Source organism: Quercus suber, unplaced genomic scaffold (assembly GCF_002906115.3).
Source record: "Quercus suber isolate HL8 unplaced genomic scaffold, Cork oak 2.0 scaffold_266, whole genome shotgun sequence".
NCBI lineage: Eukaryota > Viridiplantae > Streptophyta > Magnoliopsida > Fagales > Fagaceae > Quercus > Quercus suber.
The window spans coordinates 23,925-96,013 of record NW_027069722.1 but is presented as its reverse complement, the minus strand read 5'-3'; the positions used below and the strand labels follow the sequence as shown (position 1 = coordinate 96,013).

Genomic DNA, 72,089 nt, shown 5'->3' with positions numbered 1-72,089 from the left:
AAGGGGGATATAAAAGGAGAGGAGTCACAGGAAAATGGAGGACATATTTGTTGATGAAATAGGAAAAAGAGAAAGTGAACAGCGATCTATCTAGTGTAGAACTCCAACATTATACATAAGAACTTATTCCTCTGACACATCTAAGGAAAGCTACATATCTCATTGTCTACTTATTTTATTCCTTTCTATTATCCTAGGCTCTTCAGTCTTTGACTTGAACTTAGATTAGAATTGCACTTGAATTGTTTGCCCACTCTCTAAAAAAATTCTATTGTTGGGTTTGATTTGAAAGACAAGGCATCACCATTCTAAGTGGGCTTGAGCTTTTTTTTTTTTTGAGCACTTACAATTGGTGCTGTCTGTGGGAATCATTTTTAATTTTCCTAAGTTATGGCTAGTTCTAAGCATGATAGGTAGGAGTCTGTAGGCTTCCAGCATGAGGATCAGTTTGTTAATTTGGAAAGGAGGAGAGATAGGGAAGAGGCACAGTATATTGAGCATATTGGCTGGAGTCATTTGAGAACTGGAAGCCATGTTTCCCACGAGCAAGAGACTCGGAATGTTAGGCTGGAGATTGACCATTTATGTAAAAAGTTGCATCGGAAGGAGTGTGACAGGAGAGATCCAACACCCCCATCAAATGAAGGGTCTGATGAAGAAAGGGATTGAACCTATAGACGAAGGTCAAGGACACCTCCTGGTGAATCTTTCTTTGCACTATCATGCTTAGATAAGCTAAAGAAGCAGAGGAGAAGGCGAGGAGAAAGCTCATCTCCCAAGAATATGTGAAATGATGCAATGAGCAAGGCTTTTCACCAAATTTCAAAGTCACCTTTTACGCGGAGAATTGATAGGGCCAAGCTTCCTCATCGTTTTACACAACCTACATTTACTATTTATAACGGAAGAAGCGATCTTGTGGAACATGTAAGCCACTTCAATCAGAGGATGGCTATACACTCAAGGAATGAGGCTCTTATATGCAAGGATTTCCCTTCTAGCATTGGGCTTATTGTCATTAGGTGGTTTTATGGGTTAGAGGAAGGCTTCATAAGATCTTTTAAGGACCTATTTTGATAAGTATTAGGAAATGTTCAATGAGATAGATGGTGATTTCGAGGATGTCGCTATAAGGACCTTTAAGGTTGGGTTTCCAACGGAGCATAACTTGAGGAAATCATTGACGATGAAACTTGCTTGTAGTATGTGTCAGCTTATAGACCGCATTGATGAGCATAAGCAGGTTAAGGAAGATCATACCCAAGGAAAGGGCAAGGCCAAAGTTTTCCCAAAGAAGAGAGATCCTCAGGCAGGAGGGTATAATCACAATTGACTTAGGAGAGATTTCTCTAATTAATCATCTGGGGCTAACACACAGCTGGTAAACTCGATGTTTAAGGAGCCATTGTATCAAATCCTCGAGAAGATAAAAAATGAGCCATATTTCAAATGACCCAATAAGATGGAGGGAGATCTGACCAAGCCAAATTAGAGTCTATATTGCCATTACCACCAGGATAGGCGACATATGATTGAGGATTGTAGAACCTTGCGCGATCACTTGGGTCCACTTATGAAGGCAGAGAAGTTGAAACAGTTCCTACACCAGCTTGCAGGACAATTAGATTAGGCCAGGTTTGGGTATTAGAGAGATTTTGTTGCTCAGCCATCCTTGGGAACAATTAATGTAATTTTTTGCCACGCCTAGATGCGACGTCGACTCATGTTCAGGCATTATGTGCAAGAGCTATGGGAATAGGACTAAGAATCCAAAAGGGTTAGATTGGAGTTGTCGCCAATCTTGGGCTTCTCAGAAGTGGATAAAGCGGGAACTTTTCAACCCCATGATGATGCTTTGGTGGTAACCCTTTAGATTGGAGGATATGATATGAAGAGGGTCCCTGTGGACCAAGGAAGTAGGGCTAAGATTATGTATCCAGATCCATTTAAAGGGTTAAATCTTAAGGTCGAGGATCTAGAGAAATATGATTCACCGTTGGTTGGCTTCGATGGGAGAACTGTCATCCCCCAAGGAATGATCAGGCTACTCGTACAGGCGGGGTATGAGGTGGTGCAAGTGAACTTTATTGTCGTTGAGGCTTATTCACCATATATAGCTATCTTGGCTAGACCCTAGGGTAGACACTTGATTTTGCACCCATAATTTAATTAAGGAAATGACTGGAAAGACCATCCATGTACCAAAAAAATCACGATTACATTACATGCATTAATTTGTACATTCATGTCATAAAAATGATTTGAGATTCTAACGGTCACAATGGTGTATCCGGTTTCTAAATTGAATCATTGGATCAAAAGATATCACATGATCAAGTTTGCACGGTTAGCATGCATTGTTTCTAGGTAGAGTCGACCACACATTATTGATTTAAATTAATTTTAATTGGTTAAACAATTAAAATTAATTAAATAATTTTGTGATTGGTTGACAATTAGTGTCTAAATTATGGTTGCTTGCATAGGAATAAAAGGGATAATTGAATATCTGAATTTTATCAAAGTTTATTTTAGGATATTTATCTACAAGATAATTGTTCATGAAAAGACCTAAATTATCCAAAAAAGAGATAAAAATCTTAGAATACGAATTGAAAACACGACTAAGTGCAAGGACCGGCTCAAGGAAACCTAAAAAAGGAGTCCAAAATGCACCCGAACATGAAAGCACGATCGACACCCAAGAGTACCATTCGGCACTTTAAAAGTGCCGAATTGCACTCTTTTGGGCTTTGGCCAAATTCTCTTCGGGTGCCGATAAGGCACACCCTTTTCAACTTTTTTGCAGAAAGATGCATCCTGATTCGCATCCTACCTGTGGTTGCTTATTTTTTAAGCATTCCGATCTCTATAAATAGGGACTGGATCCCAAAATTCAACACATTCTTTTACGCTTTAGGAGAGACACTTGTTTCACACTCTCAAATTTCTCACCCCTCCTTTCTAGTATTCTCTCTTAAACTAGGGTTTTTAGGTTTCAAAGATAATTGCATAAATTTCTTTGAACCCTTAAACATCCTCTCAAGAAGAAGTGCTCCATGCAAGAGGTTGTTTCCAATTACCCTTTTCTTTTCTTTATGCTTTTCTTGGAGTAAAGATGCATGTTTGTAGCTTTTTTAGTTTGGTTGTTTCAAGTATCCATAACATGAATTGTTAATTTATATTGTTGAAGCATGTTATTGATTCTTTTATTATGGTTATGATCTCTTTCTTGATTTCAATATAATCAATTCTTTTTTTAAAATAAAAAACGGATCTACATCTTCCTTAGATGTAGATCTGAATTTTTCTTAAAATCAAAACGGATTTGCATCTTCTTTAGATGTAGATTTGACTTTTTCTTAAAATAAAAACGAATCTGCATCTTCCTTAGATGTAGATCTGACTTTTTCTCAAACATAAAAATGGATCTGCATCTTCCTTAGATGTAGATCTGAATTTTTCTCACACATAAAAAGGGATTTGCATCTTCCTTAGATGTAGATTCGAATTTTTTTCAAAATAAAAACAGATTTGCATCTTCCTTAGATGTAGATCTGAATTTTTCTTAAAATAATACTGATCTACATCTTCCTTACATACAGATCTGAATTTTTCTTCAAACAAAAATTGATTTGCATCTTCATTAGATGCAAATCTGAATTTTTCTCAAAACAAAAAATACAAACTAATTTGTATCTTCATCAATTACATATTTGATTTTTTTTTTTTTAACATAGCAAATTTTGAAATAAAGAAAAAGATCGTGAATGGTTGTGTTTGTTTTGCTTAATTTATGTAGCATAAATTTATTTCATGAATAAAATCCTCTTCTCAAAAAAATATTTTTCTTATTTTGCACATATAAAAACAGATCTGATCTTTAATAAACTAAAACCATTTTTTTTTAAAGTTATCACAAAACATATCTGATATTTTATAAACCAAAACCATTTTTTTTTTAAGTTAACAAAAAACAAATCTATTTTTTTTATATATATATAAACCAAAATCAAAATTTTTTTTAATCACTAAAACATATCTGAAATTTTTAAACAAAGAAAAGGATGCATTCATAAATATATTTGTGTGATTTAGTTTTGTCCATATGTGCAACATGTCATTCATAGCATGCATAAAAGGGGTACATTAGTCACGAGAGTTTAGAAGACTAGACTCTGTTTGGGCTCTTCTCATTTCATAACTTAGCCTCCGAATTTAGTTTTTTTGGATAGGTAGATCTAGGCTTTGTCTTTATTATTATTATTATTTTTTGAGTAGAATGTAACTAGGACCCAAAGCCATGTATTTTTTCAAATATGTATTTTTTTATTCAATCAATGAAAGGAAACAATTCAATCATGTACTTTTTTTTAATATAGTTTTTCTTATTTTTTGTATAAAAAATAAGTGACGACTACACATCACTTACCCAAAAAGAGAGGCGCCCTAAAAAGCACTCAGAAAATCTCTCTTTTTTTGAGATACACCTTTTGGCAGCCTTTCACACCTAGCTGCATGCACTGGGAGTAGTATCGTCTACCTTGCATCTGAAGGTTAAGTATCCTACTGGGGGGCAAGTAGGGGAATTGGTTGGAAGCCAAGCAGTGGCAAGGCAATGTTTTGTGGCTGCTATCAGGTAGCAATCATTACAGGAGGCTTTTACCACATTGAAAGAAGTTCCATAGCAATTAACTAACCCAATGATGAACTTAGGGCTGACTCGAAAGGGTTGATGTCAGAGGAATTGGAAAAAGTGGTGGTAAAGTCAAAGGGGGATAAGTATTTTCAAGTGGGAGCTCAATTTCCCCTTGTTGAAAAGGAGAAATTTATAAGCTTTTTGAAGAGTAACGTGGATGTTTTTGCATAGAGTACTTACGAGGCACCAAGGATTGTTCCGAAATTCATGTGCCATCACCTGAATGTAAATTCGAGTGCTGTACCAAGGAGGCAACCACCCCTCCCCCCCCTCCCGATGCTCTTCAAAGGAGCATATTGAGGCAATAAAATAAGGGGTGGTCAAGCTCAAGCAAGTGGAGGCAATTAAGGAAATTTTTACCCTAAGTGGTTGGCAAACACTGTGGTAGTGAAGAAGAAGAACAAGAAGTAGCATGTCTGAGTTGATTTCATGGATCTGAACAAGGCATGTCCGAAGGATCCTTTTCTCGTCCTTGTTGGTCGGGAAAATATCTACTGTATGTTCATCCAAAAGCTGTAAAACCCTTGTTAGAGGAATTGCATGAAAAGATTTATGGGAGTCATACTGGGGGAAGGTCTTTATTGCATAGAGCTCTCACATAGCAATATTGGTAGCCAAGTATGCAAAAAGCTACCTAAGATTACATTAACAAGTGTGATCAGTGTCAAAGGTACACCTCGAATATTCATCAGCCTGGAGGGGTCTTGAATTCACTCTCTAGTCCTAGGCCGTTTGCCCAGTGGGGCTTAGACATAGTGGAACCATTTCCCAGAGCTGCTGGAAACCGAAGATGGCTTTTTGTCGAGACTAACTACTTCACAAAGTGGGTTGAAGTTGAGCCACTTTCTAATATTAGAGACGTGGATGCAAAGAGGTTCATTTGGATGAACATCGTTATCAGATTTAGGGTTCCTCATATGCTGATCTCGAATAATTGACTCCAATTTGACAGTAAGACCTTCAAAAGGTATTGTGGGGAGTTAGGTATCAGAAATAGGTAGTCTACTCCAGCCTATCCACAGGGAAATGGGTAGGCAGACGCGGTTAATAAGGCCATAGTATCTGGGTTGAAGAAAAGGCTGGACAATATGAAAGAAAGATGGGTGGATGAGTTACCCCATATGCTGTGGACATATCGTACCACACTCTGAAGATCAACTGGAAAGACTTCATTCTCAATGACCTATGGATCCGAAGCAATCATACCCCTTGAGGTAGGGTTCCCAACCTTGAAAACTAGTCAGTTCAATGTAGAAGAGAATGACCGTTTGCTTTCAGCAAGCTTAGAGTTAATTGATGAAAGAAGAGAAGTAGCCATGGTTAAAATGACACATTATCAGCTGAAACTCAAGCAAGGGTACAATAAGGGAGTAAAGCTAAGGCCTTTGGCTCCTGGAGATTTGGTCTTAAGGAAAGTGGTGGGAACAGCAAAGAACCCTTCGTGGGGAAAGTTAGGTCCTAATGGGGAAGGGCCATACATGATAACTTCAGTAGCAGGAATTAGGGCTTATTATCTAGGGGATTTAAATGAAAATACTGTTCCGCATCCATGGAATGTAAATAACCTACGTAGGTATTATTATTAATAATATAGTGGATTCTATTCAATTCTCATCTATTCGTTGATTGATGTTTGGTTTACAGGTTGTTTTGCACTGAAATTAACCCTGATATTAAGTGTTAAACAGAACCTTGGTCTTGTTCGACTCCTCGGGTCACAAGTCTTGGGTAAATTAACTCTTATGTAAAATTGGTTAAGTGCTAAATAGAACCTCAGTTTTGTTCGACTCCTCGGGTCACAAGCCTTGGGTAAATTAAATCTTATGTAAATTTGGCTAATTGTTATATAGCATCTTGACTTTGTTCAACTCCTCAGTTATAAACCTTGGGTAACCTTGGTCTTAATTGCATCTCCAATTTTTGAGCCTTGGGTAAATTAAGAGAATGAACAAATGTAAAAAAGACTTAACCTTAAGGTAAGTAAAGTTCAATCCTACAGGTTCAGTTAAAAATCCATCCACGCTTGGTGACACAACAACAAAATGTATTTTCAGTGACGAAAATTTTTGTCACTAAATGTCCAATTTTTTGTCGCCAAGGATCTTTAGTGAGGAAATCTGCTTTTTAGCAATGAAATTTAGGGATCTCACTACAACAAAATGCATTTTCAGTGACGAAAATTCTCCTCACTAAATGTCCAATTTTTCGTCGCCAAGGATCTTTAGTGAAGAAATTTGCTTTTTAGCGATGAAATTTGGGGACACTACAACAAAATGTATTTTCAGTGACGAAAATTTTTATCACTAAATTTCTAGTTTTTCATCGCCAAGGATTTTTAGTGACAAAATCTATTTTTTAGCGACGAAATTCATTTCGTCGCTAATACACCGTTGCTAAGAGTCTTAGTGACAAAAAATTTCGTCACCAAAAGGTTCGATTGTTTTTTTTTTTTTTTAATAACTTTTAGCGACTCCCCCCCCCCCCTTCTCGATGCTCTTCAAAGGAGCATATTGAGGCAATAAAATAAGGGGTGGTCAAGCTCAAGCAAGTGGAGGCAATCAAGGAAATTTTTACCCTAAGTGGTTGGCAAACACTGTGGTAGTGAAGAAGAAGAACAAGAAGTAGCATGTCTGAGTTGATTTCATGGATCTGAATAAGGCATGTCTGAAGGATCATTTTCTCGTCCTTGTTGGTCGGGACAATATCTACTGTATGTTCATCCAAAAGCTGTAAAACCCTTGTTAGAGGAACTGCATGAAAAGATTTATGGGAGTCATACTGGGGGAAGGTCTTTATTGCATAGAGCTCTCACATAGCAATATTGGTAGCCAAGTATGCAAAAAGCTACCTAAGATTACATTAACAAGTGTGATCAGTGTCAAAGGTACACCTCGAATATTCATCAACCTGGAGGGGTCTTGAATCCACTCTCTAGTCCTAGGCCGTTTGCCCAGTGGGGCTTGGACATAGTGGAACCATTTCCCAGAGCTGCTGGAAACCGAAGATGTCTTTTCGTCGGGACTAACTACTTCACAAAGTGAGTTGAAGCCGAGCCACTTTCTAATATTAGAGACGTGGATGCAAAGAGGTTCATTTGGATGAACATCGTTATCAGATTCAGGGTTCCCCATATGCTGATCTCGAATAATGGACTCTAATTTGACCGTAAGACCTTTAAAAGGTATTGTGGGGAGTTAGGTATCAGAAATAGGTATTCTACTCCAGCCTATCCACAGGGAAATGGGTAGGCAAACGCGGTTAATAAGGCCATAGTATCTGGGTTGAAGAAAAGGCTAGACAATATGAAAGAAAGATGGGTGGATGAGTTACCCCATATGTTGTGGACATATCGTACCACACTTTGAAGATCAACTGGAAAGACTTCATTCTCAATGACCTATGGATCCGAAGCAATCATACCCCTTGAGGTAGGGATCCCAACCTTGAAAACTAGTCAGTTCAATGTAGAAGAGAATGACCATTTGCTTTCAGCAAGCTTAAAGTTAATTGATGAAAGAAGAGAAGTAGCCATGGTTAAAATGACACATTATCAGCTGAAACTCAAGCAAGGGTACAATAAGGGAGTAAAGCTAAGGCCTTTGGCTCCTGGAGATTTGGTCTTAAGGAAAGTGGTGGGAATAGCAAAGAACCCTTCGTGGGGAAAGTTAGGTCCTAATGGTAAAGGGCCATACAGGATAACTTCAGTAGCAGGAATTAGGGCTTATTATCTAGAGGATTTAAATGAAAATACTGTTCCGCATTCATGGAATGTAAATAACCTACGTAGGTATTATTATTAATAATATAGTGGATTCTATTCAATTCTCATCTATTCATGGATTGATGTTTGGTTTACAGGTTGTTTTGCACTGAAATTAACCCTGATATTAAGTGTTAAACAGAACCTTGGTCTTGTTCGACTCCTCGGGTCACAAGTCTTGGGTAAATTAACTCTTATGTAAAATTGGTTAAGTGCTAAATAGAACCTCAGTTTTGTTCGACTCCTCGGGTCACAAGCCTTGGGTAAATTAAATCTTATGTAAATTTGGCTAATTGTTATATAGCATCTTGACTTTGTTCAACTCCTCAGTTATAAACCTTGGGTGAATTAAACCTTGGTCTTAAGTGCATCTCCAATTTTTGAGCCTTGGGTAAATTAAGAGAATGGACAAATGTAAAAAAGACTTAACCTTAAGGTAAGTAAAGTTCAATCCCACAGGTTCGGTTAAAAATCCATCCAAGCTTGGTGACACAACAACAAAATGTATTTTCAGTGACGAAAATTTTTGTCACTAAATGTCCAGTTTTTCGTCGCCAAGGATCTTTAGTGAGGAAATCTACTTTTTAGCAATGAAATTTGGGGATCTCACTATAACAAAATGCATTTTCAATGACGAAAATTTTCCTCACTAAATGCCCAATTTTTCATCACCAAGGATCTTTAGTGAAGAAATTTGCTTTTTAGCGATGAAATTTGGGGACACTACAACAAAATGTATTTTCAATGACGAAAATTTTTATCACTAAATTTCTAGTTTTTCATCGCCAAGGATTTTTAGTGACAAAATCTATTTTTCACTAAATCTATTTTTTAGCGACGAAATTCATTTCGTCGCTAATACACCGTTGCTAAGAGTCTTAGTGACGAAAAATTTCGTCACTAAAGGTTCGATTGGTTTTTTTTTTTTTTTTTAACTTTTAGCGATGAAACTATTTCATCACTAAATGTTTTCCTCACTAAAAACACTATTCAATGAAGAAAATATTTCGACGCCAAAAACATTTTATTTTATTAAATCATATTTAGTGATGAAACACTTCGTCATTAAAACTATTTTTTAAGAAAATTCAGGTACATATAGTGATGAAAAAGTTCATCACTAAAACTATTTTTAAGAAAATTCAGGCACATATAGTGACAAAAATTTTTGTCACGAAAACTATTTTTTTTTTTAAATTCTGCTACATTTAGCGACAAAATATTTCATCACTAAAACAATTTTTTTGTTGTTGCTATATTTGGTGATGGAAAAATTCATCGCTAAAACTAATTTTCTGTTTTTTTTTTTTTTTCTTGTCTTTGATATTAACCTGTCATTACATTATTAAAACCTCACATTTGAATAACACATTTATTTCAACAACACATTTATAAGAAAATGATCCATACATTCCACAAGTGAAAATAGAATAAGTATCCAATTAAATTCATCCATACAGATTGTTTGCAACACATATAATAACACAAGCTGTTTTACAACAATACAAAAAGTTTGGCATAATATAATTAGGGCCAAAGGAAGATGTCCTCAAATATCTTCAAGTAGTGCCAAAAGAAAATAACTTAAAAACCACCAATAAGAAATTTACATAAATATAAAGACAATACTACATTAAAATCGTAAAGTAGAAACATTAACTATGTAATAAGAAACATTTCTAACAATGCATTAAGAGTAGCCACACCAATGCATTAAGAGTAGCCACACCAATGAATTAAAATCACAACTCCTAATATATAAGTTGTAGAAAGCAAATATAGATTTTCAAGTGTAATGTAATACAATTAATTTCAAATAATGCATTAAAAGTAGTCACACCATGTAGTGCAGCTCAATTGCTAAGATAAAATACTAACCAATAAGTTTTTTAGCTTGAAGACGAACCACCCCCATAGGTAAGAGTGTCATCATAACCCTTACTCCTCAAAAAGTTAAGAATATTCTTTTGCACCTCTTCTTGCTTAGCTTGTGCCTCTTGGTCCCTAGCTCTTACCTCTTTGAGCTCAATTATTTCACTTTCTAGTCAATAGATGTATCCATCATAGATAATCCAACCATATCCATTTACAATTCCAAAAAATAAGAAATGTTCCCAATATAAATTTAAACTACCTTATAACACAATGCAAGCCACCCGCTCGCTCCAACACAATAACCCACCAGAATACCAATTCTCCACAAAACAATATATAATGCTTACAAGTATTGAAAACAATTAAATAATATCCATCAAATTCAATTCAACAATTTCCATTCACAATTCCCAAAAAATAAGAAACACTCCCAGTATGAATATAAACCTCCTTATAACACCATGCAAGTCACCCGCTTACTCCAACATAACAGCCCACCACAATACCAATTCTCAACAAAACATTATATAATGCTTACAAGTATTGAATACAATTAAATAATACCCATCACGTATAATTCAACAATATCCATTCATAATTCCCAAAAAAATAAAAAACACTCTCGATATGAATTTAAATCAACTTATAACACCATGCAAGCCACCCGCTCCGCTTGCTCCAACACAACAACCCACTACAAAACCAATTATCAACATCCCAAAATATAATGTTTACTAGAATTTAATAAGAAATTACTTACTAAGCTTAAGCCAGCACACACATTTACCAAAGAAATCTAAAATGACCACAAACAAATAATGAGTTGCCTACCAAAAATAAAAAATAAAAAAGTTACCATGCTTGTAAGTTACTAGTACTAATGATGATTTGCAGACAATTTTTTTTTTCCTAAACTAGACTTGTATCCATTCTCAAACTTATATGTTGCACTATATTTAATAATAATTCCCAGTATTTAGTTATAATTTCTAAGAACTTGATAAAATAATATAGTCTCAATATGAAAATCAACACATTGTAGATCCATTTGTTGACTCTAAAGGCTCTCTTTTTCCTTCCTTTTCAAACTTTTAGCATCTCCACAAATAAATGATCATCATTCAACACATCATAGTTTCTAATCCATTACTAAATGAGATTTGTAGGATCAATCTCACGGGAGTGGTTAAGAGGTAGAATCTTTTTTTTTTTTTTTTTTCAAAATTCTAATAAATGTTGTTGGTTGTAGATTATTAATTAAAAACTATGACTATTCAGGTCTCAAATCTTGGTTTACATAACATATACATAGCAAAAACTGATGTCTTTTATATCTTAATCAACATGGGTCCAAGCAAGGACAATATATATATATATATATATATATATATTAAAAAGGAAATATTGGACCCCAGTTTGTTTTCCTTTGGAAGAGTTGAACTTTCATTTTTCACTGTGTCTATTTTCATTTTCCCTTCAATTAAAGTTTTAAATTACAAAAGCACAATACAAAATTAACTCAATGCCTCCCTGTTTTCATGGTTATTATTTTCATATCATCATTAATATTTTGTACAAAAAGCACCAAAGGAGGACACCTACTGCCATTGGTGAATTAATCACTAGTCACCAATACTACTATAGTCACACAGACACAATACATAGTACTCTAGCTTATAAAATATATTAACATAAACCACAAAAACATTTATGCATGACATTGAGCATAGCACAAAATCAATTGGAGAACAGAGTGGTAGTAGCATTTTCAGTTTCACACTTAACAACTACAAAAAAAAAAAAAAAAAAAAAAAAAAAAAAAAAAAACAAAAAAACAAAAAAACAAAAAAAAAAAAAACATTACTTCCAGCATTTTCATCACACTTCCAGGTTCACTACAAAGCAGGCCAACCATCTTATAAAAATTGTTTGGTCCATGAAACATTATCCGATTAATTTGAAAATTTAAGAGAACATACCCCTATATGTATACAAGGTACCATTGAAAATTCAACCCAAAAATATTTTTCTATAATCTATTAAAAAGCATGTATTGCAGCTGAGTCAAATATGTCCCTGACAGCTTTAGAATTCCAAAGAAAATTGCTATAGTTTTAAGACTTGCCCAATTTCTTTGAGACTTTATTCACATTAAAACCACTAAGCATATTAAAAACAAGGAATCAAACCCAAAATTTCATATAAACAACTTATCAAACACTTGTTATGCAAAAAGCACATGCTCACACATCACTTGCATAAATTCATAGTTATCACTACACACAACCACATATGCCAAAGTCATTTAAAATGTAAGGAAATACACTTCCAAAAATCAACCCAAAACTTCCACAAAAATCATCCCTTCCGATTGCTCAAGGAACCCAACTTTTTAACCATGGAGAAACCCAAATGATCACCATTTGTAAAAGCCCTTAACTATTTAACAAATAAATCCACCAAATCAAAAACCCATATACTTAGTCACATGTATATCACTCAAGTAGCTTAGATTAGAAAGAAATATCACAACAACACGAAAGGCTACCGAAATAGTTAAGAGTTTTACGTTTAAAATCTGAGACAATGGAGCATATGGGGTTTCTAATGGGGTTTTCTGATGAAACCCATCAGAAGTGGTGGTGGATGGATGGTTTTTCTGATGAGGGAGTGAGAGAAATAGAGAGGGAGCTAAGAGTGTATGTATATGGACCTCGACGGCGGCAAAGGGACCTTGACAGCGGCTTAGGGACTTGACGGTGAACGGCGGAGGGAGAGTGAGAGTGAATGGCGGAGAGAGAAGGAGAAAGTGAGAGTGAACGGCGGAATAAAAATGTTAGGGTGTGACTAAAAAAATTGAAATGGTGTATTTATAGTCACATCTTTAGCGACAAAAAAGTTTCGTCGCTGTTGCATAATTTTTCGTCACAAAAGGTTTGATGTTTGTGTTACACTTTTAGTGACGAATTTAATTTCGTCACTATAACATACTTTTAGCAACGAAGTTCAATTTCATCGCCAAAGAAGCCAGATTTTGTTACGATTTTTAGCGACGAAATTCAAATTTCGTCGCTGTAGCATACTTTTAGCGACGAATTCTAATTTCATCGCCAAAACTATGAAATGAGAAACATATTTTGTGTGATTATTTTTAGTGATGATTTTTTTTTTCTGTCGATAATACTTCTTTTAGCAAAGAAATTATTTTTGTCGCTAATACTATTCATAGCACCACCTACAACGATGAAATGTTTCATCATGATAGATTAATTAAGTTTGTGCCAAATTTTTCCCCACTAGCTATTTTAGATCACCAATAGTGACAAAAATGACTTTTCATCGCTAAATGTTATAATTTTTTTTTCTTTATTAGTGACAAAATCCATATTTTGTCGCTAAATCTGTATTTTTAGTGACGAAAAATATTTCTACACTAATATTCGTTGCTAAAAATACATTTTGTTGTAGTGGAAATGTGTTGTTAAGGTTAAGTTGAATTTATGGTGGTGTAACTTATCAGTCCCTCCTAGTTCAGCATCGGCATCAACCTCGGTAGCATTGAGGGCTTTGCCCCAGACTTCTAGGCAAAAGGCTCGAGCTATGTCTCTGAGTTGGGCAGTGAGACTTTGAGCGGTATTAGTCATACTAGCATTATAGGCCACTTGCTCTGCCTTTGCCCTTTCAACATCTTTGACCTTGAGCTGTTTCTGCTGGCGTTTAATCTACTCATTGGCCAAGGCTAGCTATGTTTCGCTCTTCTTTGGAGACGCTTACAGCTCTTCAGCTTGCGTTTCAAACCCAGTTAAGGCAGCCTCAGCGTTTTTATGCCCTTTCTCGACCTCAGCTAAGTGAAAAAGCGAATCCATATGCTTTTTCTGAAAGTCAGCTAAGATTGTATTAGTTTGTTCTCTACCTCCCGAGACTTGGACAGAGTGTGGTCAACCCACTCCTCAGCTACAAAGGCTGCTTGCACCGCCTATTTTCAAAGAAATTACTTACATAAGTTATAATCTTGTTAAGTAATATGAAAGGATTTTAAGAAAATAAAAGATGCCTGACTAAGCTTTACGAGGTCCCTCTTCAGCGAGAGGAACACTTCACGTTTCCTCTGCCCCTTCAACTCCTGCATGTCATCAGGAAGGAGCAGCGCCTTCTTTAGGCACTCGGACACTAGCCCAAATCTACCTTTCTAAGCATCCTTAAGAGATGCCTCAGAGGTAATAGGGTGTTCTGAGCTGAGCACGAAGGTAGGATTCCCTATAGTGGCCTTGGACCGTTACTCGCTTTTAGTGCCCTTAACAGCCCTGGCAGAAGTGCCTTTCTTTTGTTGAGCCCTTGTGACCCTAAGCTCCTTAGAAGAAGGTTGTTGTGTGGGCTGAGGTGTCTCCCTTTCTTCAGAATCCTCAATCTATTTCCCCTTTTCCTCTTCTTCTCCACGGTACAATGGGTACTACAAGGGTATCTCCCCTTACAAGGGTGGAGAGTAGTGCGAGTAGGTTGGGCGCTCTCTTTTCCAACACCATGGCTTTAGGAATGTTTGTTGTTTCTTGGCTAGTACTGACTTGTGCAGCCACGAGATGGTGATAAGCGGGTGTTGGATAGTCCTCGGGATCTTCTTGGAAAAAGACTTCAAAATCTTTATCTTGTACCTCTCGAGTTGATTCGCTACTTGACTCTTCCCTTTCATGTTAGGAGGGAAGAGGTTGCTCGTGGGAGTAAAGGAGCTTGGCTGCAAGTGCGGCAAGTAGCTAAGCGTCCTGTGTACCAGAGGGTGGAGGTTTGTTCAAAAATCCAGGGATATCTATGTCGATCAAGGCTAGCCTCGAGTCCTTTGCTTTAATCACGTATTTAGGAGATTGAAAGCTAGTAGAGATAAGTTTAAACCCTAGGACCATGTGCACTGCCCGAAGTTGTCCATCTTGGTGGAGGAAGATCTCTGATTGAGGTTTGTGAAGTTCACCAAATTTTTGTTTGGAGCAGTGTGAAATTTGTCTGCAGAGGAAATGGAGAAGAAAGAAGTTAGATATAAAAAATAGATAGTATTGAAAAATAGATAAAATCCTCTTTATGAGTAAATATAATGAGATAGGGAAAAAGGGCAATCTAAGATATTCTAGGTTCTCGAGTATCCCACCTGGGTTCCCTATCTTGGATAAGGCAATGCAAACCATCATGCCATTCACTCGAGACGATGAGGAAGTCTTCATCCATACCCTTATTTGACTTAAGAATACAAGAGATTAACCTAACAGAGGGTACTCTACATCTAAAATAATAACCCATATCTTTCCCCTTTTGGCAATCATATACCTAGTTCATTTTATGACACGTAAGGTTAGTCCCCATTTTTTGGTTTATCATATCTACACTGCCGAAGACCCTAAAAAGGTTGGGAGAACATTTGGTCGGAGATAATCTAAAGTTAATAAGAAAATCCCTAGTTACCCTACCTATAGGAATCTCCATTCCTCCTTTAATAAAGGTGATCATAGGAATGATTACTACCCCAGGTGGTTTGTTTGTAACCAATCACTCCCCTAGTTCATAATGTTGAAGTTCAACATTCTCTGGAATTCTATACTTAGCCCTAAAAGCAGCCATGCCCTCAGGGGTAACAACTAATTTGGCAAATCTACCCATATTGTCTTATCGGGGGATTTTTTTTTTTTTTAAAAAAAGAAAGGAACGTTTTCTTTTAATGTTGGATGAAGGACTAATGGCACTTACGAGCACTAGAAGGAGTTTCCCTCGGACTGTTGCGCCAAAGAAAGTTTGTAGAAGGTGTGTAAATGGGAAAAATTACCCCCAGTCTCTCTTTATATAGGGGTTGAAAAAGAGCGATAATTTTCCCGCTTATAAATTCCACAAAAATGGGACTGTAGGATCAGCATCGCACCGTAGAACGTAAGGGGACAAGTAGCTGCCTAATGCAATAACTGCAGGAACGTGGATACTAAAGCGTCAGGAATGTTCAGGTGGCATATGAAGTGACGTCTCCATATGGGAACGCGCTGAGCACGTACCAGTCTCCCCCTTACTACTAAACCTTACTCTCAGAGTAGCTCGTGACAGCAAGGTTTTAGGGGGGCTATTGTGAAGGTTCTGAGGACCAAAGAGAAATGGATTAGGGATTAGATTTCTCAACCCACACCTGAGGAGACAAACACATTCCGAAGATTCCACCCACCTGAGGATGGAAGCATATTCAAGACAATGGGCATCTTGTGATGTTCTAGGGCAAGGAAAAGGGATAGTGACGAAGGCAGGGAAGAGGGGAGGAAGTTTCTTGGAAGGAACAATTCCTCCTTTGCATTGAATGCCCTGCACTAACCTTATCAGTTGCATTAATGAGGAAATGACTCCTTGAACAATCACTTCATTGCTAGTAGCCCTTTATACCACCTTCAGCAGAGTGTTGATGGTACAAGTATCTGTAGGAACACTTGAAGGCATACAAATGGAGGGCTTGGATACAAAGAAGGGGAATATAAAAGGAGGGAATTCTCCCAGAAAAATGGAGGACATATTTGTTGATGAAATAAGAAAAAGAGAAAGTGAACAATGATCTATCAGGTCTAGAACTCCAACATTATACATAAGAACTTATTCCTCGGACACACTCGAGAAAAGCTACATTTCTCATTGTCTACTTATTTTATTCATTTCTATTATCCTAGGCTCTTCAGTCTTTGACTTGAAATTAGTTTAGAATTGCACTTGAATTGTTTGCCCACTCTCTAAAGAAATTCTATTGTTGTGCTTGATTCGAAGGACAAGGCATCAATATTCTAAATGGGCTTGAGCTTTTATTTTTTGAGCACTTAAAACATCCATACATTTCACAAAATTAGAGAATTCTTATTTTAATTCCAATAAAATGGATGAAGGCCTAGGGTTTTGTAAAAAAAAAAATTTGATCATGTGACCATATTCTATAAACCCTAAGTTAAACGAGCATGTCCGTCATGTTCATCCCAATATCATTGAATACAAGCATGTTGACATATATCAATCAATAAAGATTTAGATTTAGCCTAGTTTGGTTCAAGGCTTGTACCTACATGCAAGGTTGGTTTGGCAAAATAGGGTCAAAGATCTAGCTCCTAGTTATACGGGCAACCCATCCCCTCTTTGAATTGATTAAGAATCTTTTGCACCACTTTTTTCCTTCAAAATCGTGAAAATTTCGCTATATATTATCAAACAATTCTGCCTCTACATTCTTAAGGTTAAAATCTATAAGGAAAAGTTGTGTTATTTAATCCTTGATTGATCTAGTTATTGGTGCAAAGTTTTTCATAGCAACATGCTTCAAAAGGAGTTCAATACAAAATCCTAGGCACACAAAGTTGCAGCAACTTCACTCCTTATTCATGTTTCTTCTCTCTTATGATACTATAAAATATAATTTTTATACATATGATAACCCTAGTGTATGGATCCCAAGATAGGCCAAGTCATCATGGGCTGAAACTAACTCTTCTCTCTTATGATAACCACCGTAAAATATAACTTTTACACATATGAGAACCCTAGTATATGAATCCCAAGACAAGGCAAGTCATAATGGGCTAAAATTGAAAATTTTAGAGTGTGTTTGTTTGGAAGTAAAATAAGGTGGATGGAAAACTTTGGAGAGAAAATGGGAAGGAAAATTTTTTTGGAGTGTGTTTGGTTGGGTGGAGAGGATGAAAAATAAATAGTAGAGTTCAGGTGTTTTCTCTCTGAGCCCACCAAAAAGTTTTATCTCCAAAATTGAGAGAAAATTGAAGGAAGAAAATGCACTGCTTAATGGAATTTTTTTTTCTCTCCCTTTTGTGCTTTCCTATGCATGTTGCCTCTTCCCTTTTTTTTCCTAGACGTTGCCTTTTTTTTTTTTTTTTTTTGTTTAACCAGACATGATTTTTTTTGGGACATATTTTGGGACATTTTTTTTTTTTAATAAACTGGGTGATTGCTTTTTTTTTGGTTGTTTGTCACATTTTTTTAATTGGTCATCATTTTTAAATAAGGGTATATAAGTAAATTTATACAAACTCACTTTTTTCATCCTTCCAATTTTTTACTTCCAACTAAACAAAAATGAGAGAAATTAAAAAAATTTCTATTCTTCCACTTTTCCATCCCTCCAACCAAACGAACCATCAGGCTAGAATCATACAGCTTGATTGGTCAAGAGAAGTCAAACTTGATATTGTGAATTACTAAATGTCAATAGGTCAAATGGGCATTGAGGTGCAATTGAGATACCTGATTCAATAGTTTCTTAAATATTCTTATGTTTTCAACACTACATTTCGACACACTTTTGGACACTAAAAACTAAGTCATAAGTACATTAAAACATGCGTTTTGGCTCAAATTTGCCAACATACAAACATTTTCATAGCACTTTCACAACAAATTTTAAGTGTAAGGTTGTTACTCGCTATTACTAGTAGATAAAAAAATAATTTTGATGTTGAGTTCAAATTAAAACTTGTAACAACTTACTATTTAGGACTTGTTGTGAAAGTATTGTGAAAACATTATGAACGTAGCACTTCTCTTAAATATTAACATATTTAGCTATTTTGGCCTAAAAATTAAACGGAAGAAGATCATTTATGCTCAAATTAATGGGATGGACATTTTTTTTTTTTGAGAAAAATGGGATGGACAAACTTTAATTCCAAACCAGGAGAAATTTGCTTTAATCCACTATTATCCATACATATATATTATTTAGAGCAAGACTTAAGTACAGTACTTAGATACTGTTCCTTAGAGTCCATTTTTAAGATTATGCTATGTGGATTTTTTCTCATGGGATGGAAGTATATTTTTTAGCTAAATAGTCATCTATACTACTATTTAAGGGGTTTCTCCTATTTGGATTCCTCATTTTCTTAGTTCTAAAATACCCCTATACAATTCACTTACAAATTTTTAACTAATAGGGATTAATATGTAAAATAAAACTTTTTTACTTTAATAACTCACAAATGCACGTGCACTTTGCCAATTTATAACCCAATAACATCTACTCTCATTCTTCTTCAAATTACACAAATGCAGCAAATTCAGTCTCATACGTCCTCTTCTTTCTTCTTCTTCTATTTCTAGATTTGGGTTCTAAACAATTCAACATAATTTACACAATTCAAATGGCTTTTCAAATTCTATCTTCTGCATCTCTAATCTAAATTGCAAGCTGTTCTTTCTTTTATTCATCATTGACTATTGTTTGAGTTCTTACCTTCCATGGCTACCAATGATTTAAAATTTGAGGTGTACTTACCTGTGGGTGAATGAGATTTTTATAGGAATTCAATGGTATTTGACTATTGCTTATTACCTGTGATTGACTTCAATATCACATGCCTTACAAAGCTTATTTACTTATTTACCTGTATCAGATTCTTTCTTCTTCTTCTTCTTCTTTGTTTTTTTTTGTTTGTTTTTTTTTTTTTTTTTTTGTTTTTTTTTTGCTTATCTTTCCTTTTGTGTGTGGATATTTTCAAACTTTTCACTCAAATACAAACTCTTTTTAAAGGATTTGAATATGAGAAGTTTATCAATAATGAATTTGATATTTATCACTTTGTTTAAATTCAATTATTTTTGTTTGAGATTAAAAAAAATCGTGATTTTGAGTGGAGAATTTTTTTTTTTTTTTTTTACATTTTTTTTTCTTTCTTTTCTTAAAGTAACCCAACATACTTCCCTAAATGGTTTCCCAAAAAAAAAAAAAACGTACTTCCCAAAAAAAAATTAAAAAGAGAGTAACTTAACTAAGAATATTTGAGTTTTAAAAAAAACAAAAAATAAAATAAAAAAAGAAAAAGTAAGAAAGGGAACGACCAAGAAGTAACCAAATTCAAATAGAAAATATACATTTCATATAGGGAAGAAGAGATTTAGGGGAAAAAAAATTTTAAATGTGAGAATTGAAATTGTAAAGAAACAGCAATTTAAAAAAAAAAAAAAGCAATTTTTAAAAATAAAGGGAGAGATAAAAGAGGTTTTTTTTTTTTTTTTTTTGAGAATGAGAGATAAAGAGGTTAAAATTTAGGATTTGATAAAAAAAAATAGTTTAGTTTTACGTGGGAGTTAAAGATATATTTTTACTAAATTATTCTAGGGAAAACTTTAAAAGTACGTTAGTGAGAGTTTGTGTTTGAATTGCTATTAAAAAAAAGCACATAGTGTAAGTATAAAATTAGTTGTAATATAAGACTACAATTATATTCAATAAAATAAATACTAGCCTCTTTGAGGCCGTTTATTTTTTTGGAAAGTTAATAATTTACATCTATTATAATTTGAAATTACTACATTTTTCAATTACAAAAAAATCTGGAGCTGTGACGAGTATTATGAGTTTGCAGATAAAATAAATTTTCATCACATTCCTAAATTTTTTTGTGAATGAAAAATGTAGTAATTCAAAATTATAATGAATATAAATTATTAACTTTTTTCTATAAAATTAGAAGAGGGCGGAGACTAGTATATCTAATTCTTAAAAAAAAGAAGCTAATGGGGTATTTGGTTAGTGATTTCAAACAATCATTTTTAGTTTTTAAATAACATTTTAGTATTTTAACGTATTTTTTCACCCTCACATATTTTTACAAATATTTCCAAACAACAATCTTCAGTTTGTAAACATATACCAAACGGGCCTAAAGATCCTATTTTCCTATTATTTAAACTAATCATGCTCCTTGTTAAAAATTCATATAATTTTATTAAACCATGTACAAACAGTTCTAGTTTCAGCTACAGCTCCAGCCATGAAAAACCTCCATTACTCTCTACTCTCACTCTTCCTCTTCCTTTTCCTCCTTTTCTCAATCCAAACCCAAACCCAAGAACAACAACAGCAAGACACACCCATCACTCGCTTCCAACGCTACCTTCAAATCAACACAGCCCACCCAAACCCAGACTACTCCTCCGCCATTTCCTTCCTCAAAACCCAAGCTGAAGCTCCCAACCTCAACCTCCAAGTCCAAACTCTTCACTTCACTCCAAACAAGGACAAACCCATCCTCCTCCTCACGTGGCTTGGCTCCAACCCTTCTCTCCCTTCTCTCCTCTTCAACTCCCACCTCGACTCCGTCCCCGCCGAGCCTTCCAAATGGTCCCACCCTCCTTTCTCCGCCGTCCGATCTTCTGACGGTCACATCTACGCCCGTGGGGCCCAAGACGACAAGTGCATCGCTATCCAATACCTCGAGGCCATTCGGAACCTCAAAGCCAAACACTTCTCTCCAATCCGCACCGTACACGTGTCCTATGTTCCTGACGAGGAGGTTGGTGGGTCTGATGGAGCTGCCAAGTTCGTTGAGTCCAAGGAGTTCGAGGATTTGAATGTTGGGTTTGTTCTGGACGAGGGGCAGGCTTCTCCTGGTGATGAGTTTAGGGTTTTCTACGCGGATAGGACGCCGTGGAATGTGATAATTAAGTCTAAAGGGGCTCCTGGGCATGGTTCGAGATTGTACGATAATAGTGCGATGGAGAATTTGATGAAGAGTATTGAGGTTGTGTCGAGGTTTAGAGAGAGTCAGTTCGATGTGGTTAAGGCTGGAAAAGCTGCCTTTTCGGAAGTTATTTCTGTTAATCCTGTTTATGTCAAAGCTGGAATTCCTTCCCCTACTGTAAGTGAAAAAAAGTTGTCTTTAGCATCACTGGTGTGTACTAGTTATATTTGTCTGGTGCGTGAATGATGGGGTTTGAGGATGTCTGGTGTTTTTTTTGTTTTGTGCAGGGATTTGTGATGAACATGCAACCTTCCGAGGCCGAAGCCGGGTTCAATGTTCGATTGCCTCCTACAGCGGACCCGGACTTTTTGAGGAGAAGAATTGCTGAAGAATGGGCACCAGAAACTCGAAACATGACTTTCCAGGTGAATCTTTGAAACCACAAAAAGATATCATACTAGTGTTTGATTTAGTAACTTAGTAGTACAATGCCAAATCATTGTTTTGTGCGATTACAAGTTGATTAATATGTTGGTGTTGTTTATGCAACTATGTTTGTTTTTCTTTTTCCTTTAGTGCGTGTTACCAATTTGCCTTTTTTGGGTTAGTACACTATCAACTAAAAATATATATATATATGTTCACCATTAGGCTTGTTACTTTCTTGATGGATGCCCCCTTTCTCTGTTTTTGTTGATGAGTTTGGCTATGTGTACATATAACATTTGCAGTCTGTGAGTTACATTTCCATATTATCAACATTTGATTGACTCAATCCTTAATCAAGGCCCGGTTGTCCTCATTTGAATTGTGGCAGAATATAATATAACACAGGTAAGTGCTATATCCTCTCTTTCTTTCCTTTTTTGGGATAAACAGTTCGGGTAATTGCAATATCATGTGTTAAGAACCTAGTATAATGGTCATACGAAGTAAAGCTAAGAACCTAATCTTAGGTTTCAAAATTATGTAGGCTCTGGGTTTTCCTATAAGACAAAGGTTCTGAAAAGGGATAGCAGATCATTATTGTTTGTTGCTGCTGATTTAATGTTATAGTTAATTTCTCTTATTTGTGAAAATTCTACACTATCAATTTACTTCTTTCTGGAGACATTTATGAGCAACCATACGCATATCTGCATAAATGCCATTCTCTTATATAAACTTGCCATCATCCCAGCTTTTCTTAATCGTGTACCTATTCTGCAGGGTCCTGCACTGTGCTAGTATTGCAGAGTGGTCTTTGTTAGTTTTCCTTAGTTGATCATTAATTTATGCTACTCATATACTTCTTTCATATCTGTGGTAACCCAAACCTACAAACGTTGCTATGTAAGACAGTGGATTTGGGTTCCCAATTTATTTGTTGATGGTTTTCCTCACAGCCCTACAGATTGTGCTTCAAGCATAGCCTTGACAGCCCAACAATCAAGCATCCCTACAGTTCTCAGCCCAACACCCTCTTCACCTTTAGACCTGGCTTCTAGCTTTCTCTGCTCTCTTTTTTCTATCCTCCCCTTTGTGTTTACACCGACTCCTATTTATTTCTCTCTCTTTACCTAACTTCCCAGAAGTACTAATTGTCTGCCCTCAGTCCCTTATATAGCCTCCCCTGAGTGAGACTCAAATCATTACTTTTTACTGGTTCCCATGCAATCCCACTTTCACCCCTAATCCTCAGAAAAATCATGTCTTCTGAAGATTCTCTTGAAACTTGTTCCAGACACCAAATAGTGTTCGGCAGCGGGTTTCCCAAAGGCACTGACTGTGATCGGTTACCGACCTAAATTTTCCCCATCCCCTTGTTGGACCCCCTCGGTTATTAGTTAGCACCGGACCTAACATGGCCCCGAACACAGTAGGATTCCCCAAATGTTATATAATTAGATCTTAGCACAGTTATCAGTGGACTGGTCCTAGCCCAATAGCGTTGGGCCTTGGTCACATGGGCCGTTCTGGTCACCCGGGCCCAAGCCCCTACAATAACCATTAATTAATGCCATTCATATATTTGTTTTATATTCTGATGTATAAGTTTGCCACACATCCTCAATAATTCCTCATCTCCACAATGGTTAAAATCTTGACATGTTCTGTTATCAACATTTTATTTTTGCTTTACAAAGTGTGGAGAAGTTTATGTGGTTAACCTTTAATGTATGTTTGCAGTTGTAGAGGTCGATTTGGGTGCCCAGGCAGATGGAGCATGCGTACCATGTATTGCACTGAACCGATAATATAATAGATTAGGTTCATCCAATTAAAAATATTCAATTAGGATTTACATTTGGCACCTTACAAGCCTTTTCCTCATCAAATACCAGGTGCAATTGGTGTTTTTTTCACTTTTGATCTGAAATATCTTTTGGTGCAGAGCTGTTCATATGGGTTAATTTTGGGCCATACTTAAGGCATAAAAAACAAGCCCATATCTTGACTGCCACATTTGATGAATGGCCAATTCATGTTTAAAGCTTTTGAGTTACATGAGTTACAAAATCAAAGTTAAGATAGATACTGACTCTACAAAAGGAACTGAATGGATTTGATTGAAAGAATAAGGTCTTTCCTTCATTCAAAGACCAAATACTTGATTGCACTTTCCATATGAATGTTATGGGATCTCCTTGTTCTGGCTTTTGTGTGCCCTATATGTGCTGGTAAATGGCCCACTCCTATGTGGCAAGCACTTGGTTTTCAGTGGGACATTCCTCTTAGTTTGATCATCTATTTCAACCCCCCCACCGCCCTTTTTACTTTTGTTCTTGGATTTTCTCCTTTTATGGTGTGTTTCCTCCTTGTGTGTCTATATATATATATATATATATATATAATCTACCTGACACAGGATAAATCAAAACTAATGCAACATTAAAAATTGAAGAACATGATAATAATAATCTAAGAATCAACATCTAGGCTTTGCTTAGAATCTGAAACAAGCAAGAAAGAAAAACCTAGAAATCATCACCTTAGGTTGGTTGGAATCAATACTACTATACTAGACCGTTGAGAAAATTTCAATGGAAATTTATTAATCCAGCAAACTGTCTAACTTCTTTCGATAGGAGTACAGTAATATTCTTATAAAGATTACTAGGACTAAACCCTAATTCTAATCAACTTTGAAAAGCCCAAATATTGAATTACAAAAATACCCTTGATTAATAAAATACTAACTAACTTAATTATCTAATAAGGCATAATATAAAATCCAATTGACTTCTAATATTAAATGAAACTAAATAAAAAATAAATTTTCTTCTTGCTTCCAGCATTAGTTTAGTTGCCAAGGGATGTTTTACCCTAGGAAACAAAAATACCTACAAGATAGCAATGGGAGACACTTATTTTTAAGCAGTGGAAATCATATATGATACATATCATATGATGCTGTGTATTAAAAGCAACAACTTGATGTATAGAATACAAATTACAAAAGTGAGGTGGGTAAAAGCAACACAGTGGCTGAATTGAGCACTGTGTTGCTCTTCCTCCGTGTAGTTCGTTGAATAAGTAGATTTTCCTATCCTTTTTTGTGTTTGTTTTTTTCTTGAGATGCTGGCTGGCCCAGCTGGTTTTTCTTAGTGTTACTGTGCTGTATTGATGTACATGTTTCTTTTGAACTAATTTTCTACCTAGAATTTTCCTACCATTGAACACTTTTTGTTATTGTTATTGTTCTTCTTGTTATTCTTTTTTTTTTTAAATTAGAATTTAAAGTTTCATGGAAGATGGGGATGGCCCTTGATGATGATAGCAATACCATGTAGATTTTAGTGACCATGTCACTGGAATTGCTGTTTGTCAATTTGTATGGAGGGTGTTCCTTAGGGAAAGAATCTGATGGCCTGCGTCATGATCATTCTTTGGCTTTCTTGACCTTTTTTGGTTGTTTGCTTGTTTCAACAAATGTATAAAGTGCTATTCTGGTTTCAAATATAATGATGCATTCACTTGGCTCCTTGAGAAAGGTTTTTAATGGTTGCTCACATGAGCAGTACTCAAGCATCCACTGGTTCTATGTGACTGAACAAAACAAGTAATACATGCTTCTGCCTGTGACAAGTACATGGTCATTTGGATCAAGAACATCATGTTTATGGGTATGAAAATTTCTCCTTGCAATGGAGTATATTGGATCCTAGATAAAGAATGCTATGATGCAATAGACATCTAGTTATCTTCCTGAAGTTGTCACAGTTGTTGTCTATGTTAAAACAAGTTAATAGTGGACCATTTGCTAGGCAACCAATAAATTGTCATCTTAGCATCAAAAGAGGACCAGGATCCCTGCGTAATGGATCCTTTTAATCTTTGATTTGAATTACCCAAATATTCTGGTTTGGTGATGTTTGTTTGAATAATTTTTTGTTTTAGAAATGAATAGAACAACTGTGATTTCTTTGAAGGAGATAGTATTCAGACTCAATAAAATCCTGTTCGTCAGGTTTCATCTACTCACATTTTATTTTTTTAAGGGGTCATCTTTTCACATTGATTGATGTTAGCTTGTTAGGATCTATTTTCCACTCGACTGTTCTTAACTGGGGCTTGCTTACTGGAGCCTAAACCCAAAATCCCCCTTTAAATTTGGTAAATAAGGGGAGCCAAACACTTGATTTATATATGCTTTTAAGAAGCCAAACATTGGATTTATGTTTCAATTTTTCTGTCAAGAAGCATTCTATTGTCAACTAGGTTTAGAATTTTAAATTTTCTTTTTTTTCTTCTTCTTAGCAAATTGGTCACTGATTACTTTATTTATATGGCAGATCAAAGAGACTGGACCCATAAGAGACTGCAAGGGCCGCCCTTTACTGACACCAACCAATAATTCCAATCCATGGTGGTCTGTTTTCCAGCAAGCTATCACAGCAGTTGGTGGGAAACTTGCAAAGCCTGAAATATTGGCTTCAACTACTGATGCACGATTCATAAGACAGTTGGGGATTCCTGCCTTAGGTTTCTCTCCAATGGCAAATACTCCCATCTTACTGCATGAACATGATGAGGTTTGACAAGTTTGCTAATCTATTGTCATTTCTCTTGCTCTTTCAGATAAATCTAATGCTGCTTCCTTTCTGATTCCCGTAACTCTGTCTTGCAGTTCCTGAAAGACACGGTATATTTAAAAGGAATAGAGGTATATGAATCCATAATCAGTTCTTTGAGTTCCTTTGAGGACAATGATCATGTTGATTAACTCAACATGTTGGCAATGTTATACTGGTATGATTGGTGATGTTGCATTTGGCTGCAATGGCGTTGGAACCATGAATTTTTGTTTAGGGGACCATGGTTAATCTCAATAATATTATGCATAATATCATGTTTCAATATCTGAAAAGAATAATACTATGACGAGTGCAAAATAGTGAATGTCATAGTTTCAAGTAAGAACAGGGAAAAAAAAAAAAAAAAGGGATACCATTGTAAAGTTTATTATGGTTTGCTGAAAATAATGTTCATTATCTCAATACACGTTTTATGCCTAACATATGTTTTATTCCTAAAAAAATTTCAAAAAAGTTCGTGTGTGAGTGTGTGTATATTCTACTTTTATTTAATTTTGTGTCACATTAAACTGTTGCAACATTTATTAAAGTGAAAAAACTGATTTAACTTGTTCTATTATTCTCATATGCTGGAGGTGAGAAGAAATTAGTGAGCCATATGTTAGACCCTTGCTGTTATAATTAGACTTTTTGACTGTTGCGTTGATCAATTCCATCTCTTCGAATTTTCAATAGACAAGCGTAAGGCAAAAACAACAAAATGACAATTTTAGGAAAACAAAGGAAAATTCTGATACATAAAACTCTCAAGAGATAAAATTGAAATATAGGTAAATGTTCAATGATGAAATATATATATATATATATATCTTAACCTAATCTTTATTTTTCTTATATTGAGAGCGTCAATTTATACATTTAGGCGTTACTTATGATTTAATTTTCTTGGATATGTTTTTGATAAATATCTATATATTGCTTAAGGTATAATAAGAAAGAACTAGAAACAATTATAAAGGATGCATGTGATAATGGAGGCTCTTTTTTTTTTAATTATATATATATGTATATATAATGGAGGCTTGAATACTGAGCATGATACAAATCGTATGTGTGGAGGCTACTAATAAGAGATGTGGTTTGAAAAAATCTACATAAATGTGATAGAAACAAGTGACTAAAGCAAGTAAAGGTTACTAATAGAAGGCGTGGTCCAACTCCAAGGCCTGAAGATGATAAAGACATGACTAGAAAGAAAGTTGATAAAGGAGGCTACTAATTGAAGTGGTCTGTGATCCTCGGCCAAGATGGTTAAGGATGCATGATCAAAAGGAACCGAAGACAAGTATAGACTAAAGACACATATACTCATTAATGTAGTTGAAACTTGAAATCACCAAGAAGGTTTTTGTCATAAAATACATATCTAAGAAAAGACGTGTATGAGGTTGTTAAGATGCTGCCCACGACAAGAAATAAACCAAGATGAATTTATAGAGTGGATGACAGAAATGGAGAAAGAAAACCTTGAAGATTTTTCATGACACAGAATAAATTAGGACGAGCTTGTAGAGTGACAATAGATATAGAGAAGGAACTTCAAATCTAGATTAAAGATATTGATTAATGGAGCTCGTAGAAGAGTCAGGATGAACTTACGGAGTGGATGACAGCAATGGTTAGGGAAAATCTTGATGTTTGTCCATGACATAGAATATATTAGGACGAGCCCGTAGAGTGAATGGCAATAGATATGAGAGAAGGAACTTCAAATCTAGATTAAAGATATTGATTTATGGACGTTGTAGAAGCTTGACTCTGATAATTAATGTAGATCACAGGATACTAGCTCTAATATCATATTAGAAAAGATTAAACATAATTTTGATAATATGTAGAAAGAGAGAAAATTTGGGGTGATGTATATGGGAAAATATCAGCCTTAGAGGCCTGTATTCAGAACAAAAGGTACTTGATGATTATGTCTTTACTATTAATCCCAATGTTTTACAATGAACACGTTGAAAGGTTAAAAAAACTATAGATTAACTCAGAGTTGCAATATTTGCAATAGGATTAGGATTATTTTATATTCTAAGTAGGATATATATATATATATATATAAAAGGAAGTAGTGTCTCAGCTTTTGATTAGACTATTATACTCCTTAGGACTTAGAGCATCCACAATAGTGGTGCTAAAAAGCTATTTTTAGCACCACCATATACAAAAAAGGTGCTACATTGGTGGTGGTATAGGTAAATTTTTTACCTACACAGCTACAGTGCACAGCTATATATGGCTGTGCATTGTAGCTGAAAGCTAAAAAAAAAAATTAATTTTTTTATTCCCCCTCAATTAAAATATTATTTCATTGCTTCGTTTTATTTATTTATTATTATTTATTTCTTTATCCTCTCCCCGACAATTCAGATCACTTTCTCTCAACTCTCACTGCCGTCAGCCCACCCCAAAGCTCAACTCTCACCAGTCCACTCCCCTGACCCACACCGCCATAGACCCAGCTCGCTTGCCTAGCTCCCACCCACCCCTTCTGCCAACCCAACTCGCTTACCTAGCTCCCACCCACCCCTTCCGCCGACCCAGCTCGCCAACCCAAGCCCCAAAGTCCCAAGTCGACCCATGTCGTCATATATCCAACCCACGCCGACACCATCCTTCTTACCCATCTTCGAAGCCCAGCTCCATTCAACCATTATTCTCACCGAAGCTCTGTGTGCAATTAGCCATCGCCGACTCACACAGGCCACGTCCCATCACCGTCTCTATGTGTGTTTTTTTATGTTATTGATTTTGCTTTGAGGTTATTCAAAAGATCCTAAATTTTTTGAACTTTTGTTTGTGATTGGTGTCTTTTGATGGTCTGGGTTGAGGAAAAAGATTGGAGATTTGGGTTGGGGTCATGCAACCCTTCTGTTTGGTTATTGAGAAAATAGAGGATATATTAATAACTTGATTGTTAATTGAAATTGAGTTTTGTTGAGTCAAATGGTATTAATAATTTGATTGTTGTGCTTATTATTTTTTCAGCTTGTAAATGTTTGTATGGGAATTTTCTATGTGCAGGGAGGTTGTAGTTATAGTCATAGTTGTCAAAACCTGAATCATATTGCAAATCGATTCTTAATTTTTTCGTATCATATCGTGTATCATAAAATATACAAACACTTAATAAAATTTATAAAAAAAAATTATAAATATACATATATAATGGGTATATTCATTATAAATTTTGAATATATTCAACTAATGACTAATTTATTCATCACTTATGTAATAATATTTCACAAGCTAACTAAATAAACTAAACTAGCATATGTTCATAACATACACATTCAAATTACTTAAATTCAAAGTGGCAATATATTAAAAATGACCCAAAAATAATAATTTATTTTCATCATATTCATCAAATTGCCTAATCAACCCCATCTAAGTCAACGCTATCATCATGTTTATAATTTTGCAAATTTATTTCTTCATTAAAATTTTCTTCATTGTCATTCGTCATTAACATTTACTATCTCTTCTTATTCTTTTTATTTTAATAATTTTTTATAAAAAAATTTTTGGGATTCTAGTTTCTTGAACTTATAACAATAACAATAAAAATAAAATAAATTTTTAAATATTAAAGTGAAAGGTAAGTGTATTGTGTAGTCCAATTGTAGGAGAGAAGGAAAAAAAAAACTTAAAAATATGTTATTTTAGTAGGCTACATCAAGTAAACTAATGATAATTTTGTATTCAAAACAAGTCTAATAACTTGTTAGATTCAAATAAGAGTACAAATTTTAACAAAAAAATCTCATATTAAAACATTTGTTTATGTATCGTACGATACATACGATTTTACAATACGCTTCATATGATACGCAGACTATATTATACGATTCATGAACACTTACAATACACCGATACGATACAGAACTTTTTACACGCGATACAATACGTATTGTACGATGCATATTGCGTATCGTACGATACTAACAATTATGGTTACAGTGGTTGTGGTGGATGTTGTGGTTGTGGTAGATGTTTATGGCAGTGGATATATATTATTTATTGTAATAACTATATTATTTTATTGTAGTATATATATTATTTTATTGTGTTATTTATATTATTTTATTGTGTTGAAAACTAAAATAGATTCACTGATGCTGGATGTTTTGTAAAGTGAGTAGGTAAAATAAATAAAGTAACTTTTTATGGTGCCATATAGCTAAAAAAAATAGCTTCACCAATGTGGATGCTCTTACCCATGAAACACTTTGTTAATTCTAATGAACCGATAGTATAGTAGATGAAATTTGAGACTTTTAGTTTTATGACACATCCTTCAAATCTATTGAGCCCATCAACCGAGTGTTCACGAAGGAACTACTATAAAGAGGATTAGATATAATAATATTAGATTATAATTATATAACATATTTGGGTCCAACTAGGATTGTGTTTTAATAGCGTTAGTTTTTATTTTTGGTTTTTGTTTTTGGGTTTTTGTTTTTGTTCTTGAGAAGTTAATATAGTGTTAGTTAATATCTTTAATTGTCACATTTATCCTTGCAGCCTTAAAGTTAAATAGCTTGCTTAAGATGACCGATATTGTGAATCTTCTAAACAGTCACTCTTAAGCTTTGAAAGCCCAACATAGTTAAGCAACTGGAAACAAAACCACTAAAATAAGATGACCATGTTAGTTGTATTGTTTCGTTTTTACCTGCTCTGACACGTACTAAGATAAATTAACAGTTGTTTGAAAAACATAAACTGTTAGAAATGTTAAGAAATATTTCATTTATTATTATTTCAATATTTTTTCTGATTTGTGTCAAGAAAGGAGGCGCTTTTTTTGACTTAATGTTCATCATTGGCCAGAACTTTCAAAAACACTAAAAACAGAAGATAATACAATCAGAAAATCCTACGTATCTGTTATTTTTGTTTCTGAAAACAGTGCATTGTACTCAAAAAACAATTCCAAACGAACCCTTCAGTTCTGCTAATTAAACCATGCTCTTGCCCTCGAAATTTTTAACTTAAAGAGGCTCAAGTATACATGATCTGAATACCACATGCAGATATTCTGAACAAAGTAAAAAATCCAAAACTCTGAAGCATATATGATCTTATTGTAATAACTTTATCTTTCTCACATTCATAAATAGAAACGAGTCAAACGACAGGGATAAGGAAGCACTCGTTGATGGACCATGGCATGGTAAGCTCTTGAGGTTGTTTGCAGCTCTATTCTGCCAATGCCCAATGGATATATGCACCTAAGATGTGTCATGACTCATGTCTATTACATTTCTGGATTTCCCTCATCCCAAAACATACCTACCTAATAAGCGTATAAAACAACATACACAAAATAAAAATCACCGAATTTTTTCACGATTTACTGGCATAACATTGGAGATAATGCTCGACTGACCACACAAACACATGAATGACTTACGAAAAAAGTCACCAATAATTTTTTCATATTTTACTCATGTAACATTCACCGCACCGCAACACACAAACATATGAATGGTGTGAAAAGGTTACCAAAACTCTCGGTATCAAGAGACATTTCCCATATAAACTAACCTTTTGATTAATACTCTTTTTAGAATGTATTTAGAAGTTCACTTAAGAGTGTGTGCCACTACAGTACTTAAGTTTTAAAATTCTTTGAACAGAATTTGCCAAACGTGTGGAAATTTGCTAAAGAGCTCTAAGTAGGTCTTAAAGCTGAAAATAAAAATTAAAACTTGGAATTTTTAGGAAAAGATAAGGATTGGATCTAGTGCTCTTGTGCAGTGGACCCGTTGAGATCTTGATAGATGACAAATATTTAATATGTGTCAACATCTTAACAAATCTAGTGCTGATGTACGTAGATTTTCAAGCCGGTTTCTTTAGGAAAAACCTTTATAATTCATTGTTCATGTTTTATAAAGACAAAAACACTTTTTTGGTCCCTAGATTTTTGCCTTATTTTCAATTTGGTTCTTAAGTTTTCAAAACTATCATTTTAGTCCTTATATTTTTAAACTTGCTATTATTTTGGTCTTTGTTGTCAACTCATTTACGAAAACACTATGCAATCTATTGACTAAGTAAATGTTTCCTGTAAGCGAGATGACACTAGGGACTAAAAAGATATCAAACTTAAAAATATAGGGACCTAAATAAAAGTTGTAAAACTTTAAGGATCAGATTAAAAATATGGCCAAAATATAAAGTCAAAAATGTGTTTTTGCCTTTTATAAATCTAGAACTTTAAAATAATATTAAGGTAATTTGTCACATCATTTTAAACGTTAAAAAAAATTTCAATTAAAACTCCATATTGCAAAAACTCTAAAATTAATCTCAAATTCCTACAGCATAATAATCGCATAAAGAAACTTCCTATAATAATGCAAAATAGAACCAATTAAATATTTCATTTTTTTATTTTTGTTCTTACAATTATTTGATATAAGAAAATCTTTGGACCTCCATGTGGATGAATCCATGATTACTAAGGAGAATGAATGATGATGGTTTACAACTTCCTACTTACTCCTTTGAAGGTGAGGTTCAAATTCAATTTGCTGACCTCACATCACATCACCTCATCCTCCCAACTCTCAATTATTATTTTTTTTAAAAATGATTATGTGAAAGCTCCCAATTAAAAGATATTTTCCCCTATAATTCTAAAGAGGGGAAAATAATCATATATATATATATATATTATATGAAAGTTGCTGATGCACATGAAGTTTATTTTCCAAGCTTTTGTCGGTCAACAACTGATCTGGTCCCCCTAGATAAAATTTATTGCATATATATAGAGATAGAAGAACACAGCTGCTTAGCATTACTTGAAGACAATCACTATGGATATGGTTGTTGACTATGTATCAACTTAATTTGTTTCCAGGAAGTTTCTCTCTCAGAAGGAGAGAGAGAGATTATTTGATTCTAAAATAATAATTAAAAAAACCTTACATGCCCACATGGATCTTGCCTCTTCATCCTCCAACATCCTCCCCACTTTGAAAGGCTTCACTGCACTTTCGCCCATACCTTCAACCCAATCTCTTCCATTAATGAAATGAAATATACACTATATATTTCATTTCTATAATTTATTGAAAATGAAATGACTATGGTCTATTCTCTATCTATATATGGCTGTTGTTATCTAATCTAAATTGGACCTACTTCTCTGTGAATTAGGGACACTACATTATTGCATGCATGTCTCATTCAAAATGCAATGTACGGAACCTCATGGGGTACGGGCCAGTTAAGGGAGAGAGAGAGAGAGAGAGAGAGAGAGACTAATAAGTTTCACAGTACATTCATGATTAGATAGATATATAATGTGAGAGAAGCATGAATCATCATATATATGGTCATATCCAGTTTCTGGTTTCAAACATCTGTTATCTTCGGAGCTAACCCATAAAAATAAAATTGTTGTTTTTAGCTATCATTTAAACTTAGTACGTCTGTATATACTGATTTACATTGAAAGAAAGGGTCAAAGGGATTGCTTAACTTTTTAGAGGTAGGGCATCATATTTCAAAATAAAAGTAATGGAATACTTCAAATTAATGGACCAATAAATTGTTAGAAATAAAACTTATGCAGGCTCCAGATGCATTATTTTATTATCCCCTTCATATATATCCTCTTATTATTGTATTGACACTTTATAATTCATATATATATATATATATATTCTATATTATTACTCAATTTTGGTTGTATTTTTTTTAGTTGTAGTCTTACTTTTTATGTTCTTTTTCAATATAAATAATAAATAGTTTGTCATTTAGAAGGATAGATTTCACTATAGTTTATCATATTATTACTCGGAATCCCTTTTCATTAATGGAATTATGATGTATATGAAGGAGCACGGTTTATTCAATAAATTTCTACCTCTTTATCTATCTATGGGAAGTTTGAATATTTGAAAAATCTATATTCATGTAGAAGAGAAATGATATACCTTTTTAGACTAAAACATAACCTTTTTTGTAATGAACATATATACTAAAAGATTTGTAATAATTAAGAAATGGATGGTAGATCCTATTGCATTTGGGCAACTATCAGGTCATATAGTTTCACTCAACCATATTTGTCATCTACAGTACAAGCATGATTTGCAAAGAAGTGGGCTACAGCCCATTGCCTTCTGTCAGAAGTTTCAAGGCACAGGTACTTCCTATCTATATGATGGAGTCATCAGGCAAGTGGTAACTTTAGAGGTAATACTTTTGTATCATATAGCCTCTTCTGGTAAGAAAATAGTTTTGCATTGCCTTGCTATCTCCTAGTTCCTTCCTCAATAAGGTGGGTCCCCCCGATTGGTCCATCCGTAAACTCAACTTTTAGAGACATCACTTTGATAAACTGCCGATTATCGCAAAAACTTAAGAAGTTAGAAAATTATAAATTTAATCAATTAATCATAAGTTTAGCGCTCTTTTTCACATGTGAGCCCAAACTTCCGGAGCTCAACACATGAGATTTTTAATATTTTAAATGAGAGGTAAAACAAAGATTGGGATTGAACAGAAATTGTGAATTTAATCATTTAATCATAATTTAGCATTTTCCCTCATGAGTAGATCTAAATTCCCTTCTTATGTGTGAAGCTCAACACATGAGATTTTTAACATTTTAAATGGAAGGTAGAGTGGAGACAATGATCAAATTCGTGATCTTCTGCTCTAAATTTGATACCATGATAAATTATTATTATCTTAAAATGTTAAGCTATTAGAAAGTGCTAAATTTAATCATTTAGCTATAATTCTAACACATTTTTACGATAATGCATCAACTTTCATTCTTTCTTTGCTAACATAGCTAAATTAATTACTTGAAAATTGTGAAAGTCCGTACACCATGTAGTTTCAATTCATATAGCTTTACAAAGCTTATCCATGCTATCTTTTTTTCCTCTCTTGGTTGACCCCACCATAATTTTTGACATTGAAAATCCAGTCTCCACACAATGACAACAAAATTTTAAAGCAACTCATAACAAAAATGGGAACAACTTACGCAACTCCTTTTATCAAGATTTCTCTACCAGACATAAACAATAAATTCTCCTTACACCCTGATACTTTTCTTGACACTCATTCCTTGATATCTTTGAACACACAAAATTTGATCTTCTAATGAAAGAGGGCATGCCAAGAAATTTCTAATGGGAATTTTTCCTAACCCTTAACATACCTTTGGGAATTTCACATGTTAATTATTTACTTATTTAAGCTTATACTTTGGGAATTTCTTTTATAATATATATATATATATATATTTATAGAGAATCTGGAATCTAACCACTTTTTGCAAGTCACATACCTGATCCAAAAAAAGCAGCAACGCATTAACAAATCTTATCATGACCATTTGGGAGCCTAGATAGTACTCAAGTCTCCATTGGCTACCAAGTGGATACCTCCTCCTTTAGGCTGGGTTAAGATTAACTTTGATGTGGCTATCATACCCCATCTCTCTATGGTTGTAGCTGCTGGTAGGAATGATCTTGGTGAGGTTCTTTTTTCCCATACATCCTTATTTCCTCCATCTTTGCCACTTCAAGAAGAAATTAATGATGCACTCCTAGCTTTGAACCTATTTGCTCTCCATAATCTGTCATATGTTCAATTCGAAGGAGATTCTAAAGTTGTCATATTCAACTCCTCCAGGTAATTTAGTGATTGTAATGCCTATTATTAACTCTATTTTGAGATCCATTTCTTGTTGGGATTTTTGTATTGTACCCTAGAATTCCAATTTTTGGCCCATAAGAGCATTGACAACAGATTACTTAAAATAGGGTAAGAGGTGAATATAGTTAACCAAAACCAAAAAACACCCAAAAACCTACCTGCAATAGCTTACCCATTTCCCTCCCTACAATTGCTCCCTATCTTTAGGGAGCACTATTCATTCCCTAAATATCTGTTTATTATTTTCTTCTTGTTAGACTTAGAGATATATTAGTCCAATAGTATAAGCCAAGGTTTTGAATTCTGTTTTGGAGACCCTTTTGAATTGACAATTGGAACGGAATATTCTGATACCGATGTGTTTCGGTGCATCGTTTCAAGATTACGCACTAGATATATATATATATATACACACACACACACACATGTACATAATTAATATATTTATAACTTCATATTTCATTATATCTAATTAACCAAAACAAAATTTAAATTATTATATGGAAACAAAATGAGTCAAATGATGAATTTTGGGCTTCAAAGTTTAAAAAAATCCAACACAATTTGGAATAGGTCGAAATTTAGAGACCAGAATAATTGAAATTCATTCGGTATACTAGAATAGTCCTGAACAACTCGAAATTTAGATCGAAACGGAATAAGGGGGTATGTTCACCGGATTAAGCACCAGAACGGAATGGAATTTAAAACATTAGTATAAGCCCCAGCCCAATTCTATCTTGTGTGCATGCTAAGTCTTCTACTTATACTACAAGTTTATTAATCATTGTTAGTGTGTAGTTAGTCTAGAGTTTAGCTTACTATATATACCCATGTTGGGTTCATTGTAACACAAGGTTTGTACTACATTCTCATATAATAAAGATGTATCCCTTAAGAGTTTTTTTCGAGGACATAGCTCGTAAAGTTGAACCACATAACTTTCGTGTTCTTGTGTTCTCTATTTTATGTTTCCACTTCTGTATCTTTTCTAGCACATTTAACATGGTATTAGGAGCTATTCAACACATGTCTTGGTAACCATGATAAAGTAAAGTGAGTGTTTTAAAAAGAGAGGAATAATAAAAAATAAATGAAGAAACAATATTTAGTTTAGAATAGGGTTAAGAATAAGGAATTTGATGTGTATGAAAAAAAATGGTTAGCTTGAACAGAAAAAATAGGTTCTTATCCTAAAATTGAGAGGAATTTTAAATAACATACTAAGTACTAACAATGCTCTAATATTGAGAGTTGGATTGCTTGTTGTAGCTGTGATGGGCCATTAACCATCTCCTCTGTTCTTGATTGGATATTTTATCCTGAAGGTAAAGATGAGTTCGAGCCTTCCTTCCTTCATTTTTTTTTTTCTTGAATACAATTATTTTTAATTATATATATAAAAGTATTATAGGTCATACACTTCTACGCAACATGCATTCTAAATGAAGTCTTTGTTTTGCATCTTTCCAAAAAAAAGTCTTTGTTTCTGTTTGTATTTTGATTAAGGAGGAAATCAGGAAATATATTATAAATGAAGTCTTTGTTGCTTACTAAAGTGAAGCACCCGTGTAGTGTGAATGCTGTGTTTACAATTACCGACAAAACTTAATTAAGAGGTGGATAAAATAAAGAGTGGCGGTTATATATTAGTTACCCTTAAACTTAAAACTTAAAAACCCGTTTACCTAGATTTTAGTTTTGATAATTCGTTTACTTTAGATTTTTCAAACACCCAGCTCCTAGTTTTTAGTTTTACATTGCAAGCAGCCCCAAGATTGTAACTTTGACATTCACACATATAGCTGGTAAGCAAGGATTTGACCACAGCCTTTTGTGCACGATAACCAGGAAGGTCAAGCAAGTTATTAAGCCCATTTGCTAAACAGATGTACATTCATGTGCTTGTGCTAATGAAAGTTCCTTCTAATTTCCAACAAGCAAAACCCTCGTTTCATTCCTGTATTTCTGACAGATTTTAATTTAAACAAGAGAGGGAAAGTGTGGCTCGAACATGTGAGACTCATTTTAAAATTCCTTTTACTTATCACAAGTCGTACTGTCAGCCACCTGATAGAATATCAATACATGCATTATTTATTATTCGTTAGTGTAGTACATTAACTTATTTTATGAAAGAAAGAAAAAGATGCTTTGTATTTGTAATATGATTTTTATTATGTTCCCGAGTGAATATATATATAGGGGGGAAAAGGAAGCAGAGAGGAGGGAGAGGACTCGTACGGATTGACGACACTATTCTTTTCACACATGCGTTAACATCCAATGCAATTATGCTCACTTATCTCCCTTCAAACTTCAGACAACTCACCACTCCCCCAAAACCAAAAAATAAAAATAAAAATAAATAAATAAAAAATTGAAACCAAGCAATTTGATTTTTTAGTCGGCATAACATTATCACCAATTAAAATAAAAGAATATTGGGGTGTAAAATGGAAATTAGTTAAATTTTCTATTAGAAATTTGGCAAATTACTTTTGAAGCCCTATACTTTAAAGGTGGCCTCAAAATAAACTCTATATAGTTTAAATATTTTCAAATTAAATCATATGAAGCTTATGTCTAAGACAATTACAAATTAAATCTTCAGTTCATTAATTTCAAATCAAACCTTAAACTTTTAAAATTGTATCAATTTTGGTGTTTTTTCAAGAACTAGATACTCTTACGGCTTCTCCTATATGTTGTCTAAGTAGAGTCATTTAGGGGCTGTTTAGATTTGCTATTTCCATAACTCATAACTTTGTTTTCATCACCCATAACTCAAAAATGGTGGGACCCATGGCCGAGAAGTCCGTTTGGTATTTGTTTCAATCACTCAATTCTCTGATTTTTAAGTTATGAGTTATGGAAACTAAAAACACATTTTAGGTATTTTCAGGTTCTATAACTTAGTTTTCAATGGCATTTTCATAATTAAACCTACACTAAGGGTCAGAGTCCAACTGCAACTTTTGACCCCTTTTTTTTTTTCACTGGGTTCGGTGAGTTTGGTTTCTTCTTCTTCTTTTTTTCTTATTCCTTTCACACTAGGTGATCTTCTTCTTCTTCTTCTTTTATCTTTTCCCTTTCACATTGGGTCTAGTATGGTCTTCTTCATCTTTTTTTTTTTTTTTTCCTTCTTCTTCTTTTTTTTTTTTTTTTTTTTTTTCACTGGGTTTGGTGAGTTTGGGTATTAGGGGTTGAAAAAAAAAAAAAAAGTTGCACCAAGTTACAGGTATGGGGCCTACAAACAGTTGAAAATTTTGATGACTAGAAAGTAACGAAGGTGCCTCTATGGAAATCCTGGTTCTCCAGCGTGAGATCCTCACCTCCGGCCACCAACTTATTATCACCAATCATGGGCACAAACTCCAAGAATATAGCCTCCTATTAACCCCACATCTTCCATCATCATTGCAATTATGAAAAATAAAAGAAATTAAGGGAAGATAGCTAGGCAAAAACCCTATATAAATATCATACCATCTCTATTTTGAGGTATGAGTAAAAAAAAAAAAAAACCCTACAACCATTGCACTTTCTTCTTTTTTGGGTATATGTGAGTTACTAACTTAAGCATTAGAGAGGGTTAGGCCGACACCACAATGATGCCCTCCAATGGCCATCCTTTTGCAAGTCTTCCAACACCCTGGTTTGGATGAGTGACCCACTAATTTTCCTTGCATTATCAAATTTAAAACCCAAATCAAACCTATAAAGTTTAGGGGTTCAAATTAATATAATTTAAAAGCTATGGTTTCACATGAAAGTAACAAACTATAAGTTTTAATTTGTAATTGTATTAAAATACATGATTTAATTTGAGACTATAAGATTTAATTTGAAACAAACCCTAATTTAAATATAGGGTTTAAAATGTAATTTATCCAGAAAAGGGAGAGCAGAACTTAAAGAATTTAATCCAAATGAATTAAGTCTGAAATGAATTGAAGATGTAGGAAAAAAAAATAATGAGGATTCAAGATAGATAAAATAAAGGGAAAAAAAATACACAAATCCCCTCGTCCCTAAAACATGGAAACCCCTTGAGGTTTTGAGTTAATACTCAAACTCTTATGGTTTTATTTTATGTGTAAAGTGTAAACTATTAATTGTGTAATACTTAATTGCCCTGGGGCTTTTTTTAGTGTGACTTAAAACCATCTAATTTTGTTTTATGTGTAAATGCAGTTTGAATTTTTCACATAAAACAATTCTAGATGCATGGTTTAAAAAAAAAAAAAAAAAAAAAAACCTTTCGAGAGTTAAGCGCAATACAAATAACGCAATATACACATAAAATAATAGTAATGAAGGGTTATGTGAGATACTCAGGGAGCGTTGTATTTTAAGGAGAAACTACATAGGAGTTTTATGTACTTTTTCCATAAATAATTAAATTGAAAAGAAAAATAACTACAGTATGAATATTCAGATTTGAGTTGTTTATTTATCAATAACTTCCCCCATTTTGCAAGTGCCTTAGTTCTAAAAGAAGACTAAAAGAATCATGATAGAAATGATGCAAATATTTTGTAGGTTTTTGAATGAGAAACAAGCCATATAGTTTGTGGTTTTAATTACAAGGGCAAATTAGTTAATGGCATTGCAATTTGGAGTCGGAGAGTAAAACAAAAATAAAAAACAAAAAGCCCATAGCTGTATGGGCAATTGGGCATGATTGATTATCCTATTCAAACCTTCCTTGTGCAGCGTTCGTGGGAAACCATTCCAAAAATTAAGCCTGAGTAATGAGTACACATTAGCTAGTCTCCAAAAATATTCTCTTTGAATTCAACAAGCATTTTATTTTATTCACTGCATTTGCAATTGTAGGTAAAAATTGGAATGGAGCTAGCTAGCTATACAATTTGATTGGCCTCGTGTTTAGTTGAAAAACTCAAAAATCAAAATTGCATGTGAAAAAGAGCTTTGGAGAACAAAAACAATTTTAGGAGTGTAAGGTTATAGTAAATAAGGTAAAAAATTCAAAGGAATCGTGGCTGGCCTCCAATATTCAGAGGCATTGATGGCCATTCGCTGACAACTACAACGATTGTGCTGGAAAGTTGACAAATTAAAACAACCTCTGTTGACTGAGTGCACTGCTTGCTGATGCTGAGTAAATTGGAAAAGAGCAAACGATCCCTCCTCACTCTTTCTTAGTGTGAATGAAAACAATTTAATTAGCAAAAGAAAAAGAAAAATGTGAATGATGAAAGCAATTTGCTTTGTCCCAACTTAGAAAGGGTCTTATTATGTCCTAAAAAGGTCGTATCTCTCTCCCACAGTCCCACACCTCGGTCTTTCTACATCTACATGCATGTGTGCTGGCATATTTCCCCAAGTTGGAAAAGTGGCTGATTTTGATTGCAGGAAAAATCTTAATATTGAAATCGCGTGTTCAGAACATCAGTATGATGAATTAAAATTAATTGTAAAATGATGAAACGAAAACACAAGACAGAATGTATGATTTCAGTCTAAACAATAGCTCGTGTGTAATAATCATTTTGTATCGTATCGTATTAAAATTAATTGTAAAATGGTGAAACGAAAACACAAGACAGAATGTATGATTTCAGTCTAAATAATAGCTCGTGTGTGATAATCATTTTGTCATCTCAAAGAATCCCATCAAAATTTATTTTAATTTAAGAGTGAGAAATTTGGAAAGAGCAAAAGTCAAGTCATGCAGGCGTAAGCAGCTAAGCAAAATATATATATAAGCATGAAACGGTTGAGATGTGAGCCCTCTTAATTTATTACTAGTCTTTTTCTCTCATACTCATACAGTCATACAAATACAATATAATCTTTTTATCCTTCTAGAGAAAGAGACATATATTGGTATTTGCATGCATGACGCGTTTTTTTGGACCTGCGAGACAGACAAGCAACAGCTGGTGTGTGAGATTTTTGCGTAGGCAATACTATTTGCCTTTCTGCTAGCTACTATTAAGTCTGCGCGTATTTTGAGTACTGTGTTGTTGAGTTCTTAATAAATCTATATTTTTTTCTTCTTGTTGTGCATCACAGCCAACTTCAAAAAAACAAATCTTTACATTTTTAAGCATCAATCACAACCTGCAAATCCTGGAAGTTGCCTACGACAGTATCCTATGTCTCTCTTTCTCTCTCTCTCTCTCTCTACGAACTTATATATATTATTATTGTGTAAATTAATTATAATATAAGATATGATATTGATCTTCCTAAACTAGCTAGAAGATATATAATAATATTGTACATATAAAATAAAGTAAGCCATAGTGGTAAATTTACTAATATGCCTATGAATTTTTTCCTGAGTCAAGAAATTTTTATTAGAATATTTGGTGTCAACTGAGGAGGGGTGAATCTTCTTCTTCTTGCGTTAAGTCAGAAATTAAATAAATAAATAAATATATATATATATATAGTAATTTGTTAATGTTTCCTTTCTGGTCTCTCATTGGTCCATGCAGGCAAGAGGCAACAGAACATTAATTAGATTTGTTACGTTTTCTCAAAGTTACTGTGGCATTCTTGGAATTTTTGGACTCTGAATTATATTATTCTTACTTTTTATTCTTAGTCATACAAGTAACTGCCCATGGCAGCCAATCAAATTAGCTAGCAAAAAAGTCATAGAACAAGTAGTTGTCTAGTAATAGTATAATTTTATTTCAAGTATTTGATGAAGCATGCCACTTTGACACACTCACATATCTGACATCAATCTTCCCCATAAGTTCCAGCAGTTTTTTTGTTACGTTAATAATTATGTGGTTGACCATTCAAAGCTCTTCAATAATTATTCCAACTAAAAGATTACGGAGTAATTATAATGTTTCCTAGAAAAACAGACTTGTAACTAAATGTTTGAAATATAAATTAAAGATTTGCAATTTTCAAGCTATCAGCTTCCAGCTTTTAGTAAATGTGCACAGCCCATGAGAAGAGGGGGAAAAAAAGTATTCGCTAGGTAGAACTTTGACTACTTGGTAAATTTACATGGTGCACAGCCCATGAGAAGAAAGAAAAAAATTTTGCATGGTAATTTTGAGCTCCTTCTATTATTTGGGTTATTTGGTTGGGGTTATTTGGTTTGTTATTATATCTTTTACAATATGTATGCGAACGCATACATATACAATATTGCATTAGTGTGTGAAAATAGAGTGTGAGAGAATATTTACAATTTCATTTCTATTGTGATATTTTTACTTTCCATTTTGTGATAGAAATGTGCATAATACTAGCCCTCTAATACTATTTATTTATTAATGAATCTAATACTACTTTTATGGTGAAAGGGCAAATAGTCATTTCAATAAAAATTAAGGAATAATAAATTTAATGAAATACACTAGAAAACATCTGTCACCCATTTTCATGTTCATACGTTGAGAACCCTACTGTTCATTGACTAGAGAGATCCGGTCCTTCAAAAAACTGACCCCCCATCTATAAATAGCTATCTTTTGTTCTCAACATTCAGTTCCTACCTCATTGCTTCCCTCACTTTCAGAACAAGAAAAGGAAAAAAAAAAAAAAGTCACCTTAGATTTAAAGAAAAAAAAAGATCATCATTCATCAGTGCTAGCAAGCTAGAGAGACTTCTTCAACACACTTTCTCTACCCAAAAGTATTGATTCTTGAACACCCTTTTGTTCAACAAAGCATTGATCTTTGCAGCTTTCTACACAAATGGTGAAGACAGAGCTCAACAAGATCCTGCATCTAGACACATCAAAACCAATGCCATCAACATCAGCAAGCAAAAAGAAGAAGTACAAGGGAGTGAGAATGAGGAGTTGGGGTTCATGGGTATCTGAGATAAGAGCACCAAATCAAAAAACAAGAATATGGTTAGGCTCTTATTCCACACCAGAGGCTGCAGCCAGAGCCTATGATGCTGCACTTCTATGCCTAAAGGGGTCTTCAGCCAATCTCAACTTTCCTATCACTACCACTTCCTCTCATCACATTCCTCATTGTGACACCATTATGTCACCAAAGTCTATCCAAAGAGTTGCTGCGGCTGCTGCTAATAGTACTCTCATTGACACTACTACTACTTCTACAACCCCACAATCACCTCCTACTCTCTCTTCCTCATCAACTGTGTCATCTCCATCTATGTCCTCCTCACCATGTGATCAACTTGATGATGATGTTTCACATTCACTAATGCCATCCTATGAGGTCAATTATGAGCCAATGGCCATGATGGAATCATGGTACAACTTTGATAGCCTGCAATCTCCAAAATTCATTGATCAAATGCTTAATGGTGCCTTGTTTGATCCACCAGCTGTGGTGGATGATCTGTATGAAGAAAGTGATATTCCTCTGTGGAGCTTCTGCTGAAAGAAAGATCAATCTTTTTCGCATTCATATTCGTTCATGATCTTCGATTATTGCTTGAAGACATTACTGACAGTGACCAAAAATTCATTTATTAATTAGTGTATTTTAATTAGGACAAGGGAAATTCACATGGAGTTGAGACATTTTTTGGACTCTCCCTTGTGGTTTTCTATATATTAAGAGGTTGTATGATTCAATGCCAAGTGTGTTATATCAAATATTATTTATAGTTTCTTCTCAAAAAAAAAAAATTTGTAGTTTATATTGTAATGAAATAATAAGAGGGGGAAAATTTTCATTTCATTAGTGTTCCCTTATAATTATATGCTTTGGCTCTTTCTTTCTTTCTTAATTTGTTTGATCTTAGTTAAAAAAAATGCTGTACTTGTATAAGTATTCTTAGAAATTACAGTTGCACGCACTCTTTGGAGAGAGTGGGTGGCCATTTTTTGTATAGACAGATGTCAGAATTATGCCGAATCTCATTGGGAACAAATTGAAGAGGATGTGGAAAGTTGAAACCATCTGAGAGTGAGTTTTTTTTTTTTTTTAATGGAGTTTTTGTACCCCAGCTGCCTAGAATTTTTTTAATGGATTTTAATGGAGTTTTTAATGGAGTTTTTTTTTTTTTTTTTTTTAATGGAGTTTAATTGAATCTTTTTGTTTTGTTTTGTTTTGAGTTTTATTTGGTCCTTTTTTTGGGTAGAATTTTTGGTATCTCAGCATCTTGATGCTTGTTCATGAAGTATATTCTTGTGAATTAGAATTTCTCTCTTTTTTTTAGGAGAATTCAGAACTTACGCAATTATAAGCAGACCTTAAAAGTTAGTACAAAAGTGGTGATTTCTAATCGGTACGAAATGCTTGGATAATGAAGTGATTGAAGGATTCTAAGTCCATCCAATCATCCATGCTTGCTTCTGTTAGCTAGTTATGCTGAAAGAGATGGAAAGACTAGTAGAGTAGTAGGCTTATCCGGACTACTCATATACTCTCTTCTTTTTTCTCTTTCATCACCCAAATGTGTTTATATGTATAGTCTAATTGAAGATTGCACTGTTTTGGTGATGAACTTGTAAAATATATAACATTATAGAAAGGTAATAACTAAATGAATGGGACAATAAAAGTGGTTAAATCTATATTGTATTTGTCACTCGTTGAAGACCCTTGTTCTATTGATGTAATTGGCCAAACCCATCCACCATGGTTGGGTAGCTATTAGCCAATAATAAACAATGAATGATTGTTACGTTAATTTAGAATTTTCATTTAACTATCTCATACTAGTATTTGTAGTTAGTTTCATGAAAAAGTCATGAATTCAATATTTAATAACAATACCAAAACTACCGAAAGCATATTCAAGCAAAAGTCCCGATTCAATAATTGAAAAGAATTCATATTTCTAAGCATTAAAAAAAATGCAAGCGTTAAACATACAGAGACTCACATAATTTAACTATAATTGAAAGCTTACAGCCATACACATATGAACTTGAGTGGGTTTTGCTCCATGAAGAAAAATGGAGGTATATAATCTTAGAGTAGTTCCATTAAGGCTTTAAATGAAGAATTTCGAGTTGTAATCAAGTTGAGATTTCTAATCAATTATAAGAAAAAGATATAAGAACAAATATATATATATATATATATGAATTAAAAAAGATTTTAAAAAGACAAATTGTTAATAAAAAGTTGATAATAATAAAAGAAATTACAAGTAACCATGTGATGAGTATTAAAAACTATTAACAAAAACTTAATAGTAAACGTAGATTTTTAAATTATAGTCAAATTATAATTTATAATCAACTTATACATTATAGGAGGAGGAGATAAAAAAAATAAAAAAATAAAAATTGGGTAGGATATCTACTTGGTGCAACCACGACTATTAGAACTCAACTTTTGTTATATAGTANTGTGGGGGGTGGGGGGGGGGGGGGTGTTTAGAAACATAGAATTAGCAAAGGCATTCGAATCAGCATTCTCCGTGGAGAGAACTGAGTATTGCATGGAGGTGGGAAGAATGAGGAAATGAATTGCAACAAATAATTAACTCCCTAGTGATTACTAGGGGAAGTCTACAAAATGAGAATGGCCTATTCACTATACTCTTGGTTTGGTGTAGATTGCCTTAGATAGGATGCTCGGCCGATTATGGTGCAACTTGGCTATTATTGGCCGCTCTAACCTAGGGGTTATGTTTACGGCCTCGATTGGTCAAGTAGTCTTGAGCTCGACATAGTGCTTAATAACCGATGATCAATTGGTGGTTGTAATCTTGGGCTTTGCCTGCTGGGCTAGGCTTGCCCCATACATAGCTTCCGCAATTTCTTCCCTCTAGAGTCATCCAAACACAATACTTTTGGTAATGTTTGGCTCTAGTTGATTCTAAACTTGGCTATGCTTTAGGTTTAAGGTGATTCATAATCATCATATGATATGTCCGTGTTAAATAAATCACGTGAGACAAAAAAAAAAAAATACTGTAAGTGCTGAAGTGTAAAAAAGGTAACACAAAAATACACAAGGGTTATGTAATTCAGTTTAACAAACTATGTCTATAGAGGAATCTTTAAAGGCTACATCTTTATTATAAAAGTAGAGTACAAATCTTATATTACAATGAACCCAATCGAGATATTTATAAGAGGTAATATTCTTAACAGTACACCAAGCAAGATTAAGCTCGGGCCTAGGCTAACCGTCAAAACAAGATACCTGCATTGGATTATTTACCGTGGGAGGAATAGATGGAATTTGACAATTTCAAGAAAAATTTTGAACTTGGTCAAGAGTCTGTAAGACTGTAATTCTGTTCAAGCCACATGAGCTGTCCTTTTGTGATGTGGATGCGGGCATGGGGTCCCATCCTCATTTGTTTCCTTTACATTGCATTCAAGGTGTGCCCTTATGGCTATGGGCCATACTCACTTTGGAAATTAGTAGGAAGTATTGATTAGGAAGAGTGGCTAGCAAAGGACAGAGTAGTAGAAAATAGAATATTGGACCCTAAAGTAAACATGCTACTGTTGGGCCTACATCGGATTATGATCCCTCCATGAACTTTGTTTTCGGATTTCAGCACATGAATTTACTAACATGACAAATCCAATTCCCATAAATTGAAGACAAGTCATGTGGTATAGAAGCATCAATCTATATCCCAGATTTCAAATATCCTGCTTAATTATTGCTCTAATGTTGTTTCTCATTAACATGTCATGGTCATGATTCATGCATAATGAATTTGTATCAACCAATTAAGTTCTAATTGTTTTTTTTTTTTTTTTTTATGGAAGTTCTATTTGTATTTTATTATGCATAATTGCAGTATCTGTCGAACTAGCCTAAGAATTTTTCACATTAACCAATACGACTTTTTATAACCCAAGGTTGGTTAAGAAGTGTCATACTTAGTGACGGAACTATAGTTGGACTTGGGGGGCAGTGGCCCCCCCTAAATTTTTTCAAATTTTTTTTAGTGTATATATATATGCGTGTGTGTATTAATTTTAGCAATTTGTTTCAATAAATTTGCACTTTGCCCTCTCAACAATATTATTGATCTTTTTAAAGGCTATAAAAAATTTATTGATCTAAAATTTGAAACAAATTTAACAAGCTTAACAAAAAAATTTACCACTAACAAACTTAAGGCCAAACAACACCCCAAAACAAACCCACACAAGACACAAACAAAAAATAAAAAATTCCTAAGCCAATTCTAACTAGTCTAAGTAAACACTCACACACATTTGATAACACACAAGACACCCAAAAAAAAAAAAAACTTAACTTTCTAAATTGAAAAGTGCTACATCCACAACATTTTCACATCAAATCACATGTGGTAAGTTGTTATTGGTTCTAATTTGAATCCACATCTTAAATTACTTTTTTGCTCACTCATAACAACCAATAATAACCTATCACTTACGATTTGTTGTGAAAATGTAGTGAAAATATTGTGGACATAACATTTCCCTTCTAAATGAATGCTTGCTTGGAGTTCCAATAATAAAAATTTGTTTATAATTTTGCCCCCTAACTCTAAGTCTTAGCTCCATCCCTGGTCCTACTCCTGTCTCCTAAAGGACATGTATTAGAGGAATACATAGAAATGCATTACTGGTGAAACTAAAAATAGGAAAATGCTATTTCTATAAATTATTTTATAAATGGTTGATATAATTAGTAGTTATTGGTAAGTGAAAAAGTTATGTTAATGGTGGGTTTAGATGAGAACAATAATAATTAACTACAACAATAGTTTGTGGATAGAAGTTCTATTTGTATTTTATTATGCATAATTGCAATATTTGTCGAACTAGCCTAAGAGTTTTTCACATTAACCAATACGAATTTTTATAATCCAAGGTTGGTTAAGGAGTGTCCTACTCAGTGACGGAACTATAGTTGGACTTGGGGGCAGGCCCCCCCTAATTTTTTTCAAATTTGTTTTAGTGTATGTGTGTGTGTGTGTGTGTGTGTGTGTGTGTGTGTGTGTGTGTGTGTGTGTATTAATTTTAGCAATTTGTTTCAATAAATTTGCACTTTGCCCTCTCAACAATATTATTGATATTTTTAAAGGCTATAAAAAATTTATTGATCTAAAATTTGAAATAAATTTAACAAGCTTAACAACAAAATTTACCAATAACAAACTTAAGCCCAAACAACACCCCAAAACGAACCCATGCAAGAAATAAACAAAAAATAAAATAAAATAAAAAATTCCTAAGCCAATTCTAACTAGTCTAAGTGAACACTCACATACATTTGACAACACACAAGACACCCAAAAAAAAAAAAAAAAGAGCGTAACTTTCTAAATTGAGAAGTGCTACGTCCACAACATTTTCACATCAAATCACATGTGGTAAGTTGTTATTGGTTCTAATTTGAATCTACAATTTAAATTACTTTTTTGCTCACTCATAACAACCACTAATAACCTACCACTTACGATTTGTTATGAAAATGTAGTGAAAATATTGTGGATATAACATTTCTCTTCTAAATGAATGCTTACTTGGAGTTCCAATTATAAAAATTTGTTTATAATTTTGCCCCCCTAACTCTAAGTCTTAGCTCTGTCCTTGGTCCTAATCTTGTCTCCTAAAGGACATGTATTAGAGGAATACATAGAAATGCATTACTGGTGAAACTAAAAGTAGGAAAATGCTATTTCTATAAATTATTTTATAAATGGTTGATATAATTAGTAGTTATTGGTAAGTGAAAAAGTTATGTTAATGGTGTGTTTAGATGAGAACCAATAAGAATTAACCACAACAATAGTTTGTGGATGGAAGTTCTATTTGTATTTTATTATGCATAATTGTAATATCTGTCGAACTAGCCTAAGAGTTTTTCACATTAACCAATACGAATTTTTATAATCCAAGGTTGGTTAAGGAGTGTCCTACTCAGTGACAGAACTATAGTTAGACTCGGGGGCAGTGGCCCCCCTAATTTCTTTCAAATTTTTTTAGTGTATATATGTGTGTGTGTGAGTGTGTGTGTGTGTGTATTAATTTTAGCAATTTGTTTCAATAAATTTGCACTTTGCTCTCTCAACAATATTATTGATATTTTTAAAGGCTATTAAAAATTTATTGATTTAAAATTTGAAATAAATTTAACAAGCTTAACAACAAAATTTACCAATAACAAACTTAAGCCCAAACAACACCCCAAAACAAACCCATGCAAGAAACAAACAAAAAATAAAATAAAATAAAAAATTCCTAAGCCAATTCTAACTAGTCTAAGTGAACACTCACACACATTTGACAACACACAAGGCACCCAAAAAAAAAAAAAAAACTTAACTTTCTAAATTGAGAAGTGCTACGTCCACAACATTTTCACAATATTTTCACATCAAATCACATGTGGTAAGTTGTTATTGGTTCTAATTTAAATTCACAGCTTAAATTACTTTTTTGCTTACTCATAACAACCAATAATAACCTACCACTTACGATTTGTTGTAAAAATGTAGTGAAAATATTGTGGACATAGCATTTCTCTTCTAAATGAATGCTTACTTGGAGTTCCAAGAAAAAAAAAATTTGTTTATACTTTTGCCCCCTAACTCTAAGTCCTAGCTTCGTCCCTGGGGCTACTCCTGTCTCCTAAAGGACACGCATTAGAAGAATACATAGAAATGCATTACTGGTGAAACTAAAAGTAGGAAAATGCTATTTCTATAAATTATTTTATAAATGGTTGATATAATGAATAGTTATTAGTAAGTGAAAAAGTGATGTTAATGGTGGGTTTATATGAGAACCAATAAGAATTAGCTACAACAATAATTTGTGGATATAGCATTACTCCAAAAAATACTATGAGTAATGCTACAAACACATATTTTTTAATAACATTTTTACAAACTACTGAAATGACAAATTCTTATTGATTATTATCTAAGCCTACTACTTACATCACTTTTTACTTTCATCACTTTTTTACTTACCAATATAACCACTCACTCACCCAAATCATATATATATATATAATCACTCATCAACAGTTTATAAAAAATTTTGTAAAAAAAAAGGTTTATAACCCTATAATTTTCCAAAGTCTATTATTAATCAAAATAAATATATCAATTACATTTTTTTTTTTTTGGGTAGAATGCTCTTCTCCTACATCCTTTTTTTGGATTGTCATCTTGTAACATCTAATAAGTGTTGCCTTCTGTATAGGCATCAGGTATAAGCCCAAACCATCAGCCTCCGCATACTTAAGAGTATAGGGCCCAATATAAGGTTAGGGCCCATATCAATTTAGGAGACTAGTGCCTGGTCAGGGTCCAGTACTAGGTCGGGGCCTACATGGGATAGTAATGGTAATGCCTTGGGGGAATCGTCTGCCGAGCATTATTTGGCAACAGGTGCAAGTTTCAAGAGAGTCATATTTGTCACGAGAGGTGGGTCCCATTTGGTCAAGAATATATCCCAAAATGGCTTGCTAACATAAAAAGCAACCCCATCATCATGACAACCCCACTAAGAGAAGTCTATAAATAGGGGTCGAAGGTGTGAGAAGAGGGGTTGGAAAAATGGGGAGGAGAGAGATACTCGAGAGAAAAAAGGGAGAAACAATTAAAAAGGAGAAGCTCTGTTCTAAGCCTAAGCCTTTTCAGGAAGCATACATAAGGAAGGAAAATTCAGATTGAGCCTTAGATTCACTCATTTTGGGCCGTTAAGTTGGCCTCAAGAGGAAAGTAAATTGGGAGCTTGACCTCAAAGTCCATCAGGTATTTTGGGTCAAGGCACCACAATTGGCACTGTTTATGGGGATCTCCTACTTAGCTGAAAACCCAGAGCTAGCTTGTCACCACCTAAGATGGAGATGCCACATGTAGGAGAGGTGTTAGTGGGCTCTAGAGGTAATCGTTAAAGGGTCTCATCTTGGGGCCAAAGAGGATTGTAAAGGGAATAAAAGAGGGAACATGATCACAAGTAAGATTGGCATGAGACAAAGGTAGATTCAGACGAGGGATCTTCACAAGGGGCAAGATAGGGGGTCTCCTACGTTCCCAAGTGCTAGTATCGTAGTGAATGAGATCAGGAGATATAAAACTTACGAAAGCAAGTTAAGGAGTTAGAGCTAGAGATAAGGGGTCGACGTTTAAGAAGGGATTGAGAGGGGTCGTCTAGTGATCCAAACTTTACGGAAGGTAGTACGGGAGAGTCTTCCCATCAAAGTTGTTCATGACAATCAAGGGATAAGCCTAACGAGACTATAGGGCATCACACCTACACACAGAAAAGAGAAAGGCACAAACACCCTAGTATTGCCTTGGACACCATGAGCCAGGCACTTTGAAGAGTCGCTTAATCATTGTTTTCTGACAAGATAAAACACACTGAGATGCCTAGCTAGTTTAATTGTCCCCCGTTTATTTGCTATGATGGCAAAATCGACCTAGTGGAGCATGTTAGTCAAAACATTTAGCTAATGTCCTTATACTCACGGAATAATAGGTTGATGTGTAAAGTGTTCCTGTCCAGCCTCGGGCCCGCGGCAATGAGATGGTTCAATGGTTTAAGAAAGGGGTCTATACATAATTTCAGAGAGTTGATTCAGGCGTTCGAGGCCCATTTTATCACTTGTAGTTGGGTCCCCTAGCCTATTGATGTGTTGCTATCAATGAAGATGGGGAGCGGGGAGACCCTCCAATCTTATGCCAATCGTTATTGGGAGCTATATAATGAGATAGGTGGGGGAAATGAGCAAGTTGTAGCGAGCATGTTTAGGCTAGGGCTCCCCCAGGAATTCGAATTGAAAGATTCGCTGACTATGCGACCCCCCGAGAACATGTACCAGCTCATGAGAAGGATTGAATAGCATAAAAGGTTGGACGATGACTAATAACAGAGTAAGGGAAAAGCTCCCTCTACCTCTTAAAATGGCAGGGATCCACGGCCCAGTGGCTTTCAGTAGAGATTTAGGAGGGAAACTAGGGTCCCAAAGCTCGAGGTTCGTATGGGAAGGGTTAACGTGGCATTCAAGGAGTCGATTCACAAGATTTTGGAATGGATAAAAAATGAACCTTACTTCTGTTGGCTGGGTAAGACTGGAGGGGACTCATCTAGGAGGAACCAAAGCCTATACTACATGTATCACCGAGAGAAGGGTCATACCATCGAAGAGTGTAAAGTGTTCAAGTATCATTTGGGGCAACTTGTGAAGGACAGGCATTATAAGAAGTTTGTGGTCAGACATGGTGGTAAAATAGCAGGGCAAACGTTAGGTAACTAAGGAAATGCACTTCCTTCACCCTTGGGAATTATTGAAGTTATCCATGCAACTTCCATTGGCACAAGTACAAGCTGTCGAAAAGGGAGCATTACGCCACAATGAGGACCTGAAGTTAGAGACTGGCCAAAGAAGAGGCTAAGGTCGAGTAGAAAGCCTGTGATGCCACAATTTGATTGATTGTGTGATGTGTGTGAGCGTGTGATGAGTCCCACATCGGGTATTTACTAGGTAGATATGGGCTTTATCAACAATTACAAGGAGTCTTAATTGTGACTAATCCTTTTGAGGTGTAGCGCAGATGTGGCTAGTGCTTGTCCTTGGGTCGTTATATATGGTATCAGAGCTGGTCCGGTAACCCTGTGTAGGCTTAAAGACATTACCCACAAAGTGGGCCTTAACGAGGACGTTAGGATTTAAGTAGGGGAGATTGTGATGCCCTAATTTGATTGATTGTGTGATGTATGTGGATGTACGATGAGTCCCACATTGAGTATTTACTGGGTAGATTTGGGCTTTATTAATAACTACAAAGAGTCTCAATTGTGACTGGTCCTTTTAAGGTATAGCGCAGATGTGGCTAGCTCTTTTCCTTGGGTCGTTATAGAGCCGATCGCTTTTGGTGATGATGACTTCAAGGGGATGTCTTAGCTGCATGACAACTCCCACATCGTGGCTTCAAGAATTGGGAGCTTTTTGGTTAAAAAGGTATTAATAGATCAAAGGAGTGGGGCTGAGGTAATGTATCCCGACCTCTACAAGGGCTTAAGTTTGTAACCGGAAGATCTGACCAAGTATGACACGCCCTTGGTGGGGTTTGACAGAAAGGTGGTGGTACTCGAGGGGTAGATTTCACTTCCCATTATGACCGAAGGGAAGGAGGTGATGGTGAACTTTATCTTGGTTAATGCTTTCTTTCCTTACATGGCAATTCTTGGTTAGCCCTGGATCCATACCGTGGGAGCTGTTCTATCCACACTACATATGAAGATTAAATTCCCTATTGAAGATGGGATTGCCCTTTTTAGGGTGGATCAGCAAGTCGCGAAACAATGCTTGGTTACGGCGATCAACCATGAGATCAAGCAGATTGAGCTGGCCGAACTAGATTCATTATAGCAATTACAAGAACCCCACAGGGGGCATCGGGGCTGATAGTGCTGAAGAGTTGATCCAAATAAGAACACTCACATACAAAGATATATATTTTCAAGTCGGAAAGAGTTTACTACCAAAGGACCAAGTTGTCATACTGTTGTCTTTAGTACAAAATTTGGACTTTTTTGCATGGAGTCCATATGATTTGCTTGGTGTGGATCCGAACTTCATCACTTATAGGTTGAATATAGATCCTTTATTCTTGCCTAAAAAGTAGAAACCAAGGAGATTCGCTAAGCAGCATGTGGAGGCCATGAAGGAAGAAGTAGAAAAGTTAAAGCAGGCTGGGGCCATCAAAGAGGTGTTCTTCCCTAAATGGCTGTCGAATATAGTGGTAGTGAGAAAGAATAATGGGAAGTGAAGAGTTTGTGTAGATTTTACTAACTTGAACCGAGCTTACCTAAAAAACGCCTTTCCTGTCCCAAAGATCGACTAGTTAGTTAATACCACTTGTGGGCACTTGAGAATGAGCTTTTTAGATGCTTTTCAAGGATACCATCGGATCGCTTTGGCCCCTGAGGATTAAGAGAAGACATCTTTCATATCCCTTGAAGGCAACTATTATTACACCGTGATGCTCTTTGACCTGAAAAACGCAGGAGCCACCTACCAACGGATGGTGACAAGGATGTTCAGGGAAGAAGAATTCAAATTGGGCCCTAGATTCCCTCATTTTAGGTCATTAAGTTAGCTTCAAGAGGTTTTGCCATTGTAGGAAACTCTTTACCCAATTCAAACAAGTAAATTGGGAGCCTAACCTCAAAGTCCATCAGGTATTTTGGGCTAGGGCACCACACCTTCAATTTCATATTGTTTAAAAAAAAAAGATTATATGGCAACTAAGAAATACAAAGGATTCAAAGTGATAAGTAAGCTAGTCCAAATGATATTTTTTGTGGTGCCTTTATGTTTGTGATTTGAATCCCATCCCCCTCCCCCATCAACTACCTATGAAAAAGAAATATTAAAAAAAAAAAAAAAATCCTAAAATAAGGTAATGCTATAATTATTTTTGTTTGTATTTGGGGGATTATTAGACATTGGTAGATTGTCATGTGCATAAAGCTTCATTTTCCCAATAATTATGATGATAAAGAATACCAGTGCTGCCAATTACGAATATATGTATATTGATGGAGAAGCCAATTACGAATATTAAAGACATCATACAAATCAGATCCAACATAAGGCATTAGTTTAATGATGCGGGCTTGGCCTATTAAGATAGAAATCAGTATGATTATCAATTAATTAATCATTGTGTATACTATTACAAAAACCAAATATAACATTAGTATTTTTAAAAACTTTGTTTTACAGAGTGGCTGTCGCGGGATCATGTTATTTGCAAAAAAAAAAAAAAAAAAATCCCTTTGTCTCCTAATATTTTCTCTCAAAATTAAATGTTTTCTTTTTTTTAATAGGTAGATAGTAGAGGAAGAGGGATGGAGGGATTTGAACAGTAAACATATGTGGAATTAGTAGCAATACCATTACCACTAAGAATGTCATTATCGTGAGTATCATATACATAAGCACCAAAAAAGATATCGTTACCACGATTATCACTTAAATGAGCCTTTTTATTTTTTTGAGAAAAACTCATTTTCTTCTTAGAGAGTTTCAACTTATGACATCCGTTCCTGATAATAACTTTTTATTATTAGAACAAAATATCATAGTGTATAGGGATGGACCCACACATGGGCCCAAGGAAACGTGGGCCCCTCTTGTAATTACCCAAAAAATCAAAAAAGTATATATAATATAACCTACTCAAATCTTAACCCAGCCCAAATAACAACATTAAACCCAAAGAAAATCATAATCCAGTCCTAATAACCATAATTATCGGTCCAAAAAAAAAAAACCCCCCACCCCAAACAACAATCTTCAACCATTTTTGCAAATTATAACCCAACCCAAACAAACCACTATTTTAGTCAAAATTCATCACATTAATGAGGCATAATGTATTTTAGTCAAAACCCCTAGAGAATAATAAATTAATAGTGCTACTAGAGGATAATAAATTGATAGGGGCACAATGTGTTTGGGTTGAATATTTAATAGTTAATACACTATTGAAACTATTTTTTAGACAAAAAGATTGAAAGATTATAGAGACAAATTTACTTATATGCTGCTAATCTTGCAACATAAATCTCTCTCCCTGAAACCCTCAAACACTTGGTATATAGGGAGATACCAATTGAGCTATAAGACTTTTGGCATAATGATAGTATAATTGATACCAAATATGTGGAATTAAAAGTTATCATCCACTGCCCCCCCCAAAAAAAAAAAAAGAAAGATAAAATGTAAAACCCACCCTCTATGTTTAGAATTCATTTCAGTCATTTAACTTTACTTTTGTTTGTTTTAGTCAGTTAAGTTTTAAGTTTATTTAATTAAGACATCTTTATCAACTTCTGTTAAATGTTGCTGTTAATTGTCCAAATTTTTAATTTTTTCCTTAAAAATTTTTAAATTAAAAAAATCAAATTAATGATTGAAAAATATTTTCTAGAATTCAAAAAAAAAAAAAAATTAACATAAGTTGGTGAAGATGTCTTAATTGAATAAACTTGAAAATTATTGGACATAAATAAATGAAAACAAGTTAAAGAATTGAAATGAATTCTGATGAAACTTAGCAAACGAGTTTTGTACTTTAACCCAAAAATTGTTTGTCAGTGAAAACTTTAGTGCGCTGCTAACACGGCCATTCGGCCCAAATATTATTGGGCTAGGCTCTATTCTAAAACTAATAAACCCAATAACCCATATAAAGGAGTCCAAATCTTCTGTCCCACTTTTCCTGCTCCACTCTATACTCCACCAATAAATACTTGTCACATGTTCACCTAATTAATTAAATATTATCATTATTGACTTATTAATCCTACAGTTATTAATTAATAGTATCACGTGGCAAGTATTTATTGGTGGAGTATAGAGTGGAGCAGGAAAAGTGGGACAGAAGATTTTGAGTCCAAATCTTCTGTCCCACTTTTCCTGCTCCACTCTATACTCCACCAATAAATACTTGTCACATGTTCACCTAATTAATTAAATATTATCATTATTGACTTATTAATCCTACAGTTATTAATTAATAGTATCACGTGGCAAGTATTTATTGGTGGAGTATAGAGTGGAGCAGGAAAAGTGGGACAGAAGATTTGGACTCCATATAAAGTGCCTAAACTTCAGTAGCCCAGTCTCAAAACTACAGGTCGTATTTCAGGAGCCAATGAAAATACAAACGGCAACGAGTTCATGAGTCAGTGCTTGTGTGTGTGTCTTTGTAGCGACCTGACCTATATATGTATATTATAGTATTATCTTCGCCGTTTTGTTCATCTCCTTTTTCTGGCAATCGCTGTTCACTGAGAAATGGGTTTTTCCAAGGAACAATTCCTTGCGCGCTTACAGGTTTACTTTTTTTCTTTTCTTTTTTTGTTTTTGTTTTCTAGTGCCTAAATATAGTTTTTTGATGCTGTATTTCACTTTTTCTAGTTCAGTTTGATCTGGGTATTCTTTATTATGCTTTTATATCCATTTTTCATGTTCAATTGCTACTATCCAATCTTTATTATGTACATGATTTGATTGAAAATAAGCAACCTCCGGTTATAACAGGATTGGATTTTGGATTTTATTTATTTATTCCCTTCCTCTTGTTCTTGCTTCGGTTTGGGATTATATGATATAGGGGAATTTTTACGTAAATTATAGAAATAATGTTTTTGTTGGAACTTGGAACACTGTAATACTTAGATAAATTCTGCAATGTATTAATTAGTCAAATACCCAGTTCACTTGCATACATTATTGTCCTATTGGCACTGTTACTTACATTTTGGAGCTGGGATTTTGTTTCTTTCTTAATTTTAAAAAATTGTGAATCTATGTGATTCTGAATTACACCAGTGGTCAATGGCGCCCCTTTTCCTGACGTTAAGGGGTGGAGGGTTAGTCGATCACCAATGGGGTGTCAGTATTTTACCTATCAAAAAAGCCCAATCAATTCTAGCGCAAATGGTACATTCTCCTCTTGTAAGAGCAAGGTGGAGGGTAAGGTTGTTGGTTCGATACCTACTCTGTGTGTGTTAACTTCTTCTTTTGTTGGTTATGTTTTGGCTCAAGGGGAGAAGGATGAGAAGAAGGGGTGGTGGGAAGGGAATTCAAACTAGTGATCTTCACTTCGTGAGCCATGGACCCCAGCCAATTGTGCTATCCCTTGGGGTTGTGGATGTGTGTGTAACTTAACAATTAAAAAAAAAAAAAAATTAACTATGGAAAAAAATGAGTAGATAATTTATAATTACATACATTATTGTGTACAACCTTGATTTTGCTTTTCAGTGATTTGATTTGTATCATTTGGTCTATTGTCTTGCAAGTAACTTTTCTATTTGGTTTTCATTAGGAGCTTCAAATTGAATTTTCCCTGTATGAACATCCTGTTGTTATGACAGTTGAAGACCAGGTAAAAGAATATTGAAAACAAAAGGGTTGTATTCCTTCCCCTATATACATACGTGCTTATGTATTCTGAAGCAGGAATATGTCTTTTCTGGCAGGCGAAATATGTAGGAAATAGTGAAGGTGGACTGAGTAAAAATTTATTCTTGAAGGTAATGGTATTTTGAGACTTGAAAATTCACCTTTCTGGTTGCATTGTGGTAAATTTGTGGTTTCACCTCTTGTTGACATAGTCTGTGGCCCAATGCCTGGATGTACTTGTATGTGCAGGACAAGAAAAATAGGTTCTATATTGTTTCCGCACTTGCAGATACTAAAGTAGATCTTAAAGGTATACTATAATATATTTATTTGCCCAATCTCTAGCACCATACTATGCATGGGCATGTAGAGATGCCAGAGGTTTTTGCAGTGTTTTGAACTGTCGAATGAATCGTTGTTGCTCACGAATTGATTACATTTTCCTGGATATTAATGGAGTTTCTTATGACTTGAAACTAAGCAGTTCTATCTCAAAGGCTTGGGTTGGGGAAAGGAGGTTTGAGAATGGCTCCAGAAGAAGCATTGGGCAAAGTTCTTCAGGTTGGTATATGCTTAAAAGTTTGGTTTTTGCTTCTTTGGCCCCCGCTTTCTGTCTATAGTGACACCTTGCATTAGTCTGTAGTTTTCTTTATTGTGATGGTATAGGTGCTGTCTTACCCACCCTGCATCTTGTCCCAGTTTTTTAGCAAAAAACTGTCTACTTGTGAAGCAGATTTTGGCTTTATCTTTCATAGTTGAGATGATATCAGTTCATTTTGTAGGGGAAACAATCTGTATGCATCTTGTATGTCTCTCCTCTTCAGCTCCTCAAATTATATATATATATATATTATATCAAAGGAATGAAAAGATATATGTTCTTGCTTCAGGATTAGAAAAGAGAATGTGAAGGAATAAAATATCTTCCTTACTATATCAACTTAACCACTTAACAAAGAGAGATGTTGTATGTGAAGAGTTGATATTTTAACCAAAACTGAGTTAACTCCAATGCACCACTTATTTCTCCCATCGGCACCAGTTACTTTTCACCAAATTCATTCTTAATCTAATACTACTTTGAAGCAAATGAGTACACACCTAAGATATCCAAGCCATTCAGGTATTGCATCAGCATCACAAAATAGTATAGTGTCATTGGCAAATAGCAACTTTAAAATCTCCATAACTCTTCTCACCTCAACCCTGCTAAAAAACCACCCTCCATTGTCTTATGTAATTCCCTAATTGGAATTTCTATCACCAAAATGAATATTGAGCTACTAAAGAAGCCTATCGGAGTACCATGGACCATGATTGAGAACCAAACAGTTGTAATGCAAAACTGAACCCATTTTTGCCATTTTTCACTAAAGCCAAGTCTTTCCAACAAGTAAAGCAATAAGTTCTAATTAATGTAATCATAAGCCTTTTCAATATCTAGCTTACAATTACCCCATAAATACCCCTCCATTATCTACTATCCAAACATTTGTAAGCAATAAGCCCTGAGTCAAGGATTTGTCTTACAATAACAAAAGCATTTTGTGTAGCTGACACAAAAATCTGAGAGTTTGATTCAATTGATTGGCCAGCACTTTTTGCAATTAAGGTAATAGATTGAAAATCCTTGATATTGATAGCACCACTCTTCTTTAGTACCAGAGTAACAAAAGTAGCATTCAACGATTTCTCAAACTTGCAATAACTATAGAACTCCTGAAAAACCAGCATACACCTAAGATTTCCCAATAATTTTTGAAAATTGCCATGGTATACCCTTCCAGCCCTGGAGCTATGTCCTCGTTGATATCTCTTAAGGCTTCATGCACATTTTCCTTTTCGAAGGATTTTCCACTCCAACTAGTATCTTCATCAATAGATGACAAATGCAATCTCTCAACCCTTGGTCTCCATTCAACTAAGTATATAAATTCTTGTAGAACTGGGTCACTTCTTCCTTCACCTCTACACTATCCAAGTATTTTATTCCATCAACATCAAGTTCACCAATAAAATTGGCTTGTCAATGAGAGTTATCCGTCAATGATCTTACCCCAAAAAAAAAGGAACAAAACTCAAGGGCATAGGCACTCGAAAAATATCTTCTTAAATTTGATCATTACATTCTTGTAAATATATGTTGAATGATGACTTTCTGGGTATAAGTAAAGGCTGGCATATTACCTTGCTGACATTCTTTTTTTTTTTTTTTGATAAGTAACGTAAGAATTTTTTATTAAAGAATAGCCAACCCAAGTACACTGGAAATGTACTACAGTGGCAGAAATTAGTTCTTTTTATTTTTATTTTTTTTATAGGTAATTTTTTTTTTTTTTTTGATAAGTAACAGAAAATATATATTAAAAAAGAACACAGCCATGTACATAGGAAATGTACTAGACAGGCAAAAACATCAAGAAACCAAATTACAATGATCAAACAAAACAGGAAGAGAAAAACAAGAAAAAGATGGTATAACTAGACACCATTCGAGAAGAGTAAAAAAGAAAAAAGACTTAAACTCAAGAATGGACCGTTCGTGACCCTCAAAGCTTTTGGCATTCCGTTCCCGCCAGATACACCACATCAAATAGTGCGGCACCATCCTCCAAATAACTATATTACGATGACGCCTGAAGTTACGTGACCAACAATCCAATAAATCCACTACCCTTTGCGGCATCACCCAACAAATACCAAACAAGCAAAAGACCGTACTCCACATCTCATAAGCCAAAGGACAGTGAAGGAGGAGATGATCTACAGATTCCCTACACCTTTTGCACATAAAACACCACTCAAGGACAACAAAATGCCTCTTCCAAAGGTTATCAATAGTTAGAATCTTGCCTAAAGCCACAGTCCAAGAGAAAAAAAGCTACCTGGGGGGGGAACCTTCGATTGCCACAACGATTAAAAGGATGAGGGAATAATTACAGTGGCAGAAATTAGTAACCCAAATTACAATGATCAAGAAGAACATGGAGGGACAAAGAAGTGCATGGAGGTAAAACTAAGCTCCATTCAAAGAGAGTATGGAAGAAAAATGACTTTATATCAAGGATCCACCCATACCAGTCCTCAAAGCATCTAGCATTCCGTTCCTGCCATAAACACCAAAACAGGCAATGTGGCACAAACCTCCAAAAATCTATATTTCTATGTCTTCCAAACTTGCCCTGCCATGAAGCCAACTACTCAATAACTTTATATGGCATAACCCAATGGATACCAAACAAACAGAATACCATAGGCTACAACTCATATGCTATCGGACAGTGAAGAAGAAGATGATCACAACTTGTATACTTAATGTTTTACAGTGCACAGTTGTGAGTTATTTCTTTTCTGATATATGGTATTTGAGCATAATATTTGAGCTCTAAGGAGGTTGAGCCCTAGTATGGCTCAGGCCGTTTGGCCACATTGTGTGATTGAGCAATTTAAGCATGTTTGATTGACCAATTGCTAGTTAAGTTATTTGTCTAGGTTTGGCTAATAGTAATATATGTCTGTTACGAAGAACAATGACCATCTTGTTATATCAATGTTAAGTCAATATATATAAATACCTGCTTTCTGTTGTGACTAACTGAGGTGCATTTTCATTTGTTTTAATAAAATTATCTTATTCACACACACACACAAACCTGAAGTGCTTTTTCTTTTCAATTTTATTTAAGGGAAGAATATTTACCTTGTATGAAATAATCATTAATTTGATTTGAATCTCCCTCTGATGTACTTGTGTTTTTTTATCATGCAAGGTACCTTTGGGTAGTGTTACTCCATTTGCACTTGTAAATGATTCAGCAAGGTAAGCAGTAATCTTTGTGCACATTGGGAGTTGAAGTTCTTCTTTGTTACAGTTTTTAATTTTTCATTTCATACATATCATGGTATTGTTATGCCTAGAATTTTATGTTTCTATGAAATGATTCAATTTTTGTTTTAGTCACTTCTTTTCTCTGTTATTGGTGTTGCGTTGATATCTCCATCAACATTGCTTTGAAATTTTTAATTTGCTTCAGAAAAGAGAAATCCTGAGTCCTGACATTGCTCTATCTCTGATAAAAATTTTTGTTAGTAATGTAAACTTCTCTTCTATTACTAGACCAGTTCTTGAGCGTGTGCAGGTGCACATGTGGGCATGCACTTTCATGTGTGCATAATTTTGTATGACAGATTAAGGCAGACTATTTGTGAAGTGATTCTTAATAGGCCATATATACTGCCTGCCCTTAACAGCCTCAACATCTTAGCCCTTCATGACACACACATAATCAGCAATAATCTGCCTCACGAACAGTTGCATGATAGGTTACATAACTTTTAGAAGAATAGGACATAACATGTAGAAGAAATTAGAAACTAGAAAGTAAGACATAATTAGGACAAACCTAAACACAATAATAAAGTCTGGAGTGATGCTAGCTGGTGGCGGATCCAAGTGGACTAGTAAGGTAAGCCTGGTTGGCTATGGACAGCTTCTTGCATGCTCCAGCATCACTGAGGAAGGCTCACCCAATCTTTTAAAACCTGAACTGTATAGGTGAACTGGAAAGGTGGTTTGTTAACTTGTTTAACCATGGGTTCTTCTGGTTTAATCATCAACATATTTACTAACTAAATGAAAAAAAAAATATAATAATATATAATAATATATTATTATAATAGTTAGATACTTATTTGAAGTATGCAAGTTTTATATTTAGACTTTAAAAAAATGCTAGATTTATTGAATTTTAGAGGGAAAAAATGAATAATGTGAATTTTTACATTTTCTTGAAAAATTCTCTGGTTCAACTAAAAGAATGGTTTAAGGGGGTGAACCAGTTTAACTGGTCAGTCTGGTCTGGTTTTAAAACACTGGGCACACCTTATTTGTCACTCTTTATTTTTCAGTTTGAGTTTCACATACATTTTCATGATGCAATTGATATAAGTTTGATTGTCCTCTGGAAGTTTGTTTCACTGACTGTAATAATAGAATCGGTTTTCTAGTATGAAATTATCCGGTTATTTGTTCTTTTGTTTGGGATATTTATTCTTTTGTTTGGGATATTTATAATTTATTTGTACCTTTATGTGGCATAGACTTTAATGTGCATCAAACCCCATTTAAGGAGAATTCCAGCAGAAATTATGCAACAATGTACCCTCTTTTCTGGTCCTTTCTTTCCATCTTCTCCTTTTGATGTTATCTTATATCTTTGCTTTGTGAAGAAATGTCTCCCTCCTTTTGGATCAAGGATTTAAAGGTCAGGAGCGCTGTTTGTTCCACCCACTATCAAATGATATGACAATTTGTAAGTGAGAATGGTAACTAGAAAAAGAAACTCTTTTGACGTAGTTTTTGAGTATTTTCTCCAGCTTTAATTTTGAAACCAATTTCACCTTGATTATTATGTGTGTTATCTTTTGTACATTATATTTTTAAAGGGTTCTGAGGGAAAAAGGAAAAAGAAAAAGAAGGGGGGGGGGGGGGTTGGTGGTTGTGCGAGTACGAAGGTTGTAAACTCTCTATCCAAATGAGTTGACTGCTTAAAAGAAAAAAGAAAAAAAATGTTGAATTCAGCATAAAGAGTAGAGTATAGGAGGTACGAGGGAAAACAATGAAATTACAAAGTATACCAGAAAATCCGAACCATTAAAGCACACATGACGTATCTAGTAAAATTCCATCGAAATATCCTACATAAAGTGGTCTTGTTTCTATTAAGGGGATTAGATCTGTGTTCAAATTTACTGAACTCTTTTTTTTTTTTGGTGAAGAGGTAGAGGTACTACTTGAGCTATAGAGCTCAATGATTGTTCCTAATTTATTAGGACAATTCAATGGTCTTCTCAATGCATATAATGTACTTGACTTATTTTTTTTTTTTTTTTTGGGTTTTCCATAATGTTTCATGGTCCAAATTCTGTAATCCATATTACTTATCCAAGTTTCCAAGATAAATTAGTCCTTTTTAGAATTGTTAAAGCTTTCTTTATTTATCCGGAATACATTGAATGAGTTTTACTGATTTCTTATTTATAGAAATAACCATATAAAAGAAAGATAATTTATTTCTTGTAGAAATTAAATTTAAAATGATCAATATCTAGAATGTAAGCATGGTGTAAATTAATGGATCTATAGTGAAACTATAACAAGAATCAAGTAGTTTTTAACACAAGCTCTAACTTACCCCTTCGAGAAGTACCAATATTAATGTCATGATCAGCATGTGGATTAATCCGTCGATATCTTGGACGAAATGGCCACAAAGATGTCAAATGGCTCCACCTCAAACTCCTACGTCTCCTACTCTCTCCTCCAACTTGAGAATCCTCAGACTCATTCTCTACTCTTACCTGCTGCTGATCTTCAGAATCAGAAGGCACTGGCAGCTCATGCCGGCAAATAGGACAAGAGTTATGAAGCCTTAGCCAAGGAACAATACAATCAGAGTGATATATATGCTTGCAAGGCATTTCCCTAGCTTCTCCACCAACCTTAAACTCTTCCTTGCACACAGGGCAATATTGTGAGTCATTGTTCAAATGCTCTTCTGTGATGCTCACGGTTGGTATTGCATTGATTGCTTCTTCTGGTGCCGGAGAAGGCCCTGGTCTATCATTTTCAGTCAGCTGCTCAATCATTTCGTTTAGTCCTGGCCCGAAAAAGAAATTTCTATGATCAAATCCTGAAGGTGCTGGTTGTGGTTGAAGTATTGGTCTAAAAGGGTCAGCAGGATCTAAAGGTCTAAGAATAATCCATGTCCGAGGTTGGCCTTGGATTTCAGGTTCTGTATCCGGGCTCTCTCTCCACCGCCGTCTTGAACGTGTCCGGGGTCTTGTTTCAAAACCTGGGGGAGGAGGCAAAGGATGGCCTAGGGATTCAGCTTCCGGGTCATGTAAACCATGGTGGAAGCGCCTAATTGGGGGGTCAAGCATGAGAGCAAGGGCCTCGAGTAGACGGGCTTCGGGGGAGGGATCAAAATCAGTGTGATCAATGACTAGTCTAGGCCTAGCTACGTTCATCTCAATGATGAACTGCCCCAAACAACGTGGACAAATAACCTCTGATGGGTTTGTAGAAGCAACCCTGACCATTCTGTGGCATTGGTAGCACCAGTAGAGAGGGTAGGTTGTTGGGTTGCCATTGTTTCGGACACGAGGAGGGCTCAATGACATGATTAGAAAGGTTGTGAGCTTGAAAGTTCAATTGGGTTTGGTTTTTTTTTTTGCTCTCTGGGATTAAGTTTATAGATTGCAGAAATCAAGTGGGGAAAGGTATATAAACAAGAATGGAACAAATAGAGAAAAGAATAACAGCTTTGTAAAGGTTGTGGAAAGCAATTATTTCTCTCTGTTGGGATTATGTTTGGCTTTGTAGGTTTTGTGTTCGCACTGTTTCGTTCTAAGGAAGGAAAGGATGAGTGAAATGTGATACATACAGAAGAGGCTTTTCTTGTGGGTTGGTTCTTGAAAGGTCGAATTGGGAGGGAAGGATAACGGCTAACTTACACAGGAAGAGATTTCCGAATCTTCTACTTTCCATGAAAATGCACTTTCTGTTTTGTTATAACGATAATCTAAAGAGGAATATGTGTTTAGCTAATTATGCTTGCAAATGTCATCCACGGAATGTCAGTTGGCTATAAATTATATATCACTAGTCGCTAACCCGTATGATGCACAAGAAAGTTTAGAAAAATGTTCAAGAAATTCTTCTTTTTTTTTTTTTTTTTTCCAATTCATCTTCCTCTAGATTGATGAAAGCTATAAGATTAACTCCTAAGTTAAATGTTGCAAGTTTGATGAATACATAATCGTAGCCTTTAAAAATATTCAATTCTAGACTTGCAAAAGCAAATTTATGAATCTTTACTCCTCCCTCGGCAAGCATAATTATTTTCCAATTAAATGGCCTTTCAAATAGGGTTTCTCATTATTGGTACATTTTGTAGTTGGAAAAGAGATATGCAAGTCTAATGTTTAGTTCATATTTCAAAGTTAGATGCTACTTAAATTTTTTTTTTTTTTTGGTGGAGAAATGCTACTTATAATTTGTTTCAAACTTTGATGATTGATCTATTTAATGAGGCATATTATATAAACTAATTCATTAAAAAAATGTATGTTACTTGAAATTCAATTGTTTGAAAACACAATCGGTGCTATCTAACAAATTTTCACTTTGAATTCGTTAAATTTTATTAAAATGCAAAACCCCATTTGAGACTAATAGGTATTAGCTAAACTATCTAGCCATGCAACTAAGTTGATAGAGTATATATTGTGTGTAGGAATGTGGATATGCATACACAAAAACACACAAAATTAAAATACAAATTATGTGTTCCTACTTCTCTATAAAATCTAAAAGGGAATAAAAACCAACATCAAAGTTGAATAAAAATTGTATCTGAAAGCAGGGATAGACCCATGTAGAGGCCTAAGGGGGCCCAATTTTTTTTTTTTTTTAGTATGTAAAATTATTATAGAAAAAAAAAAAAAAAAAAAAAAAAAAAAAAAAAAAAAACCTAGCACAACAGTCAGTAAGACTCCAAAACCAAATGGAAAAGCCAGAAACAAAGGAAAAAAGAAAAAAAAAAAAGAAAGAAAAGAAAGGGAGAGGTGAGAGCGAGACAGAGAAAGTGAGATACTACTGAGGAGAAGATTTGAGAAAAAATACCAGCATTGATGAATTTTTGTTAGCTTGGGAGTGGACCGAAATTCCTTGAGATTAATTAAGTTTTCCTTCAAGTGAACTCAATAGATATGCCATAAACATTCAGCTAAACACACAATATAAAAAGACTTTAATTACCCCAAAATGCCCTTTGCTTCTTATTCTATTGGACCCCCTAGTTGCACCCAAAGTCATGTGGCTGTTTTGGTCATTTTACCTTGATGTGGCATGTTGTGGTTAGATGGGTACATGTGGCAAATTCTCAGTGCATGATCTGGCATGATAAGGTGAGAGTGTAGGACATTTCTTTATTGTTTTTTTTTTTTTTTTTTTTTTTTTTTTTTTTTTTTTTTGTGAATCTAACATGTTTTTTAAGAATATTTTAATAGTAAAAATATAGAAAATATAAATAAAAATATTTTTAATAATTTTTTAATTGTCGCACTCCGCCGCACCTGCGTCCTACTTTTTCAAAAATTACCGAGTCCCACACTCGTACCCACACCCGAACCCAGAAACGCACCCGTGCTTCATAGATTAAATGCATCATGCATATTACCTAGATTCTAGTATTTGTCTTTAGTTAGTAACAACAACCGTTTGTGAGATAATATATATGATTCTTATTTTATTTGTAGATCATGAAAAAATCAACTACAATGTTTAATTTTTCAAAAGAAAATATTCAAATTCTTCCAAAGTTAATGTGGGATTGCCAACAACTAATGTTGCTATTCCAATTCCAGAAAATGTGAATGTTCCAATTCTAGAAAATATTTATTCCCCAATTCTGGAAAATGTTGATGTTCCAATCCCAAGAAATATTCATTCCCCAATTCCAAAAAATGCAGATATCCCAATTCTAGAAAATAACCATATATCTCAAACACAATTTCAAAAAGTTGATTTTGATATATTAAGAAACAATGATTTTTGGGTATATAGTTTATTAATACTATATGGATGCGTATTTGAAGTTTTTTTTTCCCCTTATCTCCGGCCCTCCTCCCCCCCCCCCCNCCTCAACCCTGCTAAAAAACCACCCTCCATTGTCTTATGTAATTCCCTAATTGGAATTTCTATCACCAAAATGAATATTGAGCTACTAAAGAAGCCTATCGGAGTACCATGGACCATGATTGAGAACCAAACAGTTGTAATGCAAAACTGAACCCATTTTTGCCATTTTTCACTAAAGCCAAGTCTTTCCAACAAGTAAAGCAATAAGTTCTAATTAATGTAATCATAAGCCTTTTCAATATCTAGCTTACAATTACCCCATAAATACCCCTCCATTATCTACTATCCAAACATTTGTAAGCAATAAGCCCTGAGTCAAGGATTTGTCTTACAATAACAAAAGCATTTTGTGTAGCTGACACAAAAATCTGAGAGTTTGATTCAATTGATTGGCCAGCACTTTTTGCAATTAAGGTAATAGATTGAAAATCCTTGATATTGATAGCACCACTCTTCTTTAGTACCAGAGTAACAAAAGTAGCATTCAACGATTTCTCAAACTTGCAATAACTATAGAACTCCTGAAAAACCAGCATACACCTAAGATTTCCCAATAATTTTTGAAAATTGCCATGGTATACCCTTCCAGCCCTGGAGCTATGTCCTCGTTGATATCTCTTAAGGCTTCATGCACATTTTCCTTTTCGAAGGATTTTCCACTCCAACTAGTATCTTCATCAATAGATGACAAATGCAATCTCTCAACCCTTGGTCTCCATTCAACTAAGTATATAAATTCTTGTAGAACTGGGTCACTTCTTCCTTCACCTCTACACTATCCAAGTATTTTATTCCATCAACATCAAGTTCACCAATAAAATTGGCTTGTCAATGAGAGTTATCCGTCAATGATCTTACCCCAAAAAAAAAGGAACAAAACTCAAGGGCATAGGCACTCGAAAAATATCTTCTTAAATTTGATCATTACATTCTTGTAAATATATGTTGAATGATGACTTTCTGGGTATAAGTAAAGGCTGGCATATTACCTTGCTGACATTCTTTTTTTTTTTTTTTGATAAGTAACGTAAGAATTTTTTATTAAAGAATAGCCAACCCAAGTACACTGGAAATGTACTACAGTGGCAGAAATTAGTTCTTTTTATTTTTATTTTTTTTATAGGTAATTTTTTTTTTTTTTTTGATAAGTAACAGAAAATATATATTAAAAAAGAACACAGCCATGTACATAGGAAATGTACTAGACAGGCAAAAACATCAAGAAACCAAATTACAATGATCAAACAAAACAGGAAGAGAAAAACAAGAAAAAGATGGTATAACTAGACACCATTCGAGAAGAGTAAAAAAGAAAAAAGACTTAAACTCAAGAATGGACCGTTCGTGACCCTCAAAGCTTTTGGCATTCCGTTCCCGCCAGATACACCACATCAAATAGTGCGGCACCATCCTCCAAATAACTATATTACGATGACGCCTGAAGTTACGTGACCAACAATCCAATAAATCCACTACCCTTTGCGGCATCACCCAACAAATACCAAACAAGCAAAAGACCGTACTCCACATCTCATAAGCCAAAGGACAGTGAAGGAGGAGATGATCTACAGATTCCCTACACCTTTTGCACATAAAACACCACTCAAGGACAACAAAATGCCTCTTCCAAAGGTTATCAATAGTTAGAATCTTGCCTAAAGCCACAGTCCAAGAGAAAAAAAGCTACCTGGGGGGGGAACCTTCGATTGCCACAACGATTAAAAGGATGAGGGAATAATTACAGTGGCAGAAATTAGTAACCCAAATTACAATGATCAAGAAGAACATGGAGGGACAAAGAAGTGCATGGAGGTAAAACTAAGCTCCATTCAAAGAGAGTATGGAAGAAAAATGACTTTATATCAAGGATCCACCCATACCAGTCCTCAAAGCATCTAGCATTCCGTTCCTGCCATAAACACCAAAACAGGCAATGTGGCACAAACCTCCAAAAATCTATATTTCTATGTCTTCCAAACTTGCCCTGCCATGAAGCCAACTACTCAATAACTTTATATGGCATAACCCAATGGATACCAAACAAACAGAATACCATAGGCTACAACTCATATGCTATCGGACAGTGAAGAAGAAGATGATCACAACTTGTATACTTAATGTTTTACAGTGCACAGTTGTGAGTTATTTCTTTTCTGATATATGGTATTTGAGCATAATATTTGAGCTCTAAGGAGGTTGAGCCCTAGTATGGCTCAGGCCGTTTGGCCACATTGTGTGATTGAGCAATTTAAGCATGTTTGATTGACCAATTGCTAGTTAAGTTATTTGTCTAGGTTTGGCTAATAGTAATATATGTCTGTTACGAAGAACAATGACCATCTTGTTATATCAATGTTAAGTCAATATATATAAATACCTGCTTTCTGTTGTGACTAACTGAGGTGCATTTTCATTTGTTTTAATAAAATTATCTTATTCACACACACACACAAACCTGAAGTGCTTTTTCTTTTCAATTTTATTTAAGGGAAGAATATTTACCTTGTATGAAATAATCATTAATTTGATTTGAATCTCCCTCTGATGTACTTGTGTTTTTTTATCATGCAAGGTACCTTTGGGTAGTGTTACTCCATTTGCACTTGTAAATGATTCAGCAAGGTAAGCAGTAATCTTTGTGCACATTGGGAGTTGAAGTTCTTCTTTGTTACAGTTTTTAATTTTTCATTTCATACATATCATGGTATTGTTATGCCTAGAATTTTATGTTTCTATGAAATGATTCAATTTTTGTTTTAGTCACTTCTTTTCTCTGTTATTGGTGTTGCGTTGATATCTCCATCAACATTGCTTTGAAATTTTTAATTTGCTTCAGAAAAGAGAAATCCTGAGTCCTGACATTGCTCTATCTCTGATAAAAATTTTTGTTAGTAATGTAAACTTCTCTTCTATTACTAGACCAGTTCTTGAGCGTGTGCAGGTGCACATGTGGGCATGCACTTTCATGTGTGCATAATTTTGT

General features: G+C 34.5%; 4 protein-coding genes across 4 annotated transcripts; 3 read left to right on the top strand and 1 right to left on the bottom strand.

Moving 5' to 3' along the window:
- The first annotated feature begins 21,056 nt into the window (after positions 1–21,056).
- Positions 21,057–27,302, top strand: LOC112032954 (uncharacterized). Its single transcript, XM_024065719.2, has 4 exons — positions 21,057–21,979; positions 22,090–22,227; positions 26,578–26,817; positions 26,913–27,302. The coding sequence occupies exons 1-4, from the start codon at positions 21,113–21,115 to the stop codon at positions 27,006–27,008; spliced, it is 1,341 nt and encodes a 446-aa protein (XP_023921487.1). The 5' UTR covers positions 21,057–21,112; the 3' UTR covers positions 27,009–27,302.
- Positions 27,303–44,067: 16,765 nt separating this feature from the next.
- Positions 44,068–45,249, top strand: LOC112032958 (ethylene-responsive transcription factor ERF014). The gene has a single exon (XM_024065724.2). It carries the CDS (start codon positions 44,284–44,286, stop codon positions 44,944–44,946), a length of 663 nt encoding a protein of 220 aa, XP_023921492.1. The 5' UTR covers positions 44,068–44,283; the 3' UTR covers positions 44,947–45,249.
- Positions 45,250–58,202: 12,953 nt separating this feature from the next.
- On the top strand, positions 58,203–64,747 carry LOC112032961 (uncharacterized). The gene is made up of 7 exons (XM_065781403.1): positions 58,203–58,329; positions 59,327–59,386; positions 59,481–59,534; positions 59,653–59,713; positions 59,888–59,964; positions 63,174–63,223; positions 64,633–64,747. Exons 1-7 carry the CDS (start codon positions 58,291–58,293, stop codon positions 64,721–64,723), a joined length of 432 nt encoding a protein of 143 aa, XP_065637475.1. The 5' UTR covers positions 58,203–58,290; the 3' UTR covers positions 64,724–64,747.
- Positions 64,748–65,383: 636 nt separating this feature from the next.
- On the bottom strand, positions 65,384–66,890 carry LOC112032941 (E3 ubiquitin-protein ligase RZF1). The gene has a single exon (XM_065781402.1). It carries the CDS (start codon positions 66,583–66,585, stop codon positions 65,566–65,568), a length of 1,020 nt encoding a protein of 339 aa, XP_065637474.1. The 5' UTR covers positions 66,586–66,890; the 3' UTR covers positions 65,384–65,565.
- Positions 66,891–72,089: the final 5,199 nt, after the last annotated feature.

What these genes read in the sequence shown, in the direction of transcription:
- LOC112032954 (XM_024065719.2), top strand. Translation starts at nt 21,113, where the DNA reads ATGAAAAACCTCCATTACTCTCTACTCTCACTCTTCCTCTTCCTTTTC. An exon ending in CTGGAATTCCTTCCCCTACT is followed by an intron (nt 21,980 to 22,089) that starts GTAAGTGAAAAA and finishes TGTTTTGTGCAG; the next exon opens with GGATTTGTGATGAACATGCA. An exon ending in CTCGAAACATGACTTTCCAG is followed by an intron (nt 22,228 to 26,577) that starts GTGAATCTTTGA and finishes TTTATATGGCAG; the next exon opens with ATCAAAGAGACTGGACCCAT.
- LOC112032958 (XM_024065724.2), top strand. Translation starts at nt 44,284, where the DNA reads ATGGTGAAGACAGAGCTCAACAAGATCCTGCATCTAGACACATCAAAA.
- LOC112032961 (XM_065781403.1), top strand. Translation starts at nt 58,291, where the DNA reads ATGGGTTTTTCCAAGGAACAATTCCTTGCGCGCTTACAG. An exon ending in GTAAAAATTTATTCTTGAAG is followed by an intron (nt 59,535 to 59,652) that starts GTAATGGTATTT and finishes TTGTATGTGCAG; the next exon opens with GACAAGAAAAATAGGTTCTA. An exon ending in CATTGGGCAAAGTTCTTCAG is followed by an intron (nt 59,965 to 63,173) that starts GTTGGTATATGC and finishes TTATCATGCAAG; the next exon opens with GTACCTTTGGGTAGTGTTAC.
- LOC112032941 (XM_065781402.1), bottom strand. Translation starts at nt 66,585, where the DNA reads ATGTCATTGAGCCCTCCTCGTGTCCGAAACAATGGCAACCCAACAACC.